A 72089-nucleotide genomic window follows, 5' to 3' on the forward strand; every position below is an offset into this window, starting at 1 on the left:
GCAGTGGCGCAATCTCGGTTCACTGCAACCTCTGCCTCCCAAGTTCAAGCGATTCTCCCATCTCAGCCCCCCGAGTAGCTGGGATTACAGGCGCCCGCCACCATGCCCGGCTGATTTTTGTATTTTTAGTAGAGACGGGGTTTCACCATGTTGGCCAGGCTGGTTTCGAACTACTGACCTCAGGTGATCCGCCCACCTTGACTTCCCAAAGTGCTGGGATTACAGGCATGAGCCACCGCACCTGGCCCATTCATTTATTTTTATTTGAACCTCTCTTCCAGGAGGCCCTCTGAGTTTAGAAGGTTTAGCGACAGGACCCTGATTCAAGTCTACTCGTTTATTTGAAAGCTGCTTGGATAAAAATAAAATAAAATAAAAAATAAAAAAAAGTAAACTAGAGGATAACATAAAGGGATCCTTGCAGAGGATTCCTCCGTTCGTGGATCTCACTGAATCTCGGAGTTAGAACACGGCTCAGAGACCTCAACTCCCTCATGGGTCAGACAAGGACAGGTTTTTCATTCGGCCCTGGATCCTCTCACAATAGCCTCGCGGGAGCTGGCCCTCAAAATGATGAAGGAATTAATGAATGGAGGGATGGAGAAATGAATCATGAAGAAAAAATGAATGAGGTAGGCCTGCTTGTTTGCTGCTATTTTCTTCACAATGCTTTTAAGATTTCCTGGTCCATCTCCTCCTTCACCACTTCTCTCCCTCCCCTCGGTCTCTTCTCCCGCTTGTCTCTTAAAGAAGGGTGCCGCGTTCCCGCGCTCCTCCCCTTCCCCTCGCCCCGCCCCTCCCCCGCGAGGCTCCGCCCCGCCGCCCGACCCCAGCGGGAATGAATGGCAGCGTAGCCGCCGCGCCGCTCGGGGTGCCGATTGGCTGACAGGCGCGCTGACGCGCCGGCGACCGCGGGTGCACGCAGGCGAACAGAGCCGGCGGGGGCGGAGCCGTGCTCCGGGGCGGGGCTCAGGAGCCCCGGGGCGGAGGAGCCGGGGAGGCGGGAGGCGGGAGGCGGGAGGCGTCGGGGCCGTTGAAGCGGCCTCCCTCCCGCCCCCAGCCGCCCGGTCTGGCCCCAGCCCTGTCCCGACCCCCGGCCTGGCCCACTCCGACCCTACCCGGCCGAAGGGTTCCGCTGGACACGCAGGCGGCCTCCGGAGCAGCCCAAGCCCATGAGGGCCGCGCGCCCGGCCGCCGGTGCTGACGAGACGGAGCTCCTGGCCCCCGAAGAGGAGCAGAGGATCAATGCGGTTCAAGAATCGATTCCAGCGGTGAGAGGGATGGCGTCCCGGTCCCGCTGCCCGTGTCGAGAGCGGGTCCCCAAGTCCCGCCGTTAAGCGCACGGCTCCCCGCTCCTCACCTGGATCCATCCTGGGTGGATCCAGCACCTTGGCCCGGGATCAGCTCCCGGGGGATTCCCCAGCCTGCTGTCCCTGGGCGATCCCCTTCCTCCGAGGATGGGAGCTCCTGCCTGACCCGGGTCTCCCCTCGCAACCTGCGGACCTCGGATGGATTCCCGGACCTGGGACCCCAAGCCTGTCCTCCTTCCTGGGGATCCCTTTGCTCCTGGGGCTCACCCTCCCGATCCCCATACAGGGTGGGCTCTGGCTCTCTCTGGGAACCCGAACCCCAGCCCCGGGCGCCGCCCCCGAGTCCTCCGACTTGGCTTTGGCCTCCATCCCTTTACCTCCAGGGTGGGGGGTCTCCCGGGGCGCGCGGAACCGGGTGGCGCCCTGCGGAGAGATTTGTCGTAAAGCGGGGTGCTAGGCATTTTGGGTGCTTTGTCTGTGAACGGCCCTAGGAACAGGGAAACTGAGGCACGCTCCGCCAGCTTAGCCCTGCCTGGCCGTGTAGGGGCCCTGCTGGTTCTCCAGCTGAGCGTCCCAGGGCGGTGCTATTTTGGGCTCTGCGAAGGGGCATGTTAGCTTTCGGGTGGCGAGACCTGCTGTGGAGGCGCCGGTGTTCGGAAACGAGGAGGAGGAACCGCGGAGGCGCCACCGGAAGGCTGGCCGCTGCTCATTCACTGTAGAGCTGGTGGAAATGCCGGGCTGGGGGGCGCCATGGCCTTACTCCCCTCTGGGGCTCCACCGTCTAACAATGGATGGAGGTTAGCCCAAGGCTCTGAGAGGAACTCCGGGCTTTTCTTTTCTGTTTAAGTGGGTGAAAGTTCACCTCTCCAGGGCTTGTGGTAACTCCGCATCCCTTTGTGTAAATTCCCGGACCTTCACCGCCAGCAGGTTTGCTGGGGGTGCAGGGACAGGGGAAATTGTAAGAAATGCATGAAATCTTCCCAGAAGATTGCTGAGTTTTTAGACACTACCTTTTATTTCCGAATTTTAAAGTACACATTTTTTTTTTTCTTTCCAGTCTCCATACCCTCACTGCCCACTCACCCATCTCATTCCTCCCCTAGTCCCAAAGGGTAAAGGAGGCAACAAATGCACAGAAGAGTTGACATGGTCTGGGCCACCAGGAAGGGGATCAGCTTGAAGACTTGGATTGACTTCTGAATATATTGCTTATCAGTCAGGGTGTTGAATGCCTGGCACTGTTCCCCCAGTGGGAACTCCATATCGGTGTGTCTAATGGCAAAATGGAACCATAGTGTTCCGACTTTAGAACCTGATGTCAGAAATGAAGACCGGAGGGGCTTTTAGAGAGAATGTAACATGCACTCAGGCATGATCAGTGAAGCCCTGTGCATGCGGTTTGTTTGATTTGGTTTTACTTCTCTACACGTCTGTGCTCTTCCTGTTTTCAGAGAACAGTAGCAATATTCTGTGAAATTGCCTCTTCCTTATTTGATTAAGAGTTTGTCTTTCTTACGTATTCCTTTGGATTCTCTAAAAAGAAAAAAAAAAAAAAGACCCTGTTCAATTATTTGTTGCACAAATGTTAAAACAGTGTTACAACAACAACAACAAAAAACTTCATTTAGGATGCTACCCTCTCAGCTTATCGAACTGACTTTTTAATTATTTTTGCTGGACACTGATCCATTCCTTATTAGACAGTTGTAATGTGATTTTTGCGCTCTCTATTATTAACTTAAAAACTAAAAATACAGGCATTTTCTTTTGGTGTGGCATAGACTGTAATTTTCTTGGGGGCTTGTGTTTTGCTCAGTGGATATTTAACAGTTTCTTTCTTGATGACATCTAGACCCACCCTGATTTTCTTTGAAGATTTGTGTGATCTCATAATTTCCTGGTTCTCTATCATAGGTTAGGTTGGAAACATATTTCTAAGCATCAATTTTAACTTGGAAATAAAGCCTATAAACAAAAAGTAATGTAATGAGAATGTCCTGATTTTTGTGGTTCACACATTAAAATGCTGAGGGTACTATTCTGCACCTTTTCATGCTGTGTTTATGATATATCTTTCTGAGCATTCCCAGGTAGATAAATTACAAAGGAACTGGAGGACGGTACAAACACACTGTCTCTGAGGGGAGATGTGCTTCCTCCCTGATAGATTTATTGGGACTGAATAGAGGAGCACGAGGAGGGGTTTATGCAATGATGGCTTCTTAACAAACTTAGGATGTGAAAAATTCCACTGGAACACAGAGGCATATTTTATCTTCCTTGTTTTATCTGTTTCACACTTGAGTATCCCCAAGATACCTACACACACATAGACAAACACAAAGTCGTCCTCTCCCCTTCACAGCATCTCTGATTGATGGCAATAACTGCTAACATTTGTTGAGTGCCATTTATCTATGCCAGGCACTGGCTGGGCACTTGTATATTACTCATCCTCAACTGTAACTCTGGAAGACATAAATTTTATACCCATTTGATAGAAGAGTAAATAGGTTTAGAGAATGAAGGGAAACTTGCCCATAGTCATACAGCTAGGAAGGGGTAGATCTTCCTAGATCTACCTATGAGTAGATCTCTGAGTGGTCTCTCCACCACTCATGCTGCTAGCTCACCACTTTCTCTCTCTAACTCCCTGCCCACACCACATCTGTGTGTATTGCATATAGGTATAAGATCCACAGAACTTCTACTGTATCTTCTTGTTGGTGTGTACTCATTTCAACAGTCTTGCAACCAAAGATCCAAGGGAAAAAAAGCCCTTTTCCTCAGCCCCAACCTCATGATCACGTAGCTAGCTTCAAAAGTGGATATGTGGGAAAGCATTTTAATCTAAAGTATTAGAATCTTACAGGGCTACCTATTGTCTTTTTCCCCAAGTTCTTAAAGCACTAAATCATAGGCATGGGGTAGTCTCCTTATATACGCCATCTTCCTTTATTTAATAATGAAGTCAAGATTGGCACTATTGACAGTGGACGCTTTTCCTGAACAAATAGGCTCAGTCATAAAGGGGAGCTAATAGTAAGAAGGGTGCACTCATACATTGCAACATAAGAGATGTTGAAGGGGCCCTTGGAACATCCATTGTCTTGGCTTTTAAGTGTTTTTTTGTGAGATTCGGGGTTCTCTTGGTTCCGAGGCTGCGTGTTTCTCTTACTTACAGAACCTGCCGTGTCCACAGTAAAACTAATTGACTATGGGATATCTTTGTTAAGACGAAATAGTTCAGCAGTAGCTGGAATGTCTTTCTATTCTTTCAACAATCATTAAGCTCTAGCAATAAGCTGGGCATTGTACTTGAGTTTGGTAATGGAAAGGTGAACAAGATAGCCTGTGGAATTCACACTACAGTGGGAAAAGATGAAATAAAAAATAAGCTAAAACAAATCAAAGTCTTACCAATTGTGACACAGGGCTCTGGTTGGATATGGAGGGTTGAAATGATACTTCAGTTAGGATAGTCTGGAAAACCTCTCTGAGGAGGTGACATCTGAGCTGAGCTGAAAGGATGAGAAGAGAGCTGAGCATTCTGGAGAAGATCTTAGACAGAAGTAAACAGCAAGTACACACACCCAGAGGCAGACACAACCTTGATGTGTTTAAGGATCAGAAAAGAGGTGGTATAGCCAGAGGGTGGAGAGAGAGAAAGATGCCACCCTGAGACTGGAGGGGGAGTGAGGCCCAGACCACTCAGGGCTTTTGGGCCTATGAACACTGTGTTTCAGTGCTATTGTAAGCACTTTGGGAAGCCAGAGGCAGACTTTAAGCTGGGATTGGGGTGTGTGATGTGATCTGGGTTTTTTGTTGTTGTTTGTTTTTGAGACAGGGTCTTGTTCTGTCACCCAGACTGGAGTGCAGTGGTGCCATCAGAACTCACTGTTGCAGCCTTGACCTCCGAGGCTCAAGCAGTCCTTCCACCTCAGTCCCAAGTAGCTGGGGCTACAGGCGTACACCACCACACCAGGCTAATTTTTACATTTTTTTGTGTAGAGATGGGATCTCACTATATCGCCCAGGCTGGTCTCAAACTCTTGGGCTCAAGCGACCTCCTGCCTCAGCTCCCCCAAAGTGCTGGGATTACAGGTGTGAGCCACCATGCCCAGCCCCTGATCTGTTTCTAATGGAAAACTGTAGCTGCTATATAAAGAAGAGAGTCTATAGGGGGTCAAGCAGGAAGACTAGTTAAGAGACTATGTATTTGCACAGACTTGAGATGTTAGGTCTTTATTTAAGGTAGGAGCTGTGAAGCTGGGATTGCAGGTGCACGCCACCATGCCAGGCTAATTTTTATATTTTTGTAGAGATGGAGTTTCTCCATGTTGGTCAGGCTGGTCTTGAACTCCTGACCTCAAGTGATGAGGTGGACTTATTTGAAATATATTTTGAAGGTAGCGTTGACGGTACTTGCACTCGGAGAATGAGGAACACTTGCGGGATTTGATCTACTGAGATCAGCCTCTGAGATCTGCTGGTGGGCTGCAGATCTACTCAGTGGGCACAGTGCTTTGGGCTGAATTTCAAGTGTGTTAGTGTGCTGAGGAGCGTTCCCAGGCCTCTGATCTGTTCTTTCCCTCCACGGTTTTGAAATTCTGTCATGGCATGGGAGAGGGGTACGGGGGAAGGAGGAGGTGATAAGAACATTGGGCAAGGGGGAAGGCAGGACAGTTTTGAAAGAGAAAGTGAAGGGATGAGTGAAAAAACCCTGCTTCACTAGTAGTTTTATTAAGTGCAATTCCCACTCCCAGGACTAAATCACCTTCCTTCAAACCCTCTAGAGCTTGCTGGTTACTCAGGCATTGAGTAACCATTAGGGCCACTCCGCCTTCAATAGAGATGTCTTCCATAAATGGATGCTGTTTTCCATAACCAGCACTTGAACCTTTCCCATTTCTTTTTTTGGGGAAGAGATGAAGGCCAGAGTGTGGGAGTTGATTTACATTTTACATCTGCTTTTCCATTTAGGTCTTAGGAGTGGTTTCTTCAGGAGGCTGTGGAGGAGGCTTGATTGCACCCTGGCAGGTTAGAGAGAAATGGGAAAATTGTATTGTACTTTCCCAGCAGAACAATTATGCTGTCTATCCTGCTGAGCCTCAGATTTAGAGAACTGCTTCCAGGATACTTACCCTTATCTTTCCCTATTGCCCGTGTCTTGCTCTGTGCATCAGGAGAGAGTGCCTTGAGTCACCATGGGTGGGATATTTTTCTGTATAACTTTCTATTTTATTTTTTAATGTGAATGATTCCAGGTGATCAGGGACTCAGCTGTCATAAACATGGCCATCCAGTTTATTTGTTTTTAGGAGAAAATGTGAAAGTCTATCCCTGTTGCTGGGTAATGGCTTGACTATTTTTAGATTGGGCTGCCAGAGATATAAATTGCTATTTTAGTCTGCAGCCTGGTGGTGGGTAGACAAATCCTACTTACTGCACCCTACACAGAGCACTTTCAATTTCATCTAACTTCAGCCATCTTGGGGCCTTGCTGTTTACCCTTGAAAATTCCTAATAGGGTATGCTACTTACAGCTCTGTTGTTATATCTCAAGGCAACGATGTGGTATATCCTCCAATACTTGGGACACTTTTAAAGCATTCTTCCCAAGAGTGTAATTATTTTCTTTTTTGCTAATAAGAACTGTATAGCAACACTCTTGTCCCTTAGGAAATAGTAAAATTATTTAAAATATTAGCGGGGGAGAAAAGATGATGCTTGATAATAGTTAACTATATTTGAGAATAGCTTGGATAAATTTTGAAGCTAGTAGCTGTATATTTCTCTTTAACAGTTGATTTTCAAACCATCTGGTAGATTATACTCAGTAAGTACATATTTTGTACACTAGTTAAATATCTTAACCCATCAGTGGGCCAAGTGAAATATCTTCACTGTCCCAAATTCATTCCACAGTGGATTTTCCACCTGAACTATCTATATTGTGTTAATAGTGGCTGCCACTTTATTTTTATTTATTTGATCTAAGGATAACAGGCTCTTCCTAACTCAGGGAGAGAGTATTGGATGGTCTTTTATTTGTAAACTGGGCACTCTCTAAAATGGCTTGGTCATGCGTTTTAGCCAATTTTTGGCAACTTGGTTCTACCATTTGGTTCAGCCTTGTACCATTTTTTATTGTGTGTATGAATAAGGTAATGAGTAGTTACAACTCATTAGTGGCACAAAATACCAACCACCTCCCCCTGCCATTCACACTTCTTTAAACTAGCTTGAGCAAAAGGATGATTTATTGTGCAAAGCCTGTTGACGTCTTACAGACTCTTAAGCACAGGAATGCAGTGGACCTCTGCGACCTGAATGCTCTTGAAGTTGTTTTTTTTTTTCTTTTTTTTTTTTTTTTGCCTCCATCTGTTTCTGTGCATCTGTTTCTTTCTTTTATTCAGACAGCTGCTTTTTTCTCTTCTTCTGAGAAAAAAAAGGATGAGTTAGACTAATCCAGAGTCCCTCATGAAACCTGTTGTAAGTATGGGTTGGGTTTTTGGTGAGGAGGGCATCCTCACTCAGCATACTGAAATGGAAGAATGCTATCCTCTCTAGGTTCTGTGGTATTCATGCCTTTCACCGTACTACTGATCGTCACAAAGTTAGCCTAAAGGGAAGTGTGGAATATGGGCATATGTCTATATATGTAACAGATTTTGATATTTAGATACATACACACATTTGTGTGTATATATGAATTTTGTCGCCAAAAGAATCAGGTAGTAGTCATGTGTTTGGTCTTTAAAGCAGACTCTTGGAATTCAGGAATAATGAAGGTGAAAAACATACCTCCTGTTTTAAGTTGCCTGGAGGTAGCCAGGCATCATTTATTTAAGCTGTCTAGTGACAGGTAATACAATGTAGGGAAACTAGTGGGACAGGCCTGTTAATCATGGGATGTAGGGTTTAAAGATGTGCCTGTATAAAGTTTTGTAAATTTTAAGAGAGAAAATAGAAACTTTGTGTTTCAAATGTAGTCTATCCCTTTTCACTAAATGACAATAAAATTTAGAAAAATTTGTTTGTTTCTTTTTTAGTTGTACCGTGTGTGTGTGTGTGTGTGTGTGTGTGTGTGTGTGTGTGTGTGTGTATGTGTGTGAATGGAGGAGGAGGGTTCCAGTTGAAGGGGTGGATATGGTTTCTGTTTGCTTTTGGTTGTAGAAGTTTGCTTTTGGTTATAGAAGGTTTTTCTTTTGAATAAACTGAAAGACTGCTTAATCTAGTAAACTAGGGTATTTGCTTAAGGATCATTGCTGTTGGCTCGTTTGACTCCTCTTTAGTGGCTTTGGCTTTATTACTGCAACTAGGTATTTCCACCAGTCACTTCCTCGCTTAGAATAGACCACATGCCCACTGGTAGGTTTACTCATTGTTCTTCACACACTTTGAGTTTTTCTTACGTCACGTTCTTTTTGTTTTTACAGGTTCATGAACCATCGAGCTCCAGCCAATGGCCGCTACAAGCCAACTTGCTATGAACATGCTGCTAACTGTTACACACACGCAGTGAGTACAAGTTTTCCGCCATTGCCACCTTTCCACAGGGCTTTGCGGGGAGGAAGGGGTAGTTACTCTAGTAACCTCAGCGCAATTAGTTGGATTTACCCATCTCTGTGACCTTATCTACCAGGAAATCAGTGCTGGGTCACGTCACCAGAAGCTATATAAGCATGTAGAACGCTTTGTGTGTTCTAACCTACAGTCAGCTCTGTCCTGGATTTGCTTTCTCCAACAAGATCTTTAAGGGAATAATAATAGTATATACCCTAGTTATAGAAAAACCAAAGACACCTATTTATGAAGACTCTCACCCCTAGAATGAAATGAATCGCCTTTTCAAGACAATCAGCTGTGTTCATTTGGCAAGGAGAGTTCACAATTTGTTGAAAACGATGCATTTTTAAATTAAGTGATCCTCTGAAATGGGGAGGGGAGCCATGGCCTCCCACCCCTACAGTGGCCACTGCTCCCCAGAGGAGATGTTATTCCATATTGGTGAAGAAAAAGCTGATGTGATCCATAAATTTTTTTGTTAATTTTTTTCTGCATTATAAAAGCAAAACATGCTCATTATTAGAAACTTTAAAAAATACTGAAAAACGTATACGAAAAACAAAACTAACCAGGAATAAACTGTTAACACTTTAGTGCATTTCTTTGTGTGTGTGTGTGTGTGTGTGTGTCTGTCTGTCTGTCTGTGTTGGGGATGTTTGTGAATATGTATGTATTTTCAGTTTTCCTGTTAATGTGACATTAATGGCATTTTCTTATGTCATTATAAATTTTTTACTTTATCTGTGATTTCATTATTCCCTTGCATTTAGTGACTTTGAGGGAAAAATAGTGGCTGGGATACAGTCTGAAAACAAGAAATAGAGAAAAGACCAGTTTACTTCTTTAACAATGAATGTTTAGAACAGGCTAGTTTATGATAGACACTGTTGGTACAATACAATTATTCAGATATTGAGACACACAGCTTACCTTTAGGAATAATATTTACTCAGGATGAACCTGAATAAACTAACTTGTCTCTTCTGAGTGTGTCACAGGTTAAGGAACACTTGTGTAAACTGTAGTTAAGGGAAACCTGACAAAACCTCCATATTAAGTTTTTAGAACAGAAAATATAATCTTATTAAACCATATCTTGAATTTTTGGATTTCAGGGACCAATAATATTTCTAACACAAACAAAACACCCCTTTTGTCATCATTTCACTGGAGAGAACATACTTAAACATGAAAAGTAGAAAGGACATGGTCTCAAGATCTCAAGATAAAGGGCATTCCTTTCAATGAAATACATTTTGTTTTATGAAAAACTTTATTGTACTTAAATATACTTAAATCCTCTGAAATAGGGAGGGGAGCCATAGACTCCCACCCCTACAGTGGCCATTGCAGCAGAGATGCAATTGTATTTAATGTTCTAATTTTGCTTGGGCCAATGAAAACTTCAGCATCTGAAAAACTCATGCCAGTCTCATCTAGGGGATTTAACATTCTGTTGCAAGATGGCAAATGTAGGTTTGGGGAGAAAAAAGATAAGCAAATTGCTAACGATTGTATTCTTTGTCAAGTATACTTATTCTAATATCTAATAAAGTCGTTTATCCTCCTGGGAGTTTCTGTCATGATAAGATGTTTACTAGTCATAATCATACACGTATGACTAGACCTTAAAGTTTGTGACCATGTGGACTATGAAATATGGTGCAGAAAGCAAAATTCTCTCTAAAATTCTCAGGAGTTTTTGAATAGATGGGCCTTGGAAATGGATTGCTCTTGCTTATTTAAAAGGCTCTGTTAAAAATGAAGTGACCCCAAAACACTCTCTGCAGTAGTTCTCAAATTGGTGGAATGTACCGATCCAAAGTGAAAATCAGGGTGTATAACTTCAACAATTGACTTTTTGTATGTGTGTGTTGCTATGTACTTTATAATACCTATTACTTGATTTGTTCAATTATCCTGACCTGAAATATTGAGATATCAATTGCAACAGGACAGATGTTTTAAAATGAGGACCTCCCTGAAAAATCTGCGTATATGCTTGGGTTTTTTTTTTTTTTTTTTTTTTTTGAAACGGGGTCTCACTCTGCCTCCCAGGCTGGAGTTCAATGGTACAATCACGGCTCACTATAGCCTCAGCCTTTCAGGCCCAAGCAGTCTTCCCACCTCAACCTGCCAAATAGCTGGGACTACAGGTGTTTGCCACCATGCCTGGCTAATTTTTTAAATTTTTGTAGAGACTGAGTCTTGCTGTGTTACCCAGGCTGGTCTCGAACTCCAGGGCTCAAGCGATTCTCCTGCCTCAGCCTCCCAAAGTGCTGGGATTACAGTCATGAGCTACCACACCCAGACTGCTTGCTATTTGAATCTTTCAAGTAATTACTCTAAATCAGATTACAAAGTAGAATGAAACATGTCCTTATTTAATGAAATTAGGATAAAGAACATCTGTTTTGCAACAGCTGAATAATGTTGCATCCTTGATGGCTTAATTGTATCCCCATTGGTTGGCACAATTCCTGGGCCCTGAATGGTATTACGGGCTTTCCAGTGTAGCAGCTAATTTCATCTGGCTCTCATTACGATTATCCAGGAGAGACAAATACTTGCTTTAAGATTATTTTACTAAAATTGTTCCTGGTAAACCTCTGTACTTTTAGTAAAAGACTCAATTCCATAAAAGCCAGAATATTCCATTCACCATTCTTTATCTTTCCCTCAGTTCCTCATTGTTCCGGCCATCGTGGGCAGTGCCCTCCTCCATCGGCTGTCTGATGACTGCTGGGAAAAGATAACAGCATGGATTTATGGAATGGGACTCTGTGCCCTCTTCATCGTTTCTACAGTATTTCACATTGTATCGTGGAAAAAGAGCCACTTAAGGTACAGTGGATGGCATGCTGTTTCAACAGATCCAAATAGTTGACTCAACATGTTTGGTAGCCTCCCACGCTGGCATGCTTTAGTCAAGTAGGGCAAAGAGTAGACATTTTTCTGCCTTGTAGACTAGAATACTATCCCATTATTCAGGACTTGTTCTTTGGACTGGATGAAGTTTGAGGACTCCTCCCCAGTATGCATCTACAAAGGCAGGCCTTTGCTCAGTAACCCCAAACAGAACCTCACTGATTCCCCAGGACTTACCACTTAAAAACCTGACAGCTATTTTCCAATACTATCAAGCACACTAAGGATATGATGGGCGCAGCAGCTGTGGGGTAGTGACAAAGCACACTGAGCTTGGAGTCAGCAGGCAGGCTTTGAGGCCCAGCCCTACTCTTTAATGTTGGGTAAATCACTTGACCTTGTGGAGCCTCAGTATCTGTATCACTTAAATGAGAATAATAATACCTGAGTCACACAGTCAGTGTGATAGGTGAATGAGATAAGGTACTTGAAAATAACTTGAAAATTACAAAAGACCCCACAAGTGTGTGAAGTATGGAGGTATACTTACTGTTTGAGTTTACCATTTTGCAAAGTTTAGCTTTCAGAATTGAGTCTTGTGTGTATTATTCAAAGTTCACATATTTTGCTATTAATAGCCGTCAAGCACTTTCAAAACAATACTATAGCTCTTGGCCTGCCAACAAGAAGAACATAAAAGCTTTCCTCCTCTGAGTGAAGGATTGATTTTGGAGTACCACACCATTGAGGTGGGAATGGGTTGCTTGTGAAATGGATTCTGCACAACCCTAAAGGGCAAAACTTCTTTTCAAAACAGGAAGATTCAGAGCAGAGTATGAGCAATTTAAAGAAATACTCGAATATGCCTTTTGGTTTTAAAGAATGTCCAAAAAAACCTCAAACTATTCAAACAATCTGATATTTAAAAGATATGCTTCATTTTCAAGCAGGATTTGAGATTTATGAGATGATTACTGGTTCCCTCACATGTAGAATCCTAGAGTTTTAGAGCTGGGAGGATCTTTATATATCATCTAATTCAAATCACTTAATTTTTATTTGGGGGAACTGAGGCTCAGAGAAGTGACCTGACTTGTCTGAGTCAGTGAAACCAGCAGAATCCGATTATTCCAAGACCTCTGACTCCAAGTCCTAGTTTTTTTCACCATATCTTTTACAATATTGCATATAGCTTGCAGTCTGCTACCTTTTCCTGTAAGGTGACAGTTTCCTGGGCTTAAAATAAAACTACAGCATTGAATCACAAGGGCACTCTGGGACACTCACAAGAGAACCACACAAGTGCCTGTCCTGGCTCCTTAGGACACACTGCCGCAGCGCCCAGAGGCCAGGTTAGAAGCAGAGTACTTTATTATCTTCCTGGCACAATTTAGTGCATGTGGTTGTCTCAGCAAACTTGGCTTCGATATCTAGATTCTGGATCAATAAAAAGTTGTAGGTACCTACTTCAGTATTCTGGATCTTCCTGCCAGAGGTGTAATAGAAACTAGATTCTCTTGAACTTTGAATAGCACTGCTAGAATCATATGCCATGTGTAGATTTTTGCTCTTATAGAATTTTTAAATATCAAAAAAGGCTTATTTAAGTAAAAGTGAGAAGGGAATTAGCATTTATTACATGGTAGGTGCTCCCGTGTGCTAGGTACTATGCTAGATACATGGCCTACATTATCTCATTTAATGTTCACACATACTCCATGAGAAAGATCTTATTTTCACTTTAGCTATGAGGAAAGTGAGAGTCAGAGAGGTCGGTGGCAGATCTTGGATAAGACTCCAGATCCGTCTACCTACTCTAACAGCGTATAACAATCTAGAAAACAGAATTAGAAAGGCCCAAAACCTTGCTAGGAATCACAGTCATCCAAGGAGTTATAAAAACTTGTTCTTCCCCTTCCTCCAACCTCTATCTCACCTCCTAGCCCTTCAGAGTCTTCTGAACTGGAGACCATCACAGTATTTTATAAGTTCCCCAGGTGATGATGTGCAGTCAAGTTTGAAAAGCATTGATGTAGTGTTCACTTCTTTAGACCCATGGCGTAAAGTATCATCTATGGGTATGCTATAGCTTCTGATGACTAATAGACTGAAACCCATTCTTTCTCACAAATGTATTTTTCATTCCATTAAAACTTTTTTTTTTATTTTTAATTTTTGTGGATACATGGTAGGTATATATATTTATGGAATACATTTTTCTTTTTTTTTTTTTGAGACAGACTCTCACTCTGTTGCCCAGACTGGAGTGCAGTGGTGCAATCTCAGCTCACTGCCACCTCTGCCTCCCGGGTTCAAGTGATTCTTGTGCTTCAGCCACCTGAGTAGCTTGGACTACAGGCCTGTGCCACCACACCTGGCTAATTTTTGTATTTTTAGTAGAGACAGTGTTTCACGGTGTTGGCCAGGCTGGTCTCAAATTCCTGACCTCAAGTGATCCACCTGCCTCAGCCTCCCAAAGTGCTGTGATTATCGGTGTGAGCCACCACGCCCAGCCTTTACGGGGTATATTTTTTCACTTACACAAGTCCTTATTAGTTTGCTTTGGTCAATGTTACGTGTAGGGGGAGGCAAAGTCTAATACTGGTGTTCCCTCAAATTATAGTTATACCTGCTTGGACAGTGAAAATAGATTCAAGATGATACTACAAATTTGTACTTTTAAATTACCTCAGTAAAGGGCAGATTCCGTCTAATCCATTTTATGAATAGACCTCAGTGAACCAAACTCTTTGTACGTAGACCCCTGACTTTTCAGTTTTGGAAGGAGGAACTTGCTTAGAAATACAGGTGGCCATGCTTTTGTATGGCCTTTCTTTGTTTTTGTTACTGTTTTTCCTAAGTTAGTTTCTGAATTTCCTTTATTACTATTTACCATCCACACCAGGGTATTTGAAGTAAAAACAGTAAATACACTCTAAAAAGATACAAAGAATGTGATTTCAGCTCAGGGAGTGTTTACTGAACATCAGGACTTTGCCCTGCACTGATAGGAGCTGGGGTGAGGGGGGGAAGGTGGTCTGCCCTCCAGGAACTTCATTTTTCTGTTAGATGGGATCCAAAAGAAATGGAAAACATCAGAAAAGACAGATTCTGTTTGTTTGCTTTAACCACTTCAGATTTCCTGACTATCATGGAGCTCTGTCCCTATGTCTCATATATGCTGAGAGTATCTATTGTATGTGCAACCTAAAAAATAATACAAAGCTTTTACTCATGACTTCATAACATTAGCAACAACAAAAATGTGTGTGACCTTGGCAGAACAAGTGTAAAGGCCATGAGAACAAGAACAAGAATGGAAATTGCAACATAGTGTAGTGATAACCCATACTTCCTATCTGAACACTTTCTGAAAAATTTACTTAACTTTTTTTTCCCCCTCACTAGGACAGTGGAGCATTGTTTTCACATGTGTGATAGAATGGTTATCTATTTCTTCATTGCTGCTTCTTATGCTCCATGGTAAGATACAGTCTTCCTATTTTTGAAGGTAGTGATTTTATGATTAGAATTCCTCACTCCTCCTTTCCTCTCTTCCTCTTGTCCCCACCCTCAGCCCTCATGTGTACACCACCTCCCCTCCTCCTGAATACATATATGCATGCATTTTTTTTCCCATTCGATGTACTTGGGTCAGATTGCATATTTGAAGGGGAGAATATTGCTGCTGTTTATAATATCTGGGTATTGGATTGTTCAAGAAGAAGTGCAAAGGTTTTGGTGGAGATAGGGTTTCACCATGTGTGCAGATAGCTTGCTCACTCTTGAAATCTGTAACCTTTGCTCTCCATATTGTTTCCCTGTACCTCTGCTATTGTTCAGAACACTAGAAAATTGAATTGTTTAAGTGGAAATGCTGTAAATATGTATGAGGAAAGCGAGCTTATTTACTTATTTTATTGGTTTTTTTTGAGACAAGAGTCTCGCTCTGTAGCCCAGGCTGTAGTGCAGTGGCATAATCTCGGCTCACTGCAACCTCCGCCTCCCGAGTTCAAGAGATTCTCCTGCCTCAGCCTCCTGAGTAACTGGGATTACAGGCACGTGCTGCCATGTCTGGCTAATTTTTGTATTTTTAGTAGAGATGGGGTTTCACCATGTTGACCAGACTGGTCAGGAACTCCTGACCTCAAGTGATCCGCCCACCTTGATCTCCCAAAGTGCTGGGATTATAGGCGTGAGCCACCATGTCCGGCCTATTTTTTTTTATTTTCTGAGACAGGGTCTCACTCTGTTTCCCAGGCTGGAATGCAGTGGCGCCATCTCAGCTTACTACAACCTCCACCTCCCAGGTTCAAGTCATTCTCCCATCTCATTCTCCCAGGTAGCTGGGACTACAGGCATGTGCCACCACACCCAGCTAATTTTTGATAGGGTTTCACCATGTTGTCGATACCAGGTTGCTATCAAACTCCGACCTCAAGTGATATGCCTGCCTCTGCCTCCCAAAGTGTTGGGATTACAGGCATGAGCCACCATACTCAGCCATTTTTGTTTGTTAGTTTTGAGACGGAGTCTCACTATGTTGCCCAGGCTGGAGTGCAGTGGCAGTGGCCCGTGGTCTCAGCTCACTGCAACCTCTGTCTCCCAGGTTCAAGTGATTCTCCTGTGTCAGCCTTTGAGTAGCTGGGGCTACAGGCATGTGCCACCATGCCTGGCTAATTTTTGTATTTTTAGTAGAGACGAGGTTTCACCACGTTGCCCAGGCTGGTCTCAAACTCCTGACCTCAAATGATCTGCCCGCCTCAGCCTCCCAAAGTGCTGGGATTACAGGTGTGAGCCACCGCACCCAGCCTGTTTTTGAAATTTAAGCCATTTGTCTTCAATTCACCTCAAGTGCAGTAGCTACTATATAGCAAGTGTGTTTATCATTTCTTTTGCGGAGTAAGAGAACCGGCCACATGAGTTAACTATTTAAAATACCTAGTATTCTGTTCAGTGCCTTTGATCTTTCTGCCTTTTTGGTGCTGATCAAATATAATCTTTTGTTGCTTTGAAACTCTTAAAGAAACATTAGCTTTCCTCTACAAGACATAATCCAGTTTTAAAAACTCAGAAGCTTATATTTTGCTGTCATCTACTGCAGTCATTAGAAACAGGATGCCTCTAGATTCTGGCTAATGCAGCATCCATGATTCAAAAGAAACCTGATTATCTGAAGGAGTAAAAAGTAAGTGCTATCTGTGCCCAGCATCTGACTAAATTATAGGTTGGCTTCACGTTGGAAGAAGCACACTGAAAGGCCTTTATGAATGGATATTAAATGCCCAGAACAGTGCTTATTTCAGTAGGAACCTACAGGGTGTTCCAAACAGGATTCCTTACTTTAGTTATTTTAAATTCTTTAATTTAAAATAAGTAAATGAATAAAAAGAATTTAAATGTGAGCTGAGGAGTTAAATATCAGAGTAGGCAATTTGTTTACCTGTAGTTTTAGATATGTAGGCTGTACTTTTTCCATTTGGAAATGTGACTTTTGTAGTTATAGATAATCAGGACAACATTTGTTTTTTTCTCATTTATTCTTTTTTTTTTTTTTTTTCTTGAGACAGAGTTTTGCTCTTGTTGCCCAGGCTGGACTGGAGTACAATGGTGTGATCTCAGCTTACCAGAACCTCTGCCTCCTGGGTTCAAGAGATTCTCCTGCCTCAGCCTCCCAAGTAGCTGGGATTAGAGGCACATGCCACCATGGGCACATGCCCAGCTAATTTTTTTGTATTTTTAGGAGACACGGGGTTTCACCATGTTGGTCAGGCTGGTCTCCAACCCCTGACCTCAGGTGATCCACCCATGTAGGCTTCCTAAAGTGCTGAGATTATAGGTGTGAGCCACCGCACCTGGCCTCATTTATTTTATTTATTTTTTTGAGACAGAGTCTTGTTCTGTCACCCAGGCTAGAATTTAGTGGCGCTTTCTCAGCTCACTGCAACCTCTACCTCCTGGGTTCAAGTGATTCTCCTGCCTCAGCCTCCCTAGCTGGAATTACAGGTGCCCACCACCATACCCAGCTAATTTTTATATTTTTAGTAGAGACTGGGTTCCACCATGTTGGCCAGGCTGGTCTTGAACTCCTGACCTGAAGTGATCTGCCAGCCTCGGCCTCCCAAAGTGCTGGGATTACAGGTGTGAGCCACTGTTCCCAGACTTCTCATGTATTCTTAATATGAAGTTAGTACAAATGAATTTGCAGCATTTTAAAATTCAGACCTCACAACAGTCCATGGTTAAATTCCAACAAAATGTCTTCCATAATATATGTTAGGAGTAATTCTTCTCATGTTCTCTCTTGGCAGAGAGATTGATAATGGAGACAGTTGGTTTGTGTATTAGGTATCCACTGCGGATATGTGATCCTGGTTCAGGATTTTGTTCCAGGTTCTCATTAAGCTTTGTAAGCAATCCACTCCCAAATACACAGTCAGAAATTAAAGGGCAAGCAGTCTTGACCTCATTCTGCCTAATAGGGTAAGTTAGGCATCACAAGAGTGCTGGGACTCCCTTCTACTTGTCTGCTTTTAGCTGGTTCTATTTTTAAACCATGTCAAAACTAATTCTAAGGGTTTTTTGTTTGTTTGTTTGTTTGTTTTTTTAGTCAAAATCTTGCTCTGTCACCCAGGCTGGAGTGCAGTGGTGTGATCTCAGCTCACTGCAACCTCCGCCTCCCGGGCTCAAGTGTTCTCCTGTCTCAGCCTCCCGAGCAACTTGGATTACAGGCACATGCCACCACGCCTGGCTAATTTTTGTGTTTTTAATACAGATGGGGTTTCACCATGTTGGCCAGGCTGGTCTTGAACTCCTGACCTCAAGGGATCCGTCCGCCTCGGCCTCCCAAAGTGCTGGGATTACAGATGTGAGCTCCCGGCCTAATTCTGAGTCTTAAAGGTTGACTGACAAATTTGTCTTTTAGTTGCTTAATTTTACCTAAATTGCCCAAATGCCTCCTTGATGTGTTGAGTGCCTTTTCTTCCTGCTCTTATCCTAAGTCTTTCTCAGTTTTCAATGACACAGGTTCTATTAATTCCCTTCATTTATCACTTCTATTCTTTGTTGTCATGTTTACATTTTTAGGTTAAATCTTCGTGAACTTGGACCCCTGGCATCTCACATGCGTTGGTTTATCTGGCTCATGGCAGCTGGAGGAACCATTTATGTATTTCTCTACCATGAAAAGTAAGAGAAAATAATTTACATTTGATAGTTTTAAAATCAACTGCCTAAATATTACCTGCATTGCAATATAATTTACTTTTATTCGTACTTCAAAATAGTAGAAATACATAAATAGAATATGTTATTTTTAATAAATCTTCAAAACCATTTGGTATCCATTATTAGTGGAAAGATTGCTGTGGAAAAACAAGAGTGGTACAGGTGTGGTATAATGCAGTTGAGGGGACATGGTGACCAGCCCCTTTGGAGTCCGTCAGACTTCATTTCTATAGCATGAGGCAAATTGGCCTTATTCTCTGTGATTCAGTCATGTGAGAAAAACAGCCGCTTGTCAAGGTGTTTATGAAGATCGGAGAAAATAGGTATTAAATGCCCAGCACAATACTTACCTAAAGAAGGGCGTATAGGGTATTCCAAAAAGGGTATCTTGAGAAAAAGGATGTTGGGAAGGACATTGGAACTCTTAATATCCTAGCTCTAGGTTACTGCTTTTTAGCCAATTATTCATAGCTGACAGTCCTAATTATTGAGCAATATAAAAACAAAAGCTTATTGAAATTTAGCATCTTCGCTCTAGAGGAGACCTTCAAGATCCCCTATTCCAGCTTCATGATTAAAAAATCAGAACATTTAGGATATGCATCAAATTAGTGACTCATCTGGAAATTAGGACCCAAACATCCCAGTTCTGATTCCATTGCTCTTTTCGTTACCCTGTATGTTTGGATTTGAGAAACACACAACCATGAAATCTTTGTCATTGGGTTTATTTACAGTTCATTAAATTCTTTATCTATTGTGCTTGGCAGAATGGCTCTCAGAAGTGAACATAATTTGTGTTTATCAGAAAGTACCAAATTGTTTTCCCCTTTCAGAAGAAGAAAATGGTAGTTTTCACTACTTTTTGGCTCTGAAATTCACTTAAATACCTTTTTACCATAATTAGCATTGCTGAGTACTGTTATATATTACAGTATATATAAGTCCGAGGGAACAGTTTGCTTCTTGGACTCAAATCTCTTATTTATATCCTTGAATAAACTAGGAAGTCAAGAAAGGCAACTATCTTTTCTCCTTTTGCCGGCCTTCTGGTATAAACAAAGCCCATAAACCCATTCTTCCCCTATATGATTATTTCATGGTAGGCTTTGAGTATAAAACACGATGAATGAGGTATGAGTCACCTTTGGCCATTCAGTTTGGCGGACATTAGGGAGTACCTAAATTGTGTTGGGTACTATCTAGGATTTACAGATCAAAACATAATTAAATCTTGGTTCCTGCCTTTGAGGAGCTTATAGTCTGATTTGATTAGGCTGAAAGGTAATTTGAATTTCAGTGCAATGTATTTCTTGGAGTTTTTAGATCTTTTGTAGTCTAATGTGATGAACCTTAAAATTACAGTTTGTGCAGGTGCAAAATAAAGAGACAAACAGAATTACAGGTCCTTTCCTTAGGGTTTGCCGTTCCTTTTTGCTGATAAACTAGGCTCCAGGCTGCATCTCCATTCATCTTCTGAATTTCACTTATAGCTATGGATTGGAATGGTAATGAAAGCAGACACTCTAGGATCAGAAGAGGAAATCTTTTACAAGGTGGAGTGGGTTAAACGATAACTACTTTTGGCAGAAAACATTTTCTTTTTTTTTTTGAGATGGAGTCTCGCTTTGTCGCCCAGGCTGGATGGAGTGCAGTGGCGTGATCTCGGCTCACTGCAAGCTCCACCTCCCGGTTTCACGCCATTCTCCTGCCTGAGCCTCCTGAGTAGCTGGGACTACAGGCACCCACCACCACGCCCGCCTAATTTTTTTTGTATTTTTAGTAGAGACGGGGTTTCACGGTGTTAATGTTAACCAGGATGGTCTCGATCTCCTGACATCGTGATCTGCCTGCCTCGGCCTCCCAAAGTGCTAGAATTACAGGCGTGAGCCACTGCACCCGGCTGGCAGAAAACATTTTCTAGGTAGCATGTGGGATTTGATGCCTTTTCAACCCTGAAAGAAATGCTAGTTCCTTATTACTCAACTACTGTGTTTTAGTTAGAGGCCTAGTGGTTGCCTGCTGAGAAATAACGTTGTATTTGAATAGTTAAGAGTTTACATTTCTTTCTCAAAAGTAGAAAGGAAAGGCTGGTATGTAAATTGTTAGGTGTTATAGAAATGCATAAGTTAAATTAACTGCACTTCTGTTCCTACAGGTATAAGGTGGTTGAACTCTTTTTCTATCTCACAATGGGATTCTCTCCAGCCTTGGTGGTGACGTCAATGGTAAGACATGGCTTCAGAATTTTAGTTATTTTCTTTTAAACTGCTGGAACTTAATATGATTATAGATATGATATATAGCTTTTCTTTCTGAAGTTATGTCCATTAAATAGAGACTCAAAAATAACTTATAAATAATGAAGTGTTTAGCTGGGCATGGTGGCATGTGCCTGTGGTCCCAGCTACATGGGAGGCTGAGGCAGGAGGATTGCTTGAGCCCAGGAGATTGAGGCTGTGGTGAGCTTTGTTCATGCCACTGCGCTATAGCCTGAGGAACAGAGCGAGACCCTGTCTCAAAAAAATAATAAAAATAATGAAGTGTGCCAGCAACTCGTAAGCTTGCACTAGGCACCATGTACATTTCGGGAAAGCTATAAATTTAGGTATGTTTATGTCTTTATGGTACTTTCCTGAATCAGAACCAGAATAGGTTCAGAGAGATATTTTTCAAATCCCTTTACTCTTACTTTTCCTTTCCCTTGCTTTTAAGTCATAAGTCAAGCACTTTTTTTTGTTTGTTCTGTTTTCTAAGGCAAGCACTTTTTTTTTTTTCCTTTTACTTTGCTTGACTATATCTTTTGGGGATTTTTGTGGGTAAAGTGTAACATTACCTGTAATAGGCAGTTGCATGTATATATTTGAATTCCCTTTCAAATTGAATTACTGTTGAGAAGTCTGTGTGTATCTGTCCTTTTGAAATGAAAATATATTATTACAACTTCATGGTTCCATCCACCTGGTTACCAGGCCTTTGGCTTATATATTCCAGTATCTTAGGCTCTAGGCACTATATTAATTAAAGAGGTCCCAATGAGTTTAGTTTGAACTCTTCTGAGCCTATGTCATTCAGAAGAACTGTACTTATGATTTCACTCCTAATCTCTTAGGCACATTGTAAGAACTTTTTTTTTGGGGGGGGGGGTGGGGGGACAGAGCCTTGCTCTGTCGCCCAGGCTGGAGTGCAGTGGTGCAATCTTGGCTCACTGCAACCTCTGCCTTCTGAGTTCAAGTGATTCTCCCGCCTCAGCCTCCTAAGTAGCTCGGATTACAGATGCCGGCTGCAACCCTTGGCTAATTTTTTGTATTTTTAGTAGAGACAGGGTTTCACCATATTGGCCAGTCTGATCTTGAACTCCTGAGCTCAGGTGATCCACCCGCCTCGGTCTCCCGAAGTGCTGGGATTATAGGCATAAGCTTCACGCCTAGCTATAGGAACATAATTCTGTGATAGTTTTTTTCCTGGTCACAGAAACACCTATAAAAGGTTTAAGACTTTCAAATCTGGTTCTGTTTTTTCAGGGGATGTCTTTATGAGACTATAACAAAATACATTTCTTTGAGATATGAGGTTTATGATGGTTTTAATAATTACCTAGCACCCAAAATACATATAGATGGTATAAGCAACAGGGAATGGTTAGGAGGAGGAGTTTAGTGACAGAAATGAGAAAATCAGCCTTGAAGGCCATGTAGTTAGAGGGCATTTCAGGACACCCAAAGCAATATAAGCAAGGTTTGTGCAGCCTAATTATTAGAGTAGAATTTCAAGCAAATTCCCTCTGGGTATCATAAGAGCAGGTTTATCCAGTAATTTTACTAGCCTAAATCTGTAATTGATATTTCCATAAGTGGTACAATAGCGGGTGAGTAATGTTTCTGATAATCAAGCAGGATGATCCCCCACATTGCCTTCATAGAAAGGATAAAATTGATCCTCTAGTAAACAAACTGCCTAACAGAACGAAACTCAACAATTTTTAAAGGAATACAACAGAATCTTTACTGTAACAACCTAGCATATACCATAAGTAAATATTATCAGAAATCAATAATAATGTAATAAAATAAATAATAAATATATAATAAATAAATATTACCAGTTAGGCAAGAAACTGGAAAATGACACACACCTAAGGGAAAGCAAATCAATAGAATCAAGCAGGCAAATACAGTTCCTACTAAAGAAAAAGAGATCATGAAATTTGATAAAATATTTTTTTGGGAAAGTTCAGGCTGCTATGGGAGCATTACAGGAGTACCAGAGGAAGTGATATTTCAGCTGATTTGGAAAAACATGTAGGAGCTGAGAGATGGAAGGGGTGAGGCAAATGTTACAGGTAGATAATACAGCATGAAGGAAGCCCAGAGAAGGGGAAAGCACCAGCATCTTTGGAGAAATGAAAATAGTTCATTGTTTGTAACATAAAATACATGTACCAGCTTCAGTTACGTACATATGCATAGTGGGGGCAGGTATGCAGGTAGCACAAGTCTTGTAACAAAGCTGGAGAGCTAGACAAGAGTCCAGATCAAAAAGGACCTCATAAACCACTAACAAAGTAACAGAATGAATGAAGTAACAAAGCAACTAACACAGTAACAGAATGAATGAAAATGCGAATCTTTGGTTCTGGTCAGAATCATGGGTACTATACTTATACTTATCCTTCTGCCATAAAGAACTGTAAAACTGGAAAAGGAATAAACGTAACTGTTTTTTGGCTCTGAACACAGTACAGGACTGTGATCCCTGAGGGAAGAGAAACCAAGAAAATGAGCTTTGAATTCACCCAGTTGTTTCCTTGGAGACACTTTCCAAACAACAACAAAAGGAGGTAAAGCCCAGAGAATAGCAGCCTGGGTGGAGGAAACAGAAATTACACTTCAAGCTACCGACAAGGCTGCAGTTTGTGGGGCAGGGTATGGAAGAGGGGGGAGCTGCTCAGGGAGGATGCTTCAGAAATCCATAAAGCAGTTTCCTTGAGTCGTTGTCCAGATATCAAGCTGAATTTGTGCAGGGCAAAACTCTGCAAGCTCCAGTTGCAAATAACTCTTAGAAGGCTGGAAGATAAATGGAGATTCCAGACAGTGCCCAGTGCTGAGAGACATTGAAGTTCCAACCAGCCAGAGTTCACAGATGGTGCTGGACATCCCAGGCACTCAGCTGACGCTGCCAAGGCCACAGCTTAGGCGTAGAGCTACTCTATCCCTAGAGAGAGGGCTACTCTAGAACTACCATAACAAGGCCCAAACAAACCTCGAAAGGATAAAATTGATCCTCCAGTAAGTAAACCGCCTAACAGAACAAAACTCAACCATTTTTAAAGGAATACAACAGAATCTTTACTGTAACAACTTAGCGTGTACCATAAGTAAATATTATCAGAAATCAATAATAATGTAATAAAATAAATAATAAATATATAATAAATATTACCAGTTAGGCAAGAAACTGGAAAGTGACACATACCTAAGGGAAAACGATCAATAGACACAGATCAAAAGACGGGAGAGATATTGAGATTCCCACACGAGGAGTTTAAAACAGATGAGGAATCTCAGAAAATACATGGAGACTATGAAGAAGAATCCACATGGAGATTCTAGATCCCAAAACTGTGATGTCTTGAGAAAAAAAAAATTATTGGAGGGATTTAATAACAGATTGGATATTGCAGAAGCAAAGGTCAGTGAACTTGAAGCCAGGTCAGTAGAAACTATACAAACTGAAGCATGAGAGAAAAGAGTGATTTAAAAATGAACAAAAGGAGAAAGAAATTGGGGCAGTTTTTGGTTTTGGGTTTTCTGTTTTATGGGTTTTTTTTTTTTTTTTTTTTAAAGAAATAATAGTTACAACTTTTCCAAATTTGATGAAAAATATCAACCTAGAGATCCACAAAGCACAAGGAGGCCTGAGCACGATAAACACAAAGAAAACTACACTAAGACACATTAAAGTCAAATTATTAAAAAACAAAGGCAAAGAAAAGATCTTAAAATCAGCCAGAGAGAGAAAAAAGAGCAAGGAGAGAAGATGACCACTGATATTTTATCAGCATTCATGGGAGCAGGAATGCAATGTAATGGCACATTTAAAATGCTGAAAGGAGCCAGGTGCAGTGACTCACGCATGTAATTCCAGCACATTGGAGGCTGAGGCAGGTGGATCACATGAAGTCAGGAGTTCAAGATCAGCCTGGTCAACATGGTGAAACCCTGTCTCTACTAAAAATACAAAAATTACCTGGGCATGGTGGCAGAGCTCCTGTAATCCCAGCTACTCGAGAGGCTGAGGCTGAGACAGGAAAATTGCCTGAACTCAAGAGGCAGAGGTTGTAGGAGATTGTAGTGAGCTGAGGTCAGGCCACTGCACTCCAGCCTAGGCAACAGCACGAGACTCCATCTCAAAAATAAATAAAATAAAATGCTGAAAGGAAAATAAAAAACAAAAAAGCCCTATCAACTTTAAGTTGAAGTTAGCTCAGTTTAGTAACATTAATGTCAAAAATTTAGCCAGGGAGGCTGAGGCGGGCAGATCACTTGAGGTCAGGAGTTTGAGACCAGCCTGACCAACATGATGAAACTCCATCTCTACTAAAAATACAAAAATTAGCTGGGTGTGGTAGCATGCACCTGTAATCCCATCTACTTGGGAGGCTGAGGCAGGAGAATCCACTTGAACCCAGGAGGCAGAGGTTGCAGTGAGCTGAGATCATGCCACTGTACTCCAGCCTGGGCAACAGAACGAGACTCCGTCTCAAAAAAAGAATAACCACCAACAACAACAAAAGCAAAATAAATGTTATAGTTATGTAATCAAGCGAAAAGATAAAATGGAATCCCAAAGTTATTCAATTTAATCTAAAGCAGGTGGGGAAATTGGAAAATGGAAACAAAGGATAGATGAAACCAAATAGAAAACAGAGAGCAAGACGGGAGGCTTCAATACAACCATATCAGTAATTAGGTACCTCTTATATAGTAACAATTACATCACAGTGGACCGAACACTCCAATTAAAAGGCAGAGATTGTCAGACTGGATAAAAAAGTTTTCTGATCTGTATAATGGGGATAATAGTACCTAATTTTAGGGTCGTTGTGAAGATTAAATGAATAAATATATGAAGTGCTTCAAACAGTGCCTGGCACATAGTTACAATAATGATAATGAAAAACAATTCTGTTTTGATACAGAATTAACTATGTTCTAGGTCTTTGAAAGTTGAGATAAATGTGGTATCTTAAGAATACTTGTTAACAGAATATATGTCAAAACTAACCTGTGTACTTGGTTTGGTGTCTCGCTTGTTCTGGCAGAAAGGAAAAAAAAAAAAAAAGGGTATTTTGGAACAGTGACCAGCCACATGATTTTGTTCAGGCCACTTCACTGCTCTGGCCTTAGTCTCCTCACTTCTGCAATAAGGGGGTTGTGTTGGATGAGTGACTCTTACCATTTGGGAGTCCCTGTGCCCCTTTGGGAATCTGATGACAGCCTTACCCCTATCCTAGAAGAGGGCTCCTAATACACACACAAATAATTTTGTATAATGTGTATTCATTGCTGTATAACCTTGAGGAATTAATAGCGTGTGGTATTTTGTCTGTGTTACTTTTTAAATAAAAATAAATCTGGCTGAAGTGTTTCCTTACCAAGGTTAGGAAGAAATCTGATGTCAGTCCATTCGGATTGGCTCCTTACCTTTTTTTTTTTTTTTTTTGAGATGCAGTCTCGCTCTGTCACCCAGGCTGGAGTGCAGTGGTGTGATCTCAGCTCACTGCAAGCTCCGCCTCCCAGGTTTATGCCATTCTCCTGCCTCAGCCTCCCGAGTAGCTGGGACTACAGGCGCCCGCCACCACGCCCGACTAATTTTTGTATTTTAAGTAGAGACGGGGTTTCACTGTGTTAGCCAGGATGGTCTCGATCTCCTGACCTCGTGATCCGCCTGTCTCGGCCTCCTAAAGTGCTGGGATTACAGGCATGAACCACTGTGCCCAGCCCCCCATCTTTTGATCCCACACAAAACATGGGGGCTTCTGTGAACTTTGAAAAAGGACTGATGCTCACAACTGGTCCTAGATCCTCACACCTGGTCCTTAGCTCATGATGGTCGATTGTTGCCTTGCTTTTAGCCGAGGCCCTTGGGGCCTATTCTAATTAGGTGCCTGAGTTAGAGCTTCCCTTTACTCTTGTGGGGCTCACAAGACTGCTGCTCAGTGCTTAGGCCTCTGGGACACCCACACACCTATCCCCTTCCAAGGCCCTGCCATGATCTGCCTTAGGTTTCCGCTCACTCCGAAGAACTTGTCTCCTTTCTATTCCTAGTCCTCAGAAATCCAGGGGACTGACTTGCTTCTTCAGCAGCTTCTAAGCATTGCCTGTATTCTCTCTCCTCATTCATACAAGCCATTTTAATCTTGTAGATGGGCCTTGATCTTTGAAAACCAAGAACGGCCTAAAATATTCTCCCTTCTGCCCTGAGACACACAAGAATATTAACTTATTGCTAAGATAAGCAATGGCCAGGCTCAAAGACAAAAAGGCCTGGAGACATCTAGAAGGCTAGGAAATATCTTGTACTAAGTGATCTATGATCTCAGAGATCACTTCTAGTTACTCTTTTCTTGTGTCAGCCTTAAGGAATCTGTAAGCTCACATAAGCAGGGGAAGTCTCAAAGAAGCAATCAGTGTAGAACAGTGTTTGAGAAGGACAAAGGGAAGTGAATACCCTGGCTGAGATGTAAATTATAAATAGAGCGGCTTGGGCCTGCCTTAGTAGGGAAGAAAGCATTTAAAGGGGAAGATGAGAACAGAGGATTGCACTTTATTAAAATGAACTTCTGTGTCTGGCTATGATTGCAGTTTACTTAAATATGCTGTAAATGAGCAGAATGTTCTGCTTTTTCATTTGGGACCTGTAATGTGATTGCTTGCTCAACTCAAGATTGTCAGTCCAAAGGGCAATCCAGGTCGATGTATGAGAGACTTTTTTTATGTTTGGTTCATGTTTACAGATCAGGATTGTGTTCACACAGCTTCTTCATTGTCTAGAAAATCAAGAGCCTTAGAGAGAATTACAGTTATCTGCAGCGTGCCATGCAGAGTAACATCAAACCCTTTTTATTTATTTTTTTCCTCTTTTGACAGAACAACACTGATGGACTTCAGGAACTTGCCTGTGGGGGCTTAATTTATTGCCTGGGAGTTGTGTTCTTCAAGAGTGATGGCATCATTCCATTTGCCCACGCCATCTGGCACCTGTTTGTGGCCACGGCAGCTGCAGTGCATTACTACGCCATTTGGAAATACCTTTACCGAAGTCCTACAGACTTTATGCGGCATTTATGACCAATCTGTACTAAGTCTCCAAACCAGTATTATTTCAATTATGGCACTTGGGAGTGGGGTGAGAGCTGAACATTGCACAGGGAAAGAAAAAAAATAAGATAACTGCACTGACTTTCTTTATATATTTTGAATATAATTACTGTGAAAGTATAAAGGCTGTGTTCTGGAATTTTCCCCCTCACAGCAAATAAATAAGGTAGTGAATTAATTATTCATTCCATTCCACTATCATGAAGGACTCTGAATAGACTTGGCCAACTGATGTTTACAAACCAGAATTTTGTATTTTAATTTTACAGATTTTACTACATGATTTTTCTAAATTACTATGTCGGGTTGTAAAAGTCAGTGCAATAACAAAGCTTCCTTTTTAAGAAGAAAATTGTTTCTATCACTTTCCCATTCACTAGGTAAAGAATCATGGACAGAACTTACACTACTTTTTACCATGTTTCATCTTGGCATAACATGGTTCTTTTTTAAATAGAAACTTTAGTTTTTTGTAAATTTTTAAAAAAATATTTCATTGATATGCATCTCTGCGGGTCCTCATTCATGTTGTGAATTTTTGCAGCAAGCAGTCAACATTCCACAAACGAACAAACATTATACCTCTTCTGATAGTTTTATCAAGCATGGAGAAATTGCCAATTTTTAAAAACTGCAGTTTTCCAAACTTTTCTGCCAACCTCTTACTCTGAATTCAGTGCTGCTTTGGGACACATACTTGACCTAGCTTGGTTTACCAGTGATGGAAAAGTATTTTGATATCATTAACTTTTTCAAAAGATCTAACTTTTTCTCTATGCCTTTGCCACATTCTCTTCAGGGTCTCTTTCCACAGTGGATGAGTATTTTATCTGTATTATGACAATATTATTGGGATGGCCATCTGCTGGAAACTCCTGAAGAGCTTTATGTATTACAGTGAGCAGTTGTATTGCCTGTTTGGTGCCCAGTGGTTAAGTCATTGTCACTTAGCTTGATATTGTCAGTTTGATATTTATTTTAAATTGTGGAACTAGACGCATACATTCACATTTCTGCCTTTCCTTTGCATCTTCCAATATATATTGTGTGTGTGTGGTTTTTTTTTCCTAGAAAAATATTTAAAGCATTGTTTGACAGGTAGAAACTCATGTATCTGGTAGTCCATGAGTTATATCCTGGCTCAGTGGAGTGATATTTATGTATTATTTTTACTTTTCTCTCAGTGTCTTATATTAAGATTAATATGTTGTTAATAGTTGCTTTGTCGGTTAATCTCTCTTGTTGGTGTTTTAATACATGAAATAGGCTTGCCTTTAGATCGGGTGCTGATATTACCTGTTTCCTAGTAATCGGCTGAGCAAATGGTCAGCGGAATTCTTGGTTTGATGATAAGCTTATTAATTGAAATATTTTACTGATGGGACTTTAAAAGAGGTTTATTTTGTGTATGTTTAGAACTCTGATTTTGATGAATTATATGGGAACGAGAAACAGAAGAAGTGGTATTTGCTGGTGAGTTAAATAGGCAAGGTACCCAGTGATAACACCAACCAGACCACTCCTATCTGCATGATTCTGAACATCTGGTTGCCTGTTGTTTTACTGTGTATATTTTATTTTTAATATATTAACTTTGTGGATTCATCTAAGGTCTGCTCAAAAGTAACACTGTCAAAACCACTATTATGTATGTAAAAATTGTGCTGTATACTACAATAAAGTTGTTACTTGGATTTGTTCCACTGTCTCTAAATTAGATGACTGTGAAAATAATAATGCATATTTGAGAGTTTGAGCTCATCCAGCATTTGTAATTTGTATACTAGTCTTTAAAAAAAAAAAAAAAAAGTCCGAATGGAAAGAAAAACAAATATGCCCTGTCACTTAGCACTTTCTAGTCTACTTTTTTTTTTTTTTTTTTTTTTTTTTTTTTTTTTGAGACGGAGTCTCGCTTTGTCGCCCAGGCTGGAGTGCAGTGGCGCAATCTCGGCTCGCTGCAAGCTCTGCCTCCTGGGTTCACGCCATTCTCCTGCCTCAGCCTTCCGAGTAGCTGGGACTACAGGCGCCCGCCACCTCACCCGGCTAATTTCTTGTATTTTTTTTAGTAGAGATGGTGTTTCACCATGTTAGCCAGGACGGTCTCGATCTCCTGACCTCGTGATCTGCCCGCCTTGGCCTCCCAAAGTGCTGAGATTACAGGCTCTAGTCTACTTTTTAATAATTGAAATGCCAGAGCCAGCTCAAACATTAATCAACAGATATTTTCAGTTTAAAATACACTAGTCAGGACCAATGATTTCGAGTTTTTTAGATGATGTGTCTTTACCAAGATAAACCTTTTGGTTTAGCATATAGAATATTAAAATATTCTATAGGACTGAGGTTAACAGTCTTTTATGTTACCAACCAGACAAATAACAGATTATAAACCTAACAACTCTCCGAGTGTTAGACGCCATTCTACCTCTTCTGTAGTGCGGGAAACCAGGGCCAGAGAAGTTTAACTGCTTCATCCTAAATCAGGGAGCTGGAACAGCAGCCAGCTCTTATCTGATTCCGAAGGCTCCCATTCCCTCTATACCACTGCATTTCTAGAGTCAGCAAAAACAAATAAAACAAACTTGAACTAAAAATTCATCAGGCATGGACAGAAAAGAAAACACTATTCACGTGGTTTAGAACCTCAATAATCCCTCAGATAACTCTCCGTCAAATCTAATTTTGAGGATCGAGTGTCTTGAAGTGTAATGATTCCCAAGAGTTCTGTCCTCTAGGTCAGTGGTGTGACTTCATCCATTTCTAGAGTGTCCCCACTATTGTGCTGTCACCTCAGTATGTCCAGCCTTAAACTATTTTCTAAGGACTAGACCTCTCTCTAACCAGCTGCCTAAATGCTCCCAGACATATTGAATTGACACAAGCCATCCCAAACTGATTTAATTATCTTTCCTCATCCTACCACCAAACCTATTTTCTGAAATTTCCTAACTTAGTTAATGGCATGGCCACAGCCATCTGTTCATTCATGCATCCTTGATTTCTTGCACCCCCCAGATCCAACAGGTCAGCAGAACTGTCACCCCTGCCTTTCTCACAACTCCCTGATCTAGTTCCTCACCTCTCTTCGCACTGCAAGGTCCTAAAAAGACCTACTTAGCAGTCATCAGACTACAGCAGCCACCTCCTCATTTGTATCCCTGCCACTGCTTACACCCCTCAAATGAGCTCATCCTCCACACTGTACCAGCATTATCTTCCCAAAATAAAATCTGAGCATGTGTCTCGATGCTCCAAAACTTCCACTGACTATTATCCTATAAGATTCACGCCAGATGCTTTAGCATGGACTCTTCACATGCTGACTCCGCCTGATTGGCCCTCTCCCCAGCTGAACCCCACTTGACATCAGCCCTGCTAGTGATTTTCACAGCCTCCCCCACAACACACATGCCCTCATGGTGCTTTTGCAGCTGTGTTTTTGTACCTGCTGTTCCTTGGCCTGGAATGCCCTTACTCCAGCCCCTTTCCTACCTGGCAAATAGTTGCTTATTCCAAGCCTTCATCAGGTGCCACCCACCTCCCTTGTGCCATTGACCTAGTCCCACCGGCATGATTAGTGGTGCCCTCCTTTGACCCCACAGCACAGATATTCCTTCATGGCCCCTGTTATGGTGCGTTGTGATTGTGTTTACTGTCTTTACCTCTGGTCTTGGGACTGAACTCTTTCAGGCAGGGACATAGTCTCATCCACTTCTGTTCCTGGCTTCTAGCATAGCCCTGGCTTATGACAAGAGTGAAGAAGTTTTATTGAATGAAAGGGGCTGGGTCGGGGGAAGGTGGAGAACGGTGTGGAAGGGAAAGACTGAGAATAAAGCATTTTTTAGGACAGACTTTGATTTTAGCGAGTTTATCCTGTCCAACACAAGCACTCTTACTAACTGGCAACTGACTTTTAGCTTCTTTGGCCTTACAGGCTTTTTTGACCACAAGGGTCAGCTAGAACATTCGTAGCAACCACAGGAAAGTTGATGAGAAAATAGAGTGTAAATATTAGAAAGTATATCCTAAAGGAGAAAATGTCCAGCATTTTTATTTGTGCTTTTATAGGAATAACTATCAACAATTTACAAAATTATTTGGGGAAAAAAAGTATTTGGCCTAATTTATTTCCCTCTGGTTCTCTTTTCTGAATATAGCAATAAAAAAAGTTAAAACAATTGTGCAATAATTGGGTCTTAGTGCAGATTATACTCAAGAAGCAACAATTTAAATTTTTAAAAATATTTTGAATATTTTCACTTTAAAAATCATACAGCTATATAAAACCCTTTGGAAAACAGAGAAAGCTAAAAATTATCCAGCATTCATTTATCATAACATATTTTAATATACTTCCAATCTTTTATTTCCCTATTTTTATTATACAGCTGTAAATATGCCACATATGTAATTTTATATACTTTTTCCTACTTATTATAAGCATTTACAAATACTATTATATTGGCCGGGTGTGGTGTCTCATGCCTGTAATCCCAGCACTTTGGGAGGCCAAGGTGGGCGGATCACGAGGTCAGGAGTTCAAGACCAGCCTGACCAACATGGTGAAACCCCATCTCTACTAAAAATACAATAAAAAAAAATTAGCTGGGCTTGGTGGCACACGCCTGTAATCCCAGCTACTCAGGAGGCTGAAGCAAGAGAATTACTTGAACCTGGGAGGTGGAGGTTGCAGTGAGCTGAGATCACGCCATTGCACTCCAGCCTGGGCGACAGAGCAATACTCCACCTCAAACAGACAAAAAAACCAAAAAACTGTTATTACTATTATATCATTTCATAGCAAGAATTGATTTCATCGTCTTTCAGAACTGGATATGTAGCCTATTTTGCTTAATCATTTGCCTAATTTTGGATTTTTAGATTGCTTTAGTTTTTTTATTATAAACAATGCTGCAGTGAACATACAGCTTCGTCCACATTTATGACTGGGTTTTAAAGGTAATAATAAACAAATGAGTGTTTCGTATGTATCGGGTACTGCACTAGTTTACGTGGATTATCTCATTTTATGTTTACAAAAACCTTATAGGTAAATCATTTTCTTATTCCCATTTTACAGATGGGGAAACACATACAGATGAATGACTTTCCTTGCCCAAGGTAAGTGGCAGAACCCGAGTGAACCCAGGAACCCTAGATCTGTTTCCATTTTCAAGAGAGCCATTCCTGGGGCAAAGGTGTACTAATGGGTTTACCCAAAGGAAGACCTTTTAAAAATAGAGCTCATTTCCAAATCTCTACATTTATACTTGGCGTCTTCCGTTTATGTCTACTATTCTCACGTGCCAATGAGATGGAGCGTGGAACAGGAAAATCTCCAAAGGAAACTGACCTCGAAGAAGCTGGTTCACCTCCCTCCTTGTGTAGCAAAATAAAAGTTTCTCAAGGGGCCCCGAGGAATGTTTTTAGTTTAACAAGGTTAGAATTACTGCATTCATGTCTTTCTACTGCTTTTGCTATTTTAAATAGACAGTGCCAATATGTTCTTACATTCTGTGCCATTCCCACCTACATCCCTGCAATGGATTGGTGGTGTTATTTTTCCAAGAAACAGTGCCACTGTGCACTCTCGCCACTCTGCAAGGGGAGTTAAGCTATTCTCATCAGGAGCCTGTTCAACACAACAGAACGCTTTCTCATTCTGCCACACAGCTCATTATCACTCAGACTTTCACTGCAGTCAGACTTGTGAAGTCAAAATAGACTGGCAAGGCTTAAGGGGGGCTTGGGAGAGTAGGCTTTGGAGCCTTGCCCTATCTCCTGGGAGAGGTCACAGGTCCTTTGCTGTTCTGTGCCAGGCCACACTTAACACACCCGATCTACTGTGTCAGTCACTGAAAAGGTCGGGAAAACTTTTTGATCCCTAGGATTTGGTTCTCTTAAAGTCACACTAGTGTTTTTTGAATCCCATCTATGAGCTGCGTGTTGAGTCAGGGTGCAAGCAGACAGCCTGTGACAAATTGGCTGGGTGAGCTTCGGCAAGTTTGGTACTACCTTTGAGCTTCAGTTCCTGTCTGCCAAAGGGGTATATCACTTCTCTTGCAGTGCGGTCATAAGGATTAAATAATGTGGGTTGAAAGTGTCAAGTTTACACAGTCTGGCATATGATTGACACTGGGGAAATAATCCTACTGCTTCTTTCCCATATGGCCAAGCTTTTAAAATTATGGTTAAAGCCCACCTGGGGATATTTTTCATGCACAAACAACCTGAAGAGCAGTTCAGTACCACTCTTAAAATTGTTCTGTGCATTTTCTAGCTCTTATAAATGGTTCTGGATCAAATGATGGCTGAGGCTAAACTGAGGCATGTGGTTAACCCAGGCTTTCTAATAATTTTGTGTCATGTTAAACAATGCTCTTTAAATATTCAACATTTTTTTTTAGACGGAATCTTGCCCTGTATCCCAGGCTGGAGTGCAGTGGCACAATCTCGGCTCACTGCCACCTCCACCTCCCAGGTTCAAGAGATTCTCTTGCCTCAGTCTTCTGAGTAGCTGGGACTACAACTGTGCGCTACCATGCCTGGCTAAATTTTGTATTTTTAGTAGAAATGGGGTTTCACTATGTTGTCCAGGCTGGTCTCGAGCTCCTGACCTCAAGTGATCTGCCAGCCTCTGGCTGCCAAAGTGCTGGGATTGCAGGCGTGAGCCACCATGCCTGGTCAAATATTCAACATTTCTTTAGACAAGAACATGAGTATTCACAGAGAAAGGGTAGAAAAGGAGGAGGCTGGGGCGGTTCTTTATGTCCAGATAGGAGCTGCATACTTTGCTTAGCAAAACAAAAGGCCTTCAATACAATAGACCCACACTCTGTCAAACTGGACAGCAATTTGGTCACCATCTGTTGTTACCTGAGCTTGCCTCCTGGGGGACTCAGACCAACAGACTCTGAGTGGCTTATTAAAGAATTCCTTCCAACTACAGCCATATAATGCCTTCCCCACCTTGTTTCTTTCCCAGTGATGTTGTAGGGTCCTTTATTCACACATTCATTCAACAAATGTTTATTGGGTATCGTCTCTGTGCCAGGGACCAGTCTAGGGACTGAGGATGTTATAACAGGAAAAAAAAAAAAAAACAACACAGCAACAAAAAGGCCAAATTCCTGCCTGTTGCTCAGACTAGATGATTCTCTGACCCCCAGCTTCCTTAATCTGGATTTGACGTTTTGGGGAGCTTTTGTCAATCTGTTTGTTGGCATCACACAGATAGATGACCGTGGCCAGTGAACGTGACAGTGTGGATGGGCAAGTGGAAAGTGATGCTGATTTACCTGTCTTTTCAACAGGGGTGCTGTACTTTGTGTTATTATTTGTGCATCTGCTAATGTGAAGTCGAATTGCCTGTTTGCAAGATGGCTCTTACTTTTGAGAGCACCAAAGCAGCTCATTATTTAAAGAAACTTGTGGTGAACTCTGCCCTCAAATGAATAACCTTCATGTGTGAATGAATCACCCTTTCCTTTAGCTGAACATTTAAGTGTGCCAGGTTCATTTGAAGCAGGGTTTACCTACCCTCCCAGGCAAAAGATGATGAATGGGCAGCACCTGTGTGGGCTGAGATATTTTTCTTTCCTTGTTTACTGTGTCTGGGATGCCTGAGGTCCATCCATGATGCCCCGAGTCCTGCCATGTGTCATACTTGTATTAGAGGCTGGGAAGACAGTGTCCAATAAGGTAAGTCTCTGCCCTCAGGGGAGAAGGATGTGGAAACAAATGAACAATTATAATGCAACATAATCTCCACCTGTGTATTGGATGCTATCATTGGAGGAGGCAGTGATTAACCCTGTCTAGGGGAGTCAGAAATCCTCTGTACAGGAGCAATAGTATGGCTGACACTCAAAGGGTGAATGAGGAATTGCCAGGGAGTCAAGTGAGGGGGCGGTGGGCAGAGACAGGCTCAAAGAAAGACATATTCCAGGAAGAGGAAAGAGCAGGCTTCAGGAAAGCGTGAGGTGTGTGGAAGGGGACATAATAATAACGGCTAATATTGACTGAGTCCCTACAAAGGGCCCAGCTCATTCTTTATGTTTGACATACATACTGCCTCATCTATAATTTTGAGGAATGAGGAAGACAATCGTGTATACATATGAACTCTTCTGCAGCAAACTAAATCTTAGATGATGCGTTATTCAGTTCTTGCGCTGCTATAAAGAAATACCTAAGACTGGGTAATTTATAAAGAAAAGAGGTTTAATTGGCTCACCATTCTGCAGGCTGCACAGGAAGCCTCAGAGCTTCTGCTTCTGGGGAGCCCTCAGGAAACTTACAATCATGGCAGAAGGTTAAGGGGGAGCCAGCACTTCACATGACTGGAGCAGGAGGAAGAGGCGGGGGGAGGTACTACACATTTCTAAACAACCAGGTCTCACAGTAACTCACTCATTTTCACAAGAAAGCACTGAGGGGATGGTGCTAACACATTCATGAGAACTCTGTCCCCATGGTCCAATCACCTTCCACCAGGCCCCACCTCCAACACTGAGGACTACAATTCCATGCAAGATTTGGTGGGCACACAGATACAAACCATGTCAGATGGACTTCTTTGTCTTAATATATGGACCTTCTTTTCCTTTTTTTGACCCCTTGCAAACATAGACTTCTTTTGGAAGGCAAATATTTTGTCATTCATCTGAGCTAATTTCTGTGATGCTATATTAAATGGAAACAAAGCATGATGAAGTATATTATGAATTGGTTGGACTACTGGGGATTTCTTTACTACAGGGGATTTCTTTGCCTTTTATTTTTTTCTTTTTTGAGATGGAGTCTCGCTCTGTCACCCAGGCTAGAGTGCAGTGGCGCAATCTCTGCTCACTGCAACCTCCGCCTCCGGGATTCAAGTGATTCTCCTGCCTCAGCCTCCCGAGTAGCTGGGAATACAGGTGCTTGCCACTGTGCCCAGCTGATTTTTGTATTTTTAGTAGAGACGGGGTTTCACCATCTTGGCCAGGCTGGTCTCAAACTCCTGACCTCATGATCCACCCACCTCGGCCTTCTAGAGCACTGGGATTACAGGCGTGAGCCACCACACCTGGCCTATTATTGGGGATTCTTATCCTTTGGTACTGACATAGATCATCTGGATCCGAGGGTATTCATAGAGACCCTCATCCAGGTGTCCAATTCATTTAAGGGGTGAGCACTCGTAGGTGCCAGATGCTGCTTCTGGTGTTGAGGATAGAGCTGTGAACAGAACAGACACAAGTTACTCCTTCATAGAGCAGACATTCTGGTTGTGGGGAAAATAGCCAATAAACAAATATATAAAGAAAATATGTGGTGTATAAATGGTGCTAATGTGCTAGGGTGAAAAATCAATCAGGGAAGAGGTGGAAAATGCTGAGGGTGGGTAAACGTTTGCTCATAAACATGGCAGCTAGGGACAGATTCATTGAGAAGGGGATATTTGGGTACAGACCTGAAAGGTCAAGGGCCCTGGCCCCCAGACACCTGCTAAGAAAGGCATCCAGGCCTAGCAGGTGCAAAGGCCTGAGGTGGGCATAGTCTGGTGCAGAAAGACGCCTGTGATGTAGGGTCTTGAGTGAGGGGAGAGCAGGGTTGGCAATGAGGTCAGGGATGTGACAAAGACTCTCTCTTTTGACCAGACTTGATTCAGGCTTCTCTGAGCCCTCTTTCTGACTAATACCTGATCTTGGGCACTGTCTTCCTATTTGGTCCAGTTTTAGCAAGAATCCTATTGGGTCATTTTGGCGAAAAAATTCCCCACTCTTGATATCTGATCAACCTCCTTATTATTACGCTGAACTGCCTTCAGCAAGAATCCTTCAAGTGGTGACATTACTTCTTAGTAATTTTCCATCCACTGACCCCTACCCTGCTCCTTGTCTATAAATCTCCACTTGTCCTTGTTGTTTTTGGAATTGATTCTGATCTCTCTCTCCTACTACAAAATCCCATTCCAGTAGCCCCCCTGAATAAAATCTGCCTTAGCATCTTTAACAAGTGTCATGAATTATTATTTTTTCTTTAGCAGGGGTACTGAATGTTGGGATACACAGGGTCTTGTAAGCCATGGTAAGAGCCACAGGCACAAGTGCAGGGTGATTATCAGTGGAAGAATCATTCATGCTTGGGTATTAGAACATCCCAGCATCTGGATTCATAGCACTGAGTTAAGACCTAGCTCCTAAAGCCAAATGAACGTGGGCAAGCCCCAGAGCCTCTGTTTATCTTTAAAATACAGATTATACTAATCAGACCATCATCAGCTTCACAGGGTAGAAAAACGCTGTGAACATAAGAGTTTAAGCTTGACACTGTCAACCCAAATGAGAGAATGAGGCAGGAGTCTCAATCACCCAAGGTTTATGGAGCCAGAGCCTGAGGGAACGCCTGGGAAAAGTAATACAAGTCGTAGAAGCCCCTGTGGCCTGTGCCCTCCAAAGAGGTTTTTAGGAGGCTCAGCATTTATATGTTTCTTTAAAGGGGAAAAGCATGCAGGAAATGGGGACTAGGCGGTGAGGCAAATGGTTACATTCTTGTGAGGCTCTACTTAGTGCCCAGTAAATCTACATTTTACACAAGATTCGTTGAACATTTAAAGAAGAGGGAGTAAAAAGGAAGAGTTAATTATGTAGACATGGCAGGGTGGAGGAAGGAATGATTGACCTTGTCTAGTCCTTGTTCTGTACCTGGGAAGATAAACTCGATCTTTGTCCATGTGAGATTTAACAGACTTTAGTTTTAGGAGTTAAATTCAGGTTACAGACCTAAAGTTACAATTGACATGTACTTGTCTTATAGGAGGCTATGCGTCTTGAAAGGTTAAGGGGTCATTCTTTGTGAGGGCAGTCATCTGGAGGGGTGCAGGAGGCCTTTTGCCTTTGTGGGGGGTCTGATTAATGTATAATGCTTTGACACAAGGTTGGGAAGTAATCGCTGTCTGTTTGGGAAAAGGATGGAAACGTTACCTGACTCAGGCTTAACTCTCCCTTTGGCATAATGAGTTTGGGAATCCTGAGACTTTTATTTTGCTTTACATCACCAACTTTCAGGATAAAAAAGTGAACCAGGTATTTCCAAGCAGCCTTGAAGTCATCCTGGTTGACCTCCCTCCCCAACATCACCCACCCACCTTGTGCTCCCCTCCCCCTAGCTGTCCTTTGCCCCTTTGAAAGAAAGCATCTTTGTGCAGTGTCTTATCTCTCTTCTCCCCATTGATTTAACTATGTTCCTGTGAATGTGTTTGTGGTAGAAATAGCATCCTACATCTGGCCCAAGTCTATCTTTATTGTCACTTATTGGCATTAGGAGCTGGAGCCAGTGAGAGATAAAAGGCTCTTCACAGATCTGTTTTGGGGAGTGTGACCTGGCGATCAGTGGAGAGGAAAGAGACATGCAGTTGACTTGGCCAAGCTGAGCCTTGATTTCCTCATCTTGAAAGGGAGGATTATGCTGTCAGCCTTGAAGGGCTGCAGTGAGATGATTTACATAAAGTATCTAGCACAGGACCTGGCAATCAATTTGTGCTGAATTCCATTCCCAGCTATGCATCTTCATCAGAGGTGCTCTGATGAATGTTGAATAGCCCTTGGTTATGAAGGGAAAGGGGTACAGGTAGATTGTTCTTATATTTATCCCCTTTCATTTCATATTAGGGAAAAATGGCCCTCCTTCTATCTAAGGCTCTTCTTCAAGCCCATCAGCTATCTGGGCCTTATTCTACCAACCCTCTCTTCTTTTCCCCATTTCTGGCCTTCATCATACTTGTCCTCCGTAAGGAACTTGACAGCATTGTGCGCTTTCCCTTCTTAAATCTCCCCCAGGCCTGGCTTCCCTGACATTACTGCCTGGTGTGTCTCGTGCATTTCTGGCCTCTCTCTTAGTCTTCTTACCTTGTTCCTCCTGCTCTGTTTACCTTTAAACCTTGGTGTATCCAGGGGCCCTTGGCTCTCCACCCACTTTCCCATGGTGATCTCACTTACGTCTATGGTAAGAGTCTCTAGCACTAAACTCTGTCCCGATTTCCAAATCATTTTAAAAATATTTATGTATTTATTTTTCAGAGATGAAGTCTCACTCTACTGCCCAGGCTGGAGTGTAGTGGCATGATCATAACTCACTGCAGCCTCAAACTCCTGGGCCCAAGTGATGCTCCCATCTCAGCCTCCCAAGTAGCTGGGATTACAGGGTTGAACCACTGCGCCCAGCTATGACTTGTAAAGCCTTAAACCCTTGTCCACTGGCAATCTTCCCACAGATGCCCAACCACACCCACCTTACAGTCAGTAGTTTCAGAGCTAAACAAATCATCTTTTCTCCCAATCCTGAATCTCCTCTTATATTTTCTATATAAGCCAACAGTATAACTATCTCCACAGTCAGTGAAGCCCCAAATCTGGGAGTAATTCTAGACTCTCTTCTTCACATCTATCCTCCACGCTCCATGGTTGCCAAGTCCTTTATACTTCTGCCCAGATCTCTCTCTCTAGCCCTCTCACCTCCACAGGCACTGCCTTAGTAAAGGTCCTTATCCATTCTCAGGTGCTTTACTGTGGTGGCTCCCAGTAGGTCTCTCTGCCACCCACCCTGCACCTTCAATCTCACATGCCTCTAACCAATTCACATTTCTACCAGTGCCCTTTTTAAAATGAGACTCTGATTCAATTAAGTCTGGAGGAAAATCTCTGAACTAGTTCTTCTCCTTCACGATAGACCCAGTCCTGAATCTGGCACCACTTTACCCGTCTGGCCTCATCTCTTGCTCTTCCGCAGCTGATCAAACTGCTTGCTCAACTCCTTGAATATGCCACTGCTTTATCATGCCTCCACACCTGGGCATGTGCTGCACCCTCTTCATAGAACACCTTCCCTTAGTCTATCCACATTGAAAATTTTTCCCCATTAGCCGGACATGGTGGCGCACACCTGTAATCCCAGCTACTCGGGAGAGTGAGATGAGAATCGGTTGAACCCCTAGGAGGCAGAGGTTGCAGTGATTCAAGATTGCACCACTGGACTCCAGCCTTGGGGACAAAATGAGACTCTGTCACACAAAAAAATAAAAAAGAAAGAAAAGAAAAAAGAAAGAAAGAGAAAGGAAGGAAGGAAGGAAGGAAGGAAGGAAGGAAGGAGGGGAAGGAAGGGGAGGGAGGGAGGGAGGGAGGGAGGGAGGGGGGAGGGGAGGGGGAGGAGAGGGTAGGGAAGGGGAGGGGAGGGAAGGGAAAAGAGAAAAGAAAAGAAAAGAAAAGAATAGAAAAGAAAAATTTTCCCTATTCTTCAAGTCCAAGTGTCACCTCCTCCTAAAAGTCTTTTCTGATCTGCCTGGGTTTGGAGAGGGCTCCTCCTTCACATTCCCCTAGGGCATTCCATTATGGTAGTCATTAATGACACTGTAGTTTATTCATCTGTTGCTCACAATGGATCCCAATGTCAAGGAAATTTTCTAATTTTTGTTGTCTCGATCCTTAAGAAGTTATTGACATGTAGGAGTCACTTGGAACTTGCCTATTAATGAATGAATGATTTTGAATGCAGACTTGATGGTCAGTGTAATCAAAAAGATCATTTGTTGAGAGAATATCAGTGGTGTTAAGAAGACAAGAAGACCTGGGAGACCAAGCTGTCAGATGCACTGCCAGCATGGGTACTGAAGTCTTCAAAAGTGATGGCAAAGAGAAGAAAACCTTGAGCCAGGATTAACCTCAATCTTCCTCCCACCACCCAACATCTATCTGGGCCACTGCTTCCTTCCCTCTTGCAAAGCTCAGCCTGAACAAAACAAAATAAAATTATGAAGATAAAACTTTTAAAAGTATTATTGCAATGCTGAATTTAAATGACTCACACTCTTTGAGATTATCTGCTCTTTAAGATTATGCGGTGCCCTTAGCAAGGATAGTCAAGGACTGACTATTTCTCTTTCTCAGATTCTCTTTCCTGATGCATCAGAGCAATTTCTTAACACTCTATGAGATGAAAACTGTCAAACCAATCAAATCAACCAGGAGACATCCTGGAGGACCAGAAAGAGCACAGGATTCAGAGCTGAGGTCCCTTCCCAGCCCACGTAGATCATGAAGACCCTGTCAGCTTTAATGCCAGGGCAGCAGAGGGCGCTGTCTGTAGTAACTCACAGACTAGATGGTTCTGAGAAATGTTCTAATGGTAATGTCTCCCAACCTAAGACATCTCTCTATGGAAAATGTCCAAGTGCCTTTGTGGCTATTACCTACCTTCTTTTCCTTTTTCTTGAGGCCACTTAGTGGCACATGTTCTAAATCCGATGTTGCAGTTGGAGAGACTGAACCATCCAGGAGGTAAATAACAACCTGGGATCACACAGCGAACTGGAGATCAAGCCAGGACCTGCACCCAAGCAGAAATAACTTATGAAAGGCTATTTTACCAAGTCTTCTATGAAGCATCATCTGTTCTTTATTTAAGTCTGGGGGAAAATTAAATTTGGGAAAAAAGAATAGAAGCATAATTAAAGGATCTGGCAAGAGAATATAAAACCCAGAGGGAACAAATCATTTCTTTGTGTCTTTTTTTTTTTTTTTTTTAGCTGCTTGAGCACACATATGATTTTCCTTGTTCCTTATTCCCAAATGTTCCTCCTTCTTTTTTAAAGTTAAATCTTAAAGGCTGAAGCCTAAAACCTTCAGCACCTGACTCCCTTGGGGCCTCACCTCCCCTGGATTTACTCTTCCAGGGGCTGACCAAGCAACTCAACTCTATTCTTTAAAATTTCTTAAAAGTTTTATTATGGAAAGTTTTATATGTGTACAAAAGTACACAGCAACTCAATCCTAAACAGAAAAAATAAATACAAAACAAAAAACCTAGCCCTAAGCAGTTTTCGATGTTATTTTCATCTCAGGACATCATTAGCCTATATTCCAATGGTGTAAGATGAACTCAGGATTCGAAGGAGAATGAATATCTGGATCCAGCTTTCCCTTGTCTTAACTGTGTGGTGTTTGGAAAATTGCTCTGAGGCTTGTTTTTTTTTTTTTCACTTTCAGAATCAGAATAATCAAACCAGCCCCGCAGAATGGCTGTGACAATGAAATGAGATAATGTCTGGGAACATGTCCTGTAAGTTATAAAATAGCCTTAAAATGTGAAGAACTATTATTCGTATTTCACAGGGCCCTTGGAGCATCACCATGCAAAAGTGTGGGTAACGTGCTCAGGAATGTGGGCAGAAGGTGCATGTGCCAGGAGCCCATGGGCCCACCCTGCTGAGACTCCGTCCTGAACCCTTCACCTCACACCATCGTATTTTTCACCCACTTTACTACTGACCTCGCTGTCACTACCCCCTTTCCTCCTTCCTTCAAGAGTGATACTTTTTATCAATTTTGTCTCCCCCAATTTACTCCAGCTCCTCTGGTCACCTGTCCTGTTTTTCCACACTGACTATGCCAACTTAGGCTGTCTTCATTTAGAAAGATCCCCTTCAAGGGGCACCTGTGATCTTCTTTTTTTTAGGCAGGGTCTCACTCTGTTGACCAGGCTGGAGGGCAGTGGAGTGATCATGGTTCACTGCAGCCACAACTTCCAGGGCTCAAGAATTGCTCCTGCCTTAGCCTCCTGAGTAGCTGAGACTACGGTCATTCACCACTACACCTGGCTCATGTTTTTCTTTCTTTTTTTTTTTCTTTTTTTTTGTAGAGACAGAGTCTCACTATATTGCCCAGGCTGGCCTCAAACTCCTGGGCTCAAGTGATCCTCCCATCTCAGCCTCCCAAAATGCTGGGATTACGGACATAAACCGCCTGTGATCTTTCATTCCAGCAAAATCCTGATTGGTAGCAACCTAATCTGTGTCAGGACCCAGGCAGGAAGCACCGTGGGCATAGGAAGGAGGGCAGAGACGGAAGCCTCCTCGTAGCAGGCTCAGCCTCTATCTCATGGGCTAAAGAGGGACCCACTCTCCTTAGAAGGTGGTTTAAGGAGTGGTGAACAAAATGAAATCCATGCCCTCATGGAACTTAGATTTCAGAAGGAGAGTTGAGTATCAATGAGTAGATATGCAAATAAATAATAAGTAAAATAAAAAAACATATAATATTTCAAATCATGTAAAGAAATGATACAGAGTTAGGGACTAGCAAGAGACTGGAGGTAGGGTGGCTAATTCAGATAGTGAAGTTAAGGTCATGGGCTGTGGCTTTATTTTATAAGTGCTACCCCCCACTGCACCCCATTGTCAATAGGGAAGCTAAGAGCCCTAAATGCTGCTGGCAGTCATCCTAATAACCACGGGGGAGGCCATTTTAGGATGAAGCCATTGCTATAGATAACAGAACGGAAAAAGTTAAAACTGAGTCTTTGATGCTGTGGTAAAGCCACCATACATCATTGATTCCTGAAGCCCACGCAGGTCTGGGCCTTTCAGTTAGGTGAGCCAGTGACTTGTTCAGGCCATTTTGATTTGGGTTTTCAATTCTAATAACCAAATACATCATAACTGATGCATGCTTCTAGTGGGCTATCATTCCCCAACCTGACAGCTTATCCATCTAGCCACACACAGCTCTTCTCATGCGAATTCCGAGAAGTCCACGTTTCTCCATCTTCCTATGTTTCCATGCCGTTACCCCGCTGAGGCACTTCTTAATGTACCTAACATATGAATGATACTTGACAAATATCTGTTGAACTGAATTGAGAGAATAATCCAGAGAGCTGCTTAAGGAGAAAAGATGCACAAAGTCCTAGCCTCCCCAAAGACAAGGACATTCCAAAATAAAATTTTGCAGCCCTTTCTAGGTCACAGAAAGCTTTCACATACATTATGCCATTTAATCTTGTGATACCCCAGGGACCATCATTATCTTCATTTTATGGATGAAGAAATAGAGAATGAGAAAGGTTAAGTCAGGGGCATGGCAATTAGGTGATGCTCAAAGGTTTTCCGACTCCCAATTTCCCACTCTTGTCTGGGCTCTGAAAATAAACCAGGTGATGCAGTAGGTGATCCAAATTCCAGGTAAGCCAGAAGAAAGACCAAAGTGATGTGCATAGGCTTATTGATCCAGGAGAACAAAGCTTTTAGAGATGACAGCAGGAAAAACATGGTTATCTAGGATCAGCCAGTCACTGGAAGGGCTGAAGATTTGTCAGGGACACAGAAGTCCTTTTCTGTGCTGCTGCAACCAAGGCTGACTGTCAACCCCAAAGAATGAGGAGAAAGCAGAATAAAGGCTTGTATAGCACGTTTCTCCTACCAGTCCTCCCTCCACTTTATTACACCAGCAGTACATTGGTTGTGCATTTTCCATTGCACAGTTCATCTTTTTAAATTTTATTTTATTATTTTATTTTATTTTTTTAGGGATGGGGTCTTACTATGTTGCCCAGGCTGGAGTGCAGCAGTTATTTACAGAGGCAATTAAAACACACTGCGGCCTCAAACTCCTGGACCCAAGTGATCTTCCTGCCTCAGTCTCTCAAGCAGTTGGGACTACAAGTGCACACTACCATGCCTGGCTCTTTTTATTTATTTATTTATTTATTTATTTATTTATTTATTTATTCATTTATTTTTCCAAACAGGGTCTCGCTCTGTCATCCAGGCTGGAGTGCAGTGGCATGATCACAGCTCACTGCAGGCTTGACCTCCCGGCTCAAGTGATCCTCCCACCTCAGTGTCCTGAATAGGTGGGACCACATGTGTGTACCACCACTCGGCTAATTTTTAAAATTTTGTAGAGAGAGGGTCTCCCTATGTTGTCCAGACTGTTCTCAAACTCCAGGGCTCAAGCCATCCTCCTGCCTCAGCCTCTTGAGTGCTGAGATTACAGGTGTGAGCCACATTAGGATGGTATATGAGTCACAATGAGTGAACCAAAATCGATCAATTATTACGCACTAAAGTTCATACTTTGTTCAGATTTCTTTGTTTTTTACCTAATGTTCTTTGTTCCAAGAGCTCATCCAGGAGACCACATTGCATTTAGTCATCCTGTCTCCTTAGGCTCCTCTTGGCTATGATAGTTTCTCAGACTCTCCTTGTTTTTTCTAACGACCTTGACAGTTTCCAGGAGTACTGGTTACATATTTTGTAGAATGTCCCTGATATGGTTTGGCTGTGTCCCCACCCAAATTTCATCTTGAATTGTAGCTCCCATAATTCCCATGTGTTGTGGGAGGAACCCAGTGGGAGATAATTGAATCATGGGGGTGGTTCCCCCATGCTGTTCTCATGGTAGTGAACAAGTCTTGTGAGATCTGATGCTTTTATAAGGGGAAACCCCTTTCACTTCCTCTCATATCCTCTCTTGCCTATCGCCATGTAAGACATGGCTTTTGCCTTCCGCCATGATTGTGAGGCCTCCCAGTCATGTGGAACTGTGAGTCCATTAAACCTCTTTTTCTTTATAAATTACCCAATCTCAGATGTGTGTTTATCAACAGTGCGAAAACGGACTAATATGGTACCTTAATTGGGATTCACCTGATTTTTTTTTTTTTATGATTAGACTGGTATCATGAGTTTTTGAGAGTGACACCACAAAGATGCAATGCCATTCTCATCGCATGTTACTAAGGGACGTGACTTATCACGGCTGATGTTGACCTTGATCAGCTGGCTGACATGGTGTTTGTTAGGTTGTTCCACTATAAATGTACCTTTTTTTCCCTCTCTCCCCACTGGACTCTTAGGAAGGAAATCACTATGTGTGGCCTGCACTTGAGTAATGGGGAATTATGCTCTACCTCCTGGAGCGTGGAGTGTCTACACAAATTATTTGGAATTCTGCTGTAGGGAGATTTGGCTATTCTCCCCCATTACTTATTTATTTTGTCATTTATTTGTATCAGCATAGTCTCTTGGATACGTACTTTATACTTTGGGGTATAATCCAATACTACTTTATTTATGTTGCTCAAATTGCTCTAGCTTTGGCCATGAGAAGCTCTTTCCATTGGCCAATTGCAATTTTAACCCAAACAAATGTTCTGATATCTTTCTACCTAAGAGTATGAACCAGAGTCAGGAGAACTGCGGGTCGTTTGTCACGCCATCTCTACCACAAATTTTTGTGTCACTTTGGTAAAAGCTCAATTTGTCTTCCCTTTTCTTCACCTGTACAGTGAACTTAACACCATCTGCTTCCCTTCGCCTCTGCTGTGGCTGTGAAACTGTAGTGAGATGACAAGTAGGACAGGACTCTGGAAAATTAAAAACAAAAACCAAGAAACATGCAAATCCAAAGCCTCACTTAAAATCTCCACTTCTTTTTCTCACTTGCATCTATAGAGCTTCATAATTCAAGCACACAATAAATATTTTCATATTTTCTGAGTAAATGAATGAGTGAAAATGCATACAGGCTTCTGAGCTGTAACAGCAGATAAGTAAGGGGGAAGAAGGGCCACAGGCCAGGTATGCTGGAGCATACTGGCTCCAGCTCAACTCACTTCAGAGTGATTTTGCAAACTTTGCAGGTAGGCCTGTGATGGGTATATTAGGCCATTTTCTTTTCTTTTCTTTTCTTTTCTTTTTTGAGACAGAGTCTCGCTCTGTCTCCCAGGTTGGAGTACAATGGCGCAATCTCTGCTCACTGCAACCTCTGCCTCCCGGGTTCAAGCAATTCTCCGCCCCAGCCTCCCGAGTAGCTGGGATTACAGGCGCTCACCAGCATGCCTGGCTAATTTTTTTGTATTTGTAATGGAGATGGGGTTTCACCATCTTGGCCAGGCTGGTCTTGAACTCCTGACCTCGTGATCCACCCACTTCGGCCTCCCAAAGTGCTAGGATTACAGGCGTGAGCCACTGCGCCCGGCTGTATTAGTCCATTTTCACACTGCTATGAAGAAATACCTGAGACTGGGTAATTTATACAGAAAAAGAGGTTTAATGGAGTCACAGTGCCACATGCCTGTGGAGGCCTCACAGTCATGGTGGAAGGCGAAGGGGAATGTAGTAGTTTGTTTTCACACTGCTGATAAAGACATACCTGAGACTAGGCAATTTATACGAGAGAGGTTTAATGGACTTACTGTTCCACGTGGCTGGGGAGGCCTCACGATCAAGGCAGAAGGCAAGGAGGAATAGATCACTTCTTACACAGATGACAGCAGGGCAAAAGAGCTTGTGCAGGGAAACTCTCATTTTTAAAACCATCAGATCTCCTGAGACTTATTCACTACCACGAGAACAGCATGGGAAAGATCCACCCCCATGATTCAGTTATCTTCCACTGGGTCCCTCCCACAACACATGGGAATTATGGGAGCTACAAGATGAGATTTAGGTGGGGACACAGAGCCAAACCATACCATTCCGTCCCTGGCCCCTCCCAAATCTCATGTCTCACATTTCAAAATCAATTATGCCTTCCCAGTAGTCCCCCAAAGTATTAACTCATTTCAGCATTAACTCAACAGTCCACAGTCCAAAGTCCCATCTGAGACAAAGCAAGTCCCTTCTGCCTATGACCCTGTAAAATCAAAAGCAAGTTAGTCACTTCCTAGATACAATGGGGGTAGAGGCATTGGGTAAATACAGCCGTTCCGAATGAGAGAAATTGGCCAAAATGAAGGAGATACAGGCCCCATGCAAGTCTGAAATCCAGCATGGCAGTCAAATCTTAAAGCTCTGAAATGATCTCCTTTGACTCCATGTCTCACATCCACGTCATGCTGATGCAAGAGGTGGGCTCCCACAGCCTTGGGTAGCTCTGCCCCTGTTGCTTAGCAGGGTACAGCTTCCCTCCTGGCTGCTTTCACGGACTGGCATTGAGTGTCTGCAGCTTTTCCAGGCACACGGTGTAAGCTGTCAGTGGATCTACGATTCTGGGGTCTGGAAGACATGGCCCTCTTCTCACAGCTCCACTAGGTGGTGCCCCAGTAGGGACTCTGCGTGGGTGCTCCGACCCCACATTTTCCTTTTGCACTGTCCTAGCAGAGGTTCTCCATGACAGCCTGTCCCTGAAGCAAACTACTGCTTGGACATCCAGGCATTTCCATACATCCTCTGAAATCTAGGTGGAGGATCACAAGACCCAATTCTTGATTTCTGTGCTCTCACAGGCTCAGCACCATGTGGAAGCTGCCAATGTTTGAGGCTTGAACCCTCTGAAGCCATGGCCTGAGCTCTATGTTGGCCTTTTTCAGCCATGGCTGGAGCAGCTATGATGCAGGGCACCAAGTCCCTAGGCTGCACACAGCACTGAGACCCTGGGCCTGGCCCAAGAAACCCCTTTTTCCTCCTGGGCCTCCAGGCCTGTAATGAGAGGGGCTGATGTGAAGACCTCTGACATGCTCTGAAGACATTTTCCCCAATGTCTTGGGGACTAACATTTGGCTCCTCATTCAGTAGCCAATTTTCTGCAGCTGGCTTGAAATTCTCCTCAAAAAATAAGATTTTCTTTTCCATTGCATTGTCAGGCTGCAAATTTTCCCAACTTTTGTGCTCTGTTTCTCTTTTAAAACTGAATGCCTTTAACAGCACCCAAGTCACATCTTGAATTCTTTGCTACTTAGTAATTTCTTCCACCACATACCCTAAATCATCTCTCTCAAGTTCAAAGTTCCACAAGTCTCTAGGGCAGGGGCAAAATGCTGCCAGTCTCTTTGCTAAAACATACCAAGAGTCACATTTGCTCCAGTTCCAATCAAGTTCCTCATCTCCATCTGGATGCCCTCAGCCTGGATTTCATTGTCCATATTCATTATCAGCATTTTGGTCAAAGCCATTCAGCAAGTTTCTAGGGAGTTCCAAACTTTCCCACATTTTCCTCTCTTCTTCTGAGCCCACCAAACCATTCCAACCTCTGCCTGTGACCCAGTTCCAAAGTTGCTTCCTCATTTTTGGGTATCTTTTCAGCAGCGCCCCACTCTGCTGGTACCAATTTACTGTATGAGTACATTTTCACACTGCTGATAAAGACATACCTGAGAGTGGGCAATTTACAAAAGAAAGAGGTTTAATGAACTTCCAGTTCCATGTGGCTGGGGAGGCCTCACAATAATGGCAGAAGGCAAGGAGGAGCAAGTCACATCTTACACAGATGGCAGCAGGCAAAAAGAGCATGTGCAGGGAAACTCTCAGTTTTAAAACCATTATATCTCGTGAGACTTATTCACTATCATGAGAACAGCATGGGAAAGACACGCCCTCATGATTCAGTTGTCTCCCACTGGGTCCCTCCCTTAACACATAGGACTTATGGGAGCTACAAGATGGGATTTGGGTAGAAACACAGAGCCAAACCATATCAGAGGCACAAAGGAACATCTTACATGGCGACAAGTGAGAGAGCATGTGCAGGAGAACTGCCCTTTATAAAACCATCAGATCTTGTGACACTTATTAACTATCACGAGAACAGGAGGGGGAAGCCGCCTCCATGATTCAGTTATCTCCACCTGGTTCCTCCCATGACACGTGGTGATTATGGGAACTACAATTCAAGATGAGATTTGGGTAGAGACATAGACAGACCATACCAATGGGCAAACCCTAGGCTTGTGGACAGCAGTAATGCATAAGCTACACAATTTACAATCTAGCAGGGATCCAGACACACAAACAACTGTTCATAGAGAGTGATATTTCTTATGGGTACCAGAAATGCATGTCTACTTGGTTATTTTTCCATAACTTAAATTTCTATAAATGTCTCCATCCCCACTCCTGACCGATCACTTAGTCAAGCCAATTCCAGGTTGCCTCAGTCAAGCCTTCTCCTTTGACTCGGGTCTTTCTCCCTCCCAAAACACTCCTCCTGAGGACTGCATCTGAATTCTAAACAACATACACTGAATAGGCATTAGAGGTGGGGAGGCATCTGATACCTGGGTGTCACCTGGCACCATTGTGCTGAACTCTACCTGATGCCCAAGTATGGTTACCTGGGGTGGGGCTTACCTGTCCCTCTCCTTTGCCATGGTGCTGGTGCCATCAGGATCTGCCTGCTGGCTGTCTTTGTCTTTAGTGGAGATACAGGGAAAGTTGGAATTCTTTCACACCGCTTTGGAGCCTCAGGAAAGTGAGGGTGGCTACTTCAGATCCTTTCTGCCGTCAGCTTGTCTCATAACAGTCTTTGCCTTCTGCTTTTAGGCCACAGGGGTATGAGGAACACCTGCATGATGCCTGGGTCCCAGTCAAGAATTAGGGCACAGTTCCTGAACTCTTCAATACCCACACTTATCAGGGGACACTATCATCCCGCCCTCTTTGAAGCTGACTCTGGGGAAGAGGGCCCCTTCTCAGGTGCATTCACCATTCACCATCTGCTTTCATTCTAACCCTCTCAGGTTCTTCCTCCTAGGAGATGGACATGGGTGGAGGGGAGCCTAGCTCAGCAAATTTTCTGTTAAATCAATACTGCTTAGACCTGGGCTAGGATGTTTATCTTAAGATGCAATAATTTGACAAAGTTCTTCCTGCTTTTTATTCTCATCTTGGACTCCAGAGACTTTTCATTGAGCCACCTGTATGCAGAAAGATCTCAAGAGGATGAAAGAGCCAGATGCAGTAATTGGGTGACACATCATAACCAATGAGCATAAAAGCAGCATCTTTTCCTTTCAGGAACATAATACAATGTGGAAAACAGGACAGAGGGGCAGTCGATGTCTTCATCAGGGACCACATTCTTGCAACGGAGTTAAGTGCATGATCCTTCAAAAAGAGCTGATCATTCTCTTCTAGTCTGTGCTGGTTACCTTCTGAGATTAAATAATAATAGGAGCTTAGGTTTGCCTAACTCTTCACAATTTACCAAGCAGGACCCTATAAGGCAAGCACTTTATCTCCCTTACTGCATTTGATTACTACACCCTCGTGAGCAGGGAGGTCTAATGATCCTTATTTCACAGATGAGGAGACCAGGGTTCAGAGAAGTTAAGGGACTTGGCCCAGGCAAACCATAGAATGACAACAGTTGTTAGAACTGACCATCTCCAGTTTCTGTATTCTTCGTGGTGGGTGTACTCAAAAGTGTGGCTCATCACCTTTGGAGAAGGAAGAAAATGGCAAGGCAGAAAGCCCATCTCACTGCTAGGGCTTCAGGGAAATTGCAATTATGTTACAATCAAGACAAAAGCACTAATTCTTCAGTGCTGGTAAACTGCTGCCCTTCAGGTCCATGGAGGGGACGGGAGTGTGTATGTCATAGCAAAAAGGGTTTACGTTTAGGTGTGATTTATTCATTCAACAAACATGAATTAAATGTCTACTAGTGCTGGGTGCTGTTTGGGGTGCTAGGGGTACAAAGGATGAGTACCACAAGATTTGAGCAGCTTATCTCTAGTAAGGGAGATATGTGAACAAGTAAGTGAAATCCGATCTTACGAGAATCTTAGAGGTTGACACAGAGCTCGATTTGGCTCAAAGGAGGGATTTTTTTTTTTTTTTTTTTTGAGACGTAGTCTCGCTCTGTTGCCCAGGCTGGAGTGCAGTGGCACGATCTTGGCTCACTACAACCTCCGCCTCCCAGGTTTACGCCATTCTCCTGCCTCAGCTTCCCAAGTAGCTGGGACTACAGGCGCCCGCCACCTCGCCCAGCTAATTTTTTGGTGGTGTTGTTTGTTTGTATTTTTAGTAGAGACTGGGTTTCACCGTGTGAGCCAGGATGGTCTCGATCTCCTGACCTCGTGATCTGCCTGCCTCAGCCTCCCAAAGTGCTAGGATTACAGGCGTGAGCCACCGTGCCCGGGGACTCAAAGGAGGGATTGAACAGTCCTGGGTATCTGCACCATGACAGAGGTGGGAGGTATCATAGAGGAGGTGCCTCTTGAGCCAAGACTAAAGATGAGTGGATTTTTTTAGGAGTGCAAAAGGCTAAAAAATACATAAATAAATAAAAATAAATGAGTGGGTTTTCGCCAAGTGAATAGGGAGATGAGGGGAAGGGACCCCACCTTATTTCTCCTAAATCAGACTGAGGGTGAGGCCGGGGAATCTGCATCTTAAGCCCGGCCTCTATGTTATGGGGGAAGTCCAGAGGCATGAAGTGACGTGAAATATCTTGAGAAATGCACTTCCATGAAACTGAATCCTTATGTGCAGCAGGGAATTAAATGGAGATAAGACTGAAGAACTTGGAAAGAAGCTAGGTCCTCGATAGCCTTGTAAGCCATGCTGAGAGGTTAGAATTTTCCCTCTAAGCCCATGCTGACCAGAACAGCAGCCACAAGCCACATGGGTTGATAGAGCGTTTGAAATGTAGTTAGTGTGAGTGAGGAATTTAATTTTTAACTTTAATTAATTTAAATGTAAAAACTGATACTCAATTCGGTTCTTGGAAAGCTTTTTGTTTTATTTTATTTTTGAGATAGGGTCTCCCTCTGTCACCAAGGCTGGAGTGCAGTGGTGTGCCACCACGCTTGAGACAGGGTCCTGCTGTGTTGCCCAGACTGGTCTCAAACTCCTGGGCTCAAGTGATCCACCCACCTTGGCCTCCCAAAATGCTGGGAGTATAGGCGTAAGCCACTGTGACTGGCCAGAAAACTTTTAAGTATGTTCGGAACAGCTTGGATAAGTACATCTACTCTGTCAGTTATGAAATCTAAAGACAAATCGAGTCATTTCAGTGAAAATATAGCATCTGAATTGAGGTGTGCTGTAAGTGAAGAAATATACGCCAGATTTCAAACATCTGGCATGAAATATTAATGATTTTTGTATTGGTTACAGGTTGAAATAATACTTTTGATACATTGGGTTCAATACTATACATTTTTATGTGAATTTGACATTTCTTTTTACTTTTTAAATTTTCTAGTAGCCACATAATATTACATATGTGGTCCACATTATATTTCTATTAAACATTACAGATAAGGACGATAAGAGCATGCATCAGATTCCCTGGCGGGCTTAAGATGCAGATTCCCTGGACTCACCCCCAGAGAGTCTGATTTAGGAGAAAGAGGGTGGGTCCCAAACATTTTCATTACTAACTAGTTTCCAGATCCTGCCGCTGCTGGTGGTGGCGGTTTGGATACCTCACCCTGAAAACCTTTCCTTATGATACTTGGTGACCAATTGGATATATCAAGAGAGGGAGAAGAAGTCTATGAAGATGTCCAGATTCCTGCTATGACTATCTGAGTAGACAGGGACTAAAAAGAGGAGAAGCTTATTCGAGAAAGAGTAGGATAGGTTTAGTTTGGGATATATTGAGTTTGAGGTCCCTTTGGAGCTCCTAGGAGGAGATATCTCAAGAGTAATTGTATATCTATGGATCTGGAACTCAAGGAAGAGATCTCACTGTAATTAAAGATTTGAAAGTCATCAGAATTTAGTTGGCCCTAAGTATGAGCAATATTGCCCAGAGAATCAGTGCAGTACGAGAAGGAAACAAGCCTCAGGATAGATTCCCATAGTGAAGCTATGTTTTGATAAAAATCATTAGTGTTCAAGAAAAAGAAGATAGGCATAAATTTCCACTTGTCGTTTTTAACCATCTGCCTCTTGTGTTTGATCACAGTGACCAAGGTTTAGGGAACAGTTTCATAGGGCTTCAAGATCCTTCTTAAGATTCGAATCAATGGTTAGCTGTTTCATCAATGACACAGAGGAAGTTAAACAAAGGCTTTATTTATAAATTTGATTATTAATAAAATAGGCTTGACCAAATAACAGAAACCCCAGAGCTTCAATGTCTTCATCTATAAAATTGGAACACTGATACTTCTCTCACAGAGTTGCTAGGAAAATGGCAATAATGTATGTGGAGCATGGCACCTGATCTACCCAGAATAGCATCTCAATAAAGGTAATCATTATTGCTATGAGACCAGCTTCCAGGTGAGTCTGCTTCCCTAATTAAACCTTATGGGAGATGGGCCAAGGAAAGACTCCATTTACATGGAATTCCACCCCATGCAAAAGAGTGATTTAAAGCACTGAAAATAGCAATAATAATTTCTGTACTATTGTAATAGTAATTTTATAATTCAGAGGGGGAGAAACCCAATTACTTAGGACAATGTGTATTGTACATGGTTTCACTGTGTTTTTGTAGCAATTGAAGTAGAAGGAAAATAGCCTTCCTATATGCTAGACAGTCTGGATATATTATTGCATTAAATTTCACTATAATACCTTTAAAATAAGGTCACAGTGAATGGCTCCAAGTGTTTCCTGGGATGAACTGGGTCTCTTTGATCCCAAGAAATGACATCGCTAAGGCAGTCAAAAGCTGGGTCATTGCAAGTGGCTTGTTGTCATGTATTCAGAGTAGCAGATGGCTGGCCACAGTTCTGATTCAATTGATGGGCATAGCCAGACCTGGTAGACAAGCACAATCTTTCTTTTGTTCATTTAAGCCATTTTCTCTATCACCCTCTTCTGTTCTCATTTTCTTTGGGAGCCTCAGCACTTTCTTTGATTTGCCTGCTATTTTTTCCCAAACAAAACCCTTCTCCACCTGAGACAGAAAGTCTTCCTCACATTACCTTTAATCTGAATATCACTTTCAGCGTCTTAACTAGAGAGGCTTATCAAGTACAGCTGCTTTGATTTAGATGTGGTCTGGAAAGAAGAACAAATTGAATTTGTGGGACATGACTGACATCTCTCCTAGTCCTCCTCTACTTTTCTTTCCAGAGGATTCATCCTTCTCCAGGTCTTGGTGTGCTAATGAAATAGACATTTTGTTTGTTTGTTTCTGCTAGGCACAAAAGGAGACCCAAATGTATTTATGAACGGTTTGTTTTTGAGGTGGGCTGAACAGAATCAAAGCCACAAATTCCACCAACGAAGGCCCAAGATGTATAAAAGAACAAAAGAAACCATTAAAAATGACAAAAATAAAATCAGAGGCCCATGAGATTCTCTGTAGTTATTTTATTAAGGAGTGGAAGGAGATTATTTTATATATATATAAATGTATGTCATTAACAAATTTTATATTATTTACCAAATGACCAGGTAGGCTGTGCTGTTTAAAAAAAAAGTGTATCTAACTAACCCTGTTCCATACCTCCTTCCTAACCTCTACCACTCGGCCACAGAGAACCTACCAAGTGATCAGCAAACTCACTTTTATGTGTAAACACTTCTCTGAATATTACCTATACCTCCAGGCCTTAGTTGAAATCCAAGGTAATTGTGTGCCCTCTGTTATAGTCTTAATGTTTGTTTTACCCCCAAATTCATATGTTGAGATCCTAATCCCCAAGGAAAGATAGTTTTTGTTTTTGTTTTTGTTTTTTTGAGATGTAGTCTCCCTCTGTCGCCCAGGCTGGAGTGCAGTGATGCAGTCTCACTCACTGCAACCTCCTCTTCCCAGGTTCAAGTGATTCTCCTGCCTCAGCCTCCCGAGTAGGTGGGACTACAGGCATGCACCATCATGCTCAGCCAATTTTTGTGTTTTTAGTAGAGACCAGGTTTCACCATATTGGTCAGGCTGGTCTCGAACTGCTGAACTCATGATCTACCCTTGTAGGCCTCCCAAAGTGTTGGGATTACAGGCGTGAGCCACGGCGCCTGGCCAGAAAGATAGTATTAAGAGCTGGAGCCTTTCAAAGGTGATTAGATCATGAGAGCAGAGCCTTCATGCATGGGATGGGGATGCTTACAATAGAGGCCTGAGGAGCTTGTCTGTCTCTTCCACCACCTGAGGACATAGCAAGACAGTGCCATCTATGAGGAATGGGGTCTCTACAGACACTGAATCTGTTGGCACCTTGATCTTGGATTTCCCAGTCTCTAGAATTATGAGAAATAAATATCTGCTGTTTATAAGCCACTCAGTTCATGGTGTTTTGTTACAGCAGCCTGAATGGACTAAGGCATCCTCTTACTCTCCTACAGCTTAGGGCCAGATGGTAGGACATGGATTCTCCTTGTTTGCCATTGTTACATCCAGACAATTATTTCTCTATCCTCTTATTAAAGCAAAACTAAAACAAAAACACACAACAACAACAACAATAAACCTAGCTCCTTTGAAGCTCATGATGTTATACTTTACCTTCATCTCCCCTTTCTCGTCTGATTTCTTTTCCTCATTCGCTGAAGTATTAAGGACCTGGTTCAGGGTCTTTGTGTCTTGCAACCCGTGCCATTAATCTTCATAACTTTTGCAAGTAGGCATGCAGCTTGTTCCAAACCTTCTGCATCCACTCATCGGCCATCTCAACTCCACATCAGCCCACAAACTCATGACCCCACCCTGAATGTTGTTGTATCAACATATCTTAACCCTTCCAAAATCATGATTTTACAGCTCCATATTTTAGACCACATTTTCCTACCTTGCCAAGACTTCTTCAGCCTCATGGAGGCCGCCAATCAATTAATCTACTTATTTTTTTCCTTTGTCCTTCTGCCCTCTCTTGACATCACTTATGTCTTTATGACTTGTATTTCATGATTTGTCCATATCGTCATCCTTTGCCACCACCTTTGTTTATATTTATTTATTTATTTATTTATTTATTTAGAGATGGAGTCTTGCTCTGTCACCCAGGCTGGAGTTCAGTGGTGCAATCTTGGCTGACTGCAACCTCTGCCTCCCAGGTTCAAGCAATTCTCCTTCCTCAGCCTCCCGAGTAGCTGGAACTACAGGTATGCGCCACCACCCCGGGCTAATTTTTATATTTTTAGTAGAGACGGGATTTCACCCTGTTGGCCAGGCTGGTCTCAAACTTCTGACCTCAAGTGATCTGCCTGCCTTGGCCTCCCAAAGTACTGGAATTTCAGGTGTGAGCCACTGTGCCCGGCCACCACCTTTAACTATTTTGCCTTTCTCTCCTTTCATCACATTTACCTTACGCACAGAACAGTTTCTGTACCAGTACCTCTGGGAATGGATATAGAAAAACCACACAATGGAGCAAATTACCATCACTTTAAATGAAAGATAACTCACTTCCAACGCATACAGCACGATGCCTAGGATTTCTACTGTAACTCTCTAGTAAACTTGATCTCTATTATGGTTAATTTTATGTGTCAACTTGACTGGGTTAAGAGACACCCAGATAGCTGGTAAAACATGACTGCTGGGTATATCTCTGAGGGTGTTTCTGGAAGAGATTAGCACTGGATCAGTAGTCTGAGTAAAGAAGATCTACCCTCACTAATGTGGTCAGGGATCATTCAATCCCTCAATGGCCCAAATAGAACAAAAAGGCAGAGGAAGGCCAAATTCTCTCTCCTTGAGCTGGGACATTCATCTTCTCCTGCTCTTGGACATCAGAACTCCTGGTTCTTGGGCCATTGTACTCTGGGACTTATACTAACTAGCACTATCTTTCTCTCCAGGTTTTACCCCTGGTTCTATGGAGTCTTATTCTTAGAGCCTGTGTTGATAGTTGTGTGTGTGTGTGTGTGTGTATGCACATGTGCATGTACACAAATCCACTCTCTGGCCTTCTCCATCCTGCTCTGTGCCTCTGTTCCCTGGCAGTGCTGGCCCATATGCATCTGTGAGCTCATTTGCCCCTTGTGTTCCTGTTGGACCCAGCCAATGGGATGTTTCTGCAGGAAATCAAAGGGTAAGAGGAGAATGAGGACGTCATATGTAAGTCCCAGCTTTAGCCCAGCTGGATTGCTGTGGGTTGACTATGTCCCTCTATCAAAAGGCTGCCACTCCCATTGGGAGCCTTCTATGTTCAGCTCTCCTCTCAGGGTTCTGAAACTGCTCCTTCCTCTGGCTTCTTCAGCCCTAGGGATAGTAAACCTCCAACTGTTTTTAACCCTGGCAGAATTACGCTGTCTTTTTCTGTTTCCCTAAACCTTGCCCACACCTTTGTAAATAGTCTCTTTATAAAATTTTGTTCAAACAACTTAGTTTGAATGTGCCATCAGATTCCTGCCGGGTTCCTATAGTTTCTCCTCTACCTGAACTATAAATATTTAAATTCCTCAGGCTTTGGTCTTAGACCCTTTTCTTTCTATATTTTTCCTAGTTTACTTCAATCACTTCTATTGTTGTACACTGACACTCGAATAAACTATATCCCTGACTGAGAACTCTCCTTTGATTTTGAGACTTGTATAGCCAGCTGTCTATTTGGAAGTCCTGTGGACAGTAACCATACTAAAAGAGCATGCTCCATTCCCTAATGTAAGTGTTACTGTCTGCCTAGCATCTGCTTATTACTATTGTCATTTCTGAGAGTCTGTTGTTACAGCAGGACTCCAGCTATTCCACTCCAGGTCATTCCCCTTACCCCCAATCATTTGTATTGTCTCTTCTTCTAAATTGGCCTCTACCCAAAGGCAGTAGGGACAGTTTATTCAAAGTACAAGGTATTCTCAATTAAAAGAGGACTTTGTTCTGAAAGCTTATCAGGAGTTTAGAATTCTTAATGCTTTTCCCCATAGAACTTATGCTATAGCTTATGCCTTGATTTTTGTTTACCTCACAAAGATTGCTGAAGGCATATTGTACTAGTAAGCTTCTCAAGGGCAATGATTGTATCTAATTTATCTTTAAAAACAGCTTTATTGAGGTAAGGTTCAAACATCATGCAATTTGTCCACTAAAAATAAATAACTCAATGTTTTTTAGTATATTCATAGTATACCATCATCACAATCTAATTTTAGAATATTTTCATTCCTTCCTGCAAAACAAATCCCACACCCATCAGCAGTCATTTTCTCATCCTACCACACCCCATTTCTAGGCAACCACGAATCTACTCTCAGTCCCTATAGGTTTGCCTATTTTGGACATTTCATATAAGTAGATTTATACAATGTATGGTCTTTTGTGACTGGTGTCTCTCACTTAGCATCATGTTTTTAAGGTTTATCATGTTGTAGTATATATTAGTACTTCATTTCTTTTTATTGCCAAATACTATTCTATCATATAGATATATGACTTTTGTGTATTCATTCATTCATTGATGGATGTTTAGCTTGTTTCCATTTTTTGGCTATAAGGAATAATGCTGCCATGAACATTATGTATTTTGTATAGAAATAAGTTTACATTTCTCTTAGGTATATAGCTAGGAGTGGAATTTTCAGGTCATGTAGTAACACTATGCTTAACTTTTTGAATAACTGTCAAATAATTTTCCAAAATAGTTGTACCATTTTACATCCTTGATTAATAGATATTTATTTCAGCACTTTATGTCTTCTTCCTGCTTTCTGGCCTCCTCTGTTTCTGATAAGAAGCTAGTTTAAATTTTACTGGGTTTCTTTTCATGTGATGAGGTGTTCTTCTTACTGTTTTTCAAGATTATCTGTGGCCACGCGTGGCGCCTCACGCCTGTAATCCCAGCACTTTGGGAGGCCGAGACAGGTGGATCATGAGGTCAGGAGATCAAGACCATCCTGGCTAACATGGTGAAACCCCATCTCTACTAAAAATAATAATAAAAAAAATTAGCCAGGTGTGGTGGCAGGCACCTGTAGTTCCAGCTACTCAGGAGGCTGAGGCAGGAGAATGGTGTGAACCCGGGAGGCGGAGCTTGCAGTGAGCCGAGATGGTGCCACTGTACTCCAGCCTGGGCGACAGAGTGAGACTCTGTGTAAAAAAAAAAAAAAAAAGATCATTTGTCTCTCAGTATTTAACTAGGAAGTGTCTGAGTGTGGGTCTTTTTGTGTTTATCTTATTTGGCATTTGTTGAGCTTCTTGAATGGATAGATCAATATTTTTCACCAATGTTGGGAAATTTTTAGCCAAAATTTCTTCCATTTTTTTATCCCTTTTTCTCTCTCCTCTCTTTTCGGTGCTCTCATTACGTGTATGTTGGTGTGTTTCATGGCATTCCACATGTCTCTGAGGCTCTGTTTTTCTTAATTCTTTTTCCTCTCTCTTTATCAGATTGCATAATCTTTATCACTCTATCTATCTTCAAGTTTGCCAATTCTTTCTTCTGACAGTTCAAGTCTGCTGTTGGGCCCTCTAGTGAATAATTCATTTTCACTACTGTACTTTTTGACTCCAGAACTTCCTTTCAGCTGTGTGTGTGTGTGTGTGTGTGTGTAATTTATCTTTACTGATCTTCTGTATTTGATGAGATATTTTTACCATATGAGAGAGCTCTTCAAAAAATTCATAGAAAATGCATACTATAAAAAACTATGCATGAATTTCAAACTTCTTTGCACCAAATTAAACTCACACTAACTTGTTATGTCTGAACAGGATCTAGTTTGAGACAATAGGAAGGATAAGACATCAGCTGGAAAAGAGTCGCATTAGAGAAATATAAATTCTGCTAAATTGAAGCTGGAACAAACATCAAATTTATGGTGAATCTTCAGTGGAAGAATGGTGAAATCATTGATGCTTTACAAAAAGTTTATGGGGACAATGCCCCAAAGAAATCAGTAGTTTACAAATAAATAAATACAGAAATCAGCAGTTTACAAATGAATAATTCTTTTTAAGAAGGAATGAGACTACGTTGAAGATGAAGCCTGCAGCAGCAGGCCATAAACATCAATTTGTAAAGAAAAAAATTAATATTGTTAATGCCCTAATTAAAGAGGACTGATAATTAACAGCAGAAACAATAGCCAACACCAACACCATAGATACCTCAATTAGTTTATCTTAAAAACTTCTGACTGAAAATTTAAAATTGAGCAAATTTTCTACTTTATGGGTGCCAGAACCGTTGCACCCAGGTTAGCTGCAGACAAGAGCAGAGCTCTCAATGGAAGTTTTAAATAAGTGGGATCAAGATCCTAAAGCGTTTCTTCGAAGAATTGTAGAAGGAGATAAAACACGGCTTTACCAGTATGATCTTGAAGACAAAGCAGAATTAAAGCGATGGCTACCAAGAGGTGGACGTGGTCCAGTTGAAGAAAACATGGGGGTTGGGCGCAGAGCCTCACTCCTGCAATTCCAGCACTTTGGGAGGCCAAGGTGGGCAGATCACCTGAGGTCAGGAGTTCGAGACCAGCCTGGCCAACGTGGCAAAACCCTGTTTCTACTAAAAATGCAAAAATTAGCCAGGCGTGGTTACAGGTGGTGGGCACTTGTAACCCCAGCTACTTGGGAGGCTGAGGCAGGAGAACTGCTTGAATCCAGGAGGTGGAGGTTGCAGTCAGCCAAGATCATGCCACTGCACTCCAGCCTGAGCGTCAGAGCAAGACTCCATCTAAAAAAAAAAAAGAAAAGAAAATGTGTGCTAGTTAAGAGCAAAGATTATGGCAAAAGTTTTTTGGGATACTTGAGGCATTTTGCTTCTTGGCTTTCTGTAAAATTAAAGAAAAATAACATCTACCTATTATGAGAGTGTTTTGAGAAAGTTAGCCAAAGGTTTGGCAGAAAAATGCCTAGGAAATCTTCATCATAGAGTCCTCCTCTGCCACAAAGCTCCACTTATGCCTCTCAATAAACAAGGGCAATTTTGTAAGTTTAAATGGGAAATCTTTAAGCATACACCCTCCAGTCCTGATTTAGCTACTTCTGACTTCTTTTCCCCACCTAATCTTAAACAATCTTTAAAGGACACCCATTTTTATTCAGTTAATAATATAAAAAAGACTGCACTGACATGGTTAAATTCACAGGACCCTCAGTTCTTTAGTGATGGACTAAACTGCTGGTATCATCACTTACAAAATTGTCTTGACCTTGATGGAATTTATGTTGGGAAATAAAGTTTATATTTCTTATTTTTACCATTTGTTGCTTCCACTTCCCAAGAACTTTTTGAAGTCCTCTCATACTTTTAATTTTATGCATGTTTTCTTAGAACGTATTTACAATAACTACTTTGAAGTCTTTGTCTGCTAAGTACAACATCTGGGCCCTCTCTAAGGCTATTTCTGTTGCCTGCTTTTTTTCCATGTATGGGTCATATTTCCTTGTTTCTTTTAATGTCTCACAACTTTTTACTGAAAACTGGCCATTTTAGTTCATATATCATAGCAATTCTGAATACTGATTATCTGGGGCTCGTTGTTTCCTTGGTCATTTGTTTAATAGCTAAGCTTAAGTACTTCTTCAAAGTCTATTGCAGTGTGCAGCTTCTAAGGTCCCTGCTTAGATTTTTTCCCCTTATTTTCATAGTTTTTTGTTTTGTTTTGTTTTTGTTTTTGTTTGACAGAGTCTTGCTCTTTCTTGCCCAGGCTGGAGTGCAATTGCACTATGTTGGCTCACTGCAACCTCTGCCTCCCATGTTCAAGTGATTCTTCTGGCTCAGCCTCCTGAGTAGCTGGAATTACAGCCACCCACCATCGTGCCCAGCTAATTTTTGTACTTTTGTAGAGACAGGGTTTCACCATGTTGGCCACGCTGGTCTCAAACTCGTGACCTCAGGTGATCCCCCCCTCCAGCCTCCCCACCTTGGCCTCCCAAAGTGCTGGGATTACAGGTGTGAGCCACCACACCTGGCCCCCTTATTTTTATCTTTTAGCCTGGCTACACAGGGGTTTTCTCTAGGTCAGCATAAGCCATTTATTAGTCAAAGGTTATGTCTCAGTGTCCTTAGTCTGTTAGGTTTTTTTACCCTTAACTGTTGGAAATTATATGTGTAATGTGGAGGCTCTTATCACAGTTCAGGGAGCTTCCTGCTTTTCTCCCTTGTTCACCTAGGAACTAGCAGCCTGGTGGTTCTCTCTCTGATTGCTTCTTGGAGGATGCAGCCTTGGGTATGCACACAGTCTTCCAGACTTTCAGGGATGACTACGATTTTATTTTTAAGCTTAGCTGTCTTGGAGTCACTCCTGAGTCAGAATAACATATTGTTCCGTCAGTTGTTAATCAGAAGTTGTGCTTATGCCCTTTTTACCAATAAAATTTCCACCTCTATGTTGATGGCCTGTGGGTGACTTGAGAAATGCTATGAAATCTGCCCCACATCCTTCTCTGATTTTTCCCAAGTGAGTGCAGCCTCGCACAGTCTTTCTGCTTCCCAGACTCGACTGTACTCATAGAAGGGCTCTTCTTGACTGTCTCTTTCCATGGACTCCCTATTAAACTTCTGAATACTCTGCCATTTTGTTTGTACATGCACATACCAGCTGCCTCTTCATTCCCCTCCCAACAAGATTACCTTTTTTTTTTTAAGAATGCCCTTACATATGGAGTTCACCCTTTTTTCCAAATAAAGTCAGTCTCCTCAGGCAGAGCTATGATGCTTTTGCTCTTTGTGGCTTGCCTTTCCCCCTAGGTAGAACCCCTGTGCCACTGCACTGAAGCTGGGACAGAGATCCTCTTTCCCCAGAGTGACATCCCTGCTCCATGAGTAGGTACTGGGGGAGGGGACTGTGGAGACCCCTTGTCTTCTCATCTTACCTCTCCCAGCATGTAACCTCTCGCTTGCAAGTGAACTGAGGTGTAGGAAACCAGTCCCCCAGTATTCTTGACTTGCTGTGCCTACAACAGAGCTTCTACCTTATAACTGGGGGCTGGATGACACTTCTTGGCTTGCTTATGTGGAATAGAACTTCTGCAGACTGGGGCTTACTGGGGTGAGAAATACTAGCATCCTGTCTCTTCTAGGGTGAAACCACAGCCTCAAACTAGGATGTAGAGAGAGATGGGGCCCTGTCTTGGCTGCTCATATACTGGGTAGAGTTTTCATAATAGGGAGGAAGATTAATGGGCAAATCGCAGCTCAAATGCCACAGACTCTTGCTATTATGATTGAAATTTTATAGATTTTCTTGAATTAATGTTTCTTATTTGCTGCATGGCCCTTATAACACTTTCCAGAGACTTTGAATGATGGATAATTTAAATAATTTTCTCTAATTCAATTGTTGTTTTTCTGGGGAGAGAGTCCACCAAGCTTGTTATTCCATTCTCCCAGAAGTCCCACCTCTTAATTCCTCTTTATATATTCACCATAATATCTCTTTGCACCTAACATAGAAGTGAAAAGCACACGCTCCAGTGTAACCAGCCTGAATTCAAGTCTCTAGTCTGACCCTCGTTAGCTGTGTTACTTAGCGCATGTTGTTAGACTAATAGTAGCTACCTCAGGGTATTGTGGTGAGAGTAAATGAGCTAATCCATGGAAAATGCCTAGCATGGTATTTGTCTCAGAATTAGCCATCCCCTAAAGGATCGCTGTCATGTTCATCTTGGTAACCCTGCATGATGACAGATTGCCACAAGGGGGCACCAAGAACCAGGTGTAATGATGAAGGACTAGCGGGATTCAGTTAGGTTGCCCCAACAGTTACATTTGTAGGCTCACGTTTACATTTGTAAGCTAACCAGAGGTAGGTATTTACCCAGAAAATAAAAGATGGAGGTTGAAGGCACGTTATAAACATTGCCATACCATTTCCCACAGAAGATGGAAATTCAGGATCCTTCCTAAACATCACCAGGCCATTTCCCCAACTTGGAAACTTAGCTATGCAAAAGGACTTACACTGTGAAAGGGGGAGTGCCTCTTTTGATTTGCAAGGTACTTTCCTGTGTACAAGATACTGTTCCATGAGTTGAGGGGATTCAAAGGTTCCCTTAAGGAGCAATCAACTGTAGTAATTTGGCATTTGCTTATTGAGTGTCTGCCATATGCTAAAGATTCTCAATAGCTTAAGGCATCATCCTGCCATTCCTTTTGTTTTTATTGAAGAGTTCCCCAGAGGCTTGGCTGAGGATTTAGCCCATGTCCAGAGGATGACAAAAAGTCAACAGACAATCTGGAGCAGGGAGAGGGCAACTTAATGAAGAATTAATTTAGTATGATTGATTGATTTTTCTTTCTTTCTTTTTTTTTTTTTTTTTTGAGACAAGGTCTCACTCTGTCACCTAGGCTGGAGTGCAGTCGTGCGATCTCAGCTCACAGCAACCTGTTTCCCAGATTCAAGAAATTCTCCTGTCTCAGCCACCTGAATAGCTGGTATTACAGGCACACACCACCACACCTGGCTAATTTTTGCATTTTTAGTAGAGACGGGGTTTTGCCATGGTGACTAAGCTGGTCTCGAACTCCTGACTCAAGTGATCCACCTGCCATGGCCTCCCAAAGTGCTGGGATTGCAGGTATGAGCCACCGCACCCAACCAGAATGAATTTAGCTCGATTTATTTAGAGTGGAGGAAAGAAAAGCGTCAAAGGCCAGGGATGTCCCCGGCTATGTTGAAACAGATTGATGCGAAGTCAAACACTGTTAAAGCAGAAATTCCTAATACAACTAAATTTTAAGAGAAATCACAATAGTTAACAGAAATAAAAATGAAGCTGCTGTTCTGGCTGAAACAAGAGTAGCAAGCCTGGGTCTCCACTTACTAAGCTGCTTTCTCACCTTCTAGCAGTCCAGAAAATGGTAGTTTTTGAAAACAAAATTCAATGTTGGAAGAATCTTGCGTGCATCTCTGTGTAATACAGTTTGAAACCGGCTCTAACGGTTCAAACAGTAAGGTGAATGGATGAAGACCCAGGATAAAGGATGGTTGTGAGGATGGAGAAAATGAGGCAGAAGGATGGTCCAACGCCTTCACCCCGGCTGCCTCAGGGCACCCTTTCTGTGTCACGGCTGCATCCTTTTCACTTTGCATCCTTCTTCTTTGCACTATTTCTTCTGTTTTTCTTCTCATTCTGTCCATTGCTTCATGCTAGTCTAGATTGGTCTGAGCCTAATCTGTGGCATTAACCTTGTTTCTTGTCTTTAGTTATAATTCACATTTGCATCTTACCTCCCAGAAATAACCCAGTCTTCTCACGGACCTGGGAAGCCACTGTGTTGTTAGGATTTTTTAGCTTTTGTGAAAATGAGAAAAAAAAAAAAAAAAAAAGAAGGAAGAGCATCTAGCAACCGATTATATATTTCAGTTTGAAATACATATATGTTTGTTTATACACACACGCATGTGCGTGCGCCCGTGCGCGCGCGCGCGCACACACACACACACACACACACATTACTTGCCTGGGATTAAATAGCTAACTAGGAAGTGGCAGAGCCAGGGCTTAAACCCACATCTGTCTGACTCCAAAGCTCTCATGCTTGGTATTTATGGATTCTAAGCTGCTTTGCCTGTTTTCCAGACCATCCATATTTGAGGTCCCTCCAACAATCCTACCCTGTTTCACATTCTAGTCAAAAGACATCTACCAACTTGAACGCAGTTAGGAAGGCTTTTGTACACAGCATTATCGTACATTCTCACGTCAATATCTTAGTTTGAGGATTACACTTTATTCCATTAAACTGAACAAATATTTATTGGGTGATTACTGTCTATCAGGTACTGAATAATAGAAAAAAATATATAGAGAGAGATTAACTGATCTCAAACCACTTTCATACTTTATCTCATTCAATCTGCATAGAAACCTCATAAAGTAGTTATAGTAGGTAAAATTATCCCAATATTCCAGATAAGCACACTAAGGTTCAGACAGTTTGATTGTTTGTCTAATGTCACACAAATCTTACCAATTCACCAAGGTCCAGCTAAGAATCTCCTGCACTAAGTCTTCTTTCAAGAAGTATGGCAGTGATGTGGCTCTACAGTTAGCAGCTTCCTGATTTGGTTTCTGGCAGTAGCATCAGCAGCTCTCCTAGCAGAGTGATCTTAGGGGCTGGGAGCTGTTCCTAGAAACTTAACTAGGAACCTGATCCTTGGACCTTCCCAACTATTAGTAATTCATTTAATACCTGGTAATAATTTCTTAGTTTTTAAAACCATCTGGAGTGGTTTCTAAAGTCTATAATTGGACCCCAACTGGTAAAATTACTAGCTAAAAATAATGAAGAAAAAAAAGAAAGAAAAATAATCATTATCAAGGTCATTCTTCCCTCATTCAAAAGCAAAAGAACTGCAGGAGAGGAAAGATAGCTGTGTAGTTAAATACCATTTCTACTCAGTGACTTGAGCAGAATAGTGTTGACTTTGTATCCTGTAATCTACCCATCTCATCCAGTTTCTATCTGGAGTTTCTCTGATGGAGAACCTTTTGCACAATCCCAAGAACAGTCACTTCTTTCATTTATAGACAGTTGTAGATTAAGCCAAAATGTGTCTGTCTGTCACTTGTACCCATGGGTACTACCTACCTCCATCTTTGAGAGCTAGATAAAATTGCACTGATTTTTACAGAAGCCCTTTCAAAAATATTTTTGACCCCTATTAGACCAGTTGAAATTTTTCTTTCCAACCGGGCATGGTGGCTCATACCTGTAACCTCAGCACTTTGGGAGTACGTGATATATCTTTTTCTATCTTTTTACTTTCAATTTGTTTATGTCTTTGAATCTGCAGTTTGCCTCTTGTAGACAGCATGTAGTTGGATCCTGTGATTTCTAGTTTTTTTAAATTCATTCTGCCAATCTCTGTCTTTTGATTGGAGTGTTTAATCTACTTATATTTAATATAATTACTGATAAGATAGAATTTACTCAGGCCATTTTGCTATTTGTTTTCTATATGGCCTATCTTTTTTACTTTTTCTGTTTTTCAATTGTTGCCTTGTTTTGTGTTACATAGATATTTTCTAGTGTACCATTTATATTTCCCATGTCATGTCTTATACTATATATATTTTTAGTTATTTTCTTAGTGGGTGCTCTGGAGATTACATTTAACACTTTAATTTTTAACAATCTAATTTGGATTAATCCCAATTTAATTTCAATGGTATACAAAAACTGTGCCTATATATCTCCATTTTCTCCCCCATCCTCGGTGCTATTACTGTTACAATTATACAAGTCCATCAACACAGTTTTATAATCATTGCTTTATAGAGATGTCCTATAAATCACATAGAAAAAGAAAAGAATTACAAACAAAATACATTCATCCTACATTTTGTATTTATCTACGTAGTTACTTTTACTTATGTTCCTTATTTTTTCTTCATGAGTGTTTGAGCAAGTCTTCTTTCCTGTCAGCCTGAAGGACTCTTAGTAGTATTTCTTACAGGGCAGGTCTGCTGGTAATACATTCTTGTTTTAAAAAAAACCTGTCAATGTGTGGTTTTCTCCTTTATTTTTGAAGGATAGTTTTTTTGGTGAATACATAATTCATTTTTTTTTTTTTAAGAGATAGGATTTTGCTTCATGGCCAAGGCTGGAGTGCAGCATCATGATCATAGCTCCTTGGAAACTTGAATCACTTCCTGGACTAAAGTGATTCTCCTGCCCCAGTTTCCCAAGTAGCTTAGGACTACGGGCATGCATCACCACCCCTGGCTAATTAAAAAAAGAAAAATAGAGATAGGGCCTCACTATGTTTTCCAAGCTAGTCTCGAGCTCCTGGCCTCAAGCAATCCTCTTGCCTCAGTCTCCCAAAGCATTGCGGTTACAGGCATGAGTCACTGTACCCGGCCCAGATACAGAATTCCTTATTGACAGTCTTTTTCTTTCTGTACTCTGAATAAGGCCTCCATGGTTCCTGATGAGAAATCAGTTGTTAATATTATTGAAGATCACTTGTACATAATGAGTTGCTTCTCTTTTGCTGCTTTCAAAATTCTCCCTGTCTTTGGCATTTGACAGGTTGATTATAACGTGTCTAGGTGTAGCTCTCTTACATTTATCCTACTTAGAGTTCATTGAGCTTCTTAGATGTGCAGATAAATCTTTTTCATCAAATTTGGGAAGTTTTTGGCCATTATTTCCTCAGATATTCTTTCTTCCCCTTTTTTCTCTTGTCTGTTCTGGAACTATCATTATATGTATGCTGGTGGGCTTGATGGTGGGTCTCTGAGGCTTTGTTTTTCTCAATTCTTTTTACTTTCTGTTCTCAGACTGGATAATTGCAAGCAGCCCATCTTCAGATTCTTTGATTTGTTATTTCTGCTCACTCAAGTCTGCCATTGGATTTCTCATTTCAGCTATTGTACTTTTCAACTCTAGAGCCTCTATTTTATTATCTTTTTATAAATTCTATAGCTTTATTGATATTCTACATTTGCTGAAGCATGTTCTCATTTAAAATGATACTTTGATTTTATATTTATTTATTTATTTATTTATTTATTTATTTAAGACAGGATCTTACTCTGTTACCCAGGCTGGAGTGCAATGGTGAGATCATAACTCATTGCAGCCTTGACCTCCTGGGCTCAAGTGACCCTTCCATCTCAGCCTCACCGGTAGCTGGGATCACAGGTGTGCACCACCACGCCTGGCTAATTTTTGTATTTTTTTGTAAAGACATGGTCTTGCTATATTGCCCAGGCTGGTCTCAAACTGCTGAGCTCAAGTGATCCTCCTTCCTTGGTCTCCCAAAGTGCTGGGATTACAGGCATGAGCCACCATGTCCTGCTTTTATTTTATTCTTTACACCTGGTTTTCTTTAGCTCTGTAAGCATATTGATAGTAGTTGATTTAAATCCTTTGTCTAGTAAATCTAACATCTGGGTTTCCTCAGAGAAAGTTTCCATGAAGTACCATTTTCTCTGTATATGGGCCATGTTGTCCTTTTCTTCTCTGTCTCATAATTTTTTATTGAAGACTGGATATTTTAAATGATATAATGTGGCAACCCTGGAAATCAGATTCCTTTCTTCTCCAGAGTTTGTTATTGTTGCTGTTTGTTGTTGTTGTTGTGTTGTTTGCTTATATAGTAATTTTTATAAGTTAACTCTGTGAAGTCTCCACTCAGTTACTCTAGTGGCTAGTAATGATTGGACAGAAATTTTCCTAAGTGCTTGGCATTGATAAGTTTGTTAGCTTTTGCCAAAGAGCTCTCTCTATGTGTTGCAATGTGTATTCAGTGCTCTGGCAGGCAGTCTATAATGCTGCCTTAGCCTTCACTTCCTATTTGTGCAGAGCCTCAAGGTCCACCAAAGGCAAGAGAGTAGGGTCTTCTCAGGTCTTTCCTGGGCTGGCCTTCTAGATTCCCAGAAACACGCTGGAACTTTTAAAAGTCCTTTGTGGGCAGTTTATGGCTCAGGTTTTCCTTTAAAGACTTCTGTCAGCCTCTTGTTTTTCCCAAATGTTTTCTCTGCTTCAGGCAGCTGTAATGTTTAACAATTACTGGTGATTATTTTCAACAAATGTTCCAGGCCGTTTACATGGAGCCAGCTCTGAGTCTGGTTAAATAAAGACAAGCTCTGAGATTAGAGATTTCCAGGGAGTTACCAGACAGGTCAAATAGTGACAATCTCTAAAGATGATACTTTTGGGGTGCTGCAAACATGTTCTGCTTTCTCTGGCGGCTGCTAAGATGCTGATTTTCACTACTACCATGGTTGTGAGGCTGCTGGTGTTCAAGGCTATTGTGATGCTAAGGAGACGGGGATGGGAGTAGGACAAGTTAAAACGCCACAGGGCTCTTTGTTCTTACTGAGATTCAATCATTTTCCCTGAAAATACTCCTTGTATTGTTGAAAATCTTTGGTTAATTTCCAGAGTTCCGAGAAGTTGATTATAACAATTTTTGGCCAATGTCTCACTGCTTTTATGGAGAAACAGATTTTGCAGAGGTTCTTACTCTGCCATTGTGAAGGTCAGAACCCTCAGTTGCAGTATTTTCTAAGTAACCACATCACATTGCTCACTCATACTTCACTTGTAGTCACCAAAATCTCTGAGTTTTTTGTTATCAACCACTGGTTACTCCTTCTTGTAGTTGATTGTTTTAAGTAGATTTAAGACATTTCATTTTTGCTAATTAAGTTTCATTTTCTTAACATTTGTTATAGTTCCAGGATAAATTATTTTGAATCCTGACATCAATAAGATTTTTTTTTTTAACTTTCTTTTAAGTCATAGATAACATTACTGGTCAAATCAGTGCATAGATCAGCTTTTTTATTTATTTATTTATTTATTTAAGACAGAATCTTGCTCTTTCACCCAGATGGGAGTGCAGCGGTGTGATCTTGGCTCACTGTAGCCTCTGCCTCCCAGGCTCAGGTGATTC

The 72089-nt window shown here is 42.0% G+C and overlaps 1 protein-coding gene and 1 long non-coding RNA gene across 2 annotated transcripts; both read left to right on the forward strand.

Moving 5' to 3' along the window:
* The first annotated feature begins 930 nt into the window (after positions 1 to 930).
* MMD (monocyte to macrophage differentiation associated) lies at positions 931 to 30059 on the forward strand. Its single transcript, XM_050764766.1, has 7 exons — positions 931 to 1271; positions 8753 to 8834; positions 11566 to 11726; positions 15159 to 15233; positions 18837 to 18938; positions 21136 to 21205; positions 28130 to 30059. Exons 1-7 carry the CDS (start codon positions 1246 to 1248, stop codon positions 28328 to 28330), a joined length of 717 nt encoding a protein of 238 aa, XP_050620723.1. The 5' UTR covers positions 931 to 1245; the 3' UTR covers positions 28331 to 30059.
* LOC126939452 (uncharacterized) lies at positions 1284 to 2850 on the forward strand. Its single transcript, XR_007720395.1, has 2 exons — positions 1284 to 2107; positions 2414 to 2850. It is a non-coding gene; the product is annotated as an uncharacterized LOC126939452 (long non-coding RNA).
* Positions 30060 to 72089: the final 42030 nt, after the last annotated feature.

The sequence above is a fragment of the Macaca thibetana genome, chromosome 16 (genome assembly GCF_024542745.1).
Source record: "Macaca thibetana thibetana isolate TM-01 chromosome 16, ASM2454274v1, whole genome shotgun sequence".
Taxonomy (NCBI): Eukaryota; Metazoa; Chordata; class Mammalia; order Primates; family Cercopithecidae; genus Macaca; species Macaca thibetana.

What these genes read in the sequence shown, in the direction of transcription:
- MMD (XM_050764766.1), top strand. Translation starts at nt 1,246, where the DNA reads ATGCGGTTCAAGAATCGATTCCAGCG. An exon ending in TGGAAAAAGAGCCACTTAAG is followed by an intron (nt 11,727 to 15,158) that starts GTACAGTGGATG and finishes CCCCCTCACTAG; the next exon opens with GACAGTGGAGCATTGTTTTC. An exon ending in GCTGCTTCTTATGCTCCATG is followed by an intron (nt 15,234 to 18,836) that starts GTAAGATACAGT and finishes TTACATTTTTAG; the next exon opens with GTTAAATCTTCGTGAACTTG.